General features: G+C 42.6%; 1 protein-coding gene across 3 annotated transcripts; it reads right to left on the reverse strand.

The window, feature by feature from the left end:
* Positions 1 to 6,234: 6,234 nt before the first annotated feature.
* Positions 6,235 to 45,012, reverse strand: cpt1a (carnitine palmitoyltransferase 1A). 3 transcript variants are annotated; one of them, XM_004913435.4, is made up of 20 exons: positions 44,843 to 45,012; positions 41,534 to 41,681; positions 32,520 to 32,675; positions 30,141 to 30,283; positions 28,738 to 28,909; positions 27,829 to 27,930; positions 24,085 to 24,222; positions 22,640 to 22,717; positions 20,936 to 21,043; positions 17,881 to 17,968; positions 13,970 to 14,165; positions 13,353 to 13,541; positions 11,836 to 11,941; positions 11,460 to 11,576; positions 10,177 to 10,341; positions 9,073 to 9,207; positions 8,484 to 8,636; positions 7,979 to 8,092; positions 7,505 to 7,597; positions 6,565 to 6,993 (listed from the first exon to the last, which is right to left on the reverse strand). In XM_004913435.4, exons 3-20 carry the CDS (start codon positions 32,658 to 32,660, stop codon positions 6,895 to 6,897), a joined length of 2,337 nt encoding a protein of 778 aa, XP_004913492.2. In that variant the 5' UTR covers positions 32,661 to 32,675; positions 41,534 to 41,681; positions 44,843 to 45,012; the 3' UTR covers positions 6,565 to 6,894. The 3 variants fall into 3 exon arrangements, with proteins under 3 accessions (XP_004913491.2, XP_004913492.2, XP_002943016.3); XM_004913434.3 differs by lacking the exon at positions 41,534 to 41,681 and having other exon boundaries at positions 6,235 to 6,993; positions 44,843 to 45,009; XM_002942970.5 differs by lacking the exons at positions 17,881 to 17,968; positions 41,534 to 41,681 and adding an exon at positions 16,642 to 16,726.
* Between the last annotated feature and the right edge of the window lie 27,077 nt (positions 45,013 to 72,089).

A 72,089-nucleotide genomic window follows, 5' to 3' on the forward strand; every position in this document is an offset into this window, starting at 1 on the left:
GGGAGTGTTAGAGATGACGGACACTTGTAGTGCAAGGGAAAAGGGTAACTGAAAAGAGAAGGTGCAATCAAGGGACAGGGGAGGGAGAAATGGGTGAAAAGTGATACTAATATTGAAGAAATCAAAGCAGGGAATAAGTCATGTCTGGGCCCAGTGTTACTGATCTTGACTGAAGCAGGGATTTTGGTCAGTGCCGAAGCCTTTAGGGAGACTTCAAAAATTAAAAAATATCACTATGCAGGTATAGGACCCATTATCCAGAATGCTCGGGACCAAGGGTGTTCCGGATAAGGGGTATTTCCATAATTTGGATCTCCATACCTTAAGTCTACTAAAAAGTTAATACAACATTGATTAAACACAATAGGATTGTTTTGCATCCAATAAGGATGAATTATATCTTAGTTGGGATCAAGTACAGGTACTGTTTTATTATTACAGAGAAAAGGGAATCATTTAACCATTAAATAAACCCAATAGGGCTGTTCTGCCCCCAATAAGGGGTAATTATATCTTAGTTGGGATCAAGTACAGGTACTGTTTTATTATTACACCTTGCGAAGTGTGGAGAGAAAGTGCTGACGCTTGTTGCTGGCTGCTGGCACAGGTAGAGATGATTTGGGGGCAGTATATGATTTTTTGGCCGCTGCTGCCTGCTATAGGAACCTATTTGGGGCTAATTAGGCAATATGAAGGATAGGCTGCTTCTGGCACGGGGACAGATGGGGGGCTTTGGAGCGATATGATGAATTTTTTGGCTGATGCTGGCACAGGTACAGATTGGGGGCTTGGTGGCAATGGGAGGGATTTGCAATATGATGGCTGCTGGCACTGTACAGATTGGGGGCATTATGGTGGCCACTGGTACACGTACATGGTGGCAATGGACATTGGCACAAATACATGGGGGCAATATAATGTCTGTTGGCACAAATACATGGGGCAATATGATGGCTGCTGCTGGCACAGGTACAGATTGGGGGCTTGGGGCAATATGATGGCTGCTGCTGGCACAGGTACAGATTGGGGGCTTGGTGGCAATGGGAGGGATTGGCTGCTGCTGGCACAGGCACAGATTGGGGACAATATGATGGTTGCTGTCACAGATACAGATTGGGGGCTTGGGGCAATATGATGGCTGCTGCTGGCACAGGTACAGATTGGGGGCTTGGGGCAATATGATGGCTGCTGGCACAGATACAGATTGGGGGCTTGGGGCAATATGATGGCTGCTGGCACAGATACAGATTGGGGGCTTGGGGCAATATGATGGCTGCTGGCACAGGTACAGATTGGGGGCTTGGGGCAATATGATGGCTGCTGCTGGCACAGGTACAGGTTGGGGGCAATATGATGGCTGCTGGCACAGATACAGATTGGGTGCTTGGGGGCAATGGCTGCTGGCACAGGTACAGATTGGGGGCTTGGGGCAATATGATGGCTGCTGGCATGGGTACAGATTGGGGGCAATATGATGGCTGCTGGCACAGATACAGATTGGGGGCTTGGGGCAATATGATGGCTGCTGCTGGCACAGGTACAGGTTGGGGGCAATATGATGGCTGCTGGCACAGATACAGATTGGGGGCAATATGATGGCTGCTGGCACAGGTACAGATTGGGGGCTTGGGGGCAATATGATGGCTGCTAGCACAGGTACAGATTGGGGGCAATATGTTCACATTTTTAGCAATTGCAAAACAATTTGTCCACACAATCAGTTATTTACTACAGTCTCAAATATTGACTCAATTGCCATTAAAATAATTAAGCTTTAGGTTGACAATTTTACTTCAATTATTCAGTTTCCTTGGTTTGAAGAAAGAGGCCAGATTTGTCTATATATTGTTGACTGACTAGGGCGGATTGATATGAATCTATTCAAAATATGGGGGCTGAGGGGGACTTATTTGGTGAGCTTAATGTGGCCGATCCAAGTGTTTGCCCATTGGGCTAGAAATCAGATTGTATGGGAGCCAGTCAGTCATTGACCTTATACAGAGACTAAAGTGGACAAGCCAATCATATATCGACAGGAATCATTCTGGATTCAGTTGGACAAAATAAATATGTAGTAGGTGCCACCCCACCTTTTCTCACCCCACTCCAAGCTCTGGATACTATAGAAAGTACATCTACTGTAGCACAAAAGTAAAATTTTAAAAAAAACCCGTCACTGACAATTATCACAAGGTAGATGGGCTGCAACTATACTGGGGCTCATCACTGGGGAAGAACTGAAAACCAATCTTTGGCTTGTACAGGGCCAGGGTTTTTCCCCAACATCTTCCCCAGCCAAACCCAAATAAACCTGACACCCTGGTTTACCCCAAACCATTACAAATTAGAATGCCCCACTACATTTCCAATCTCATTCCAATCCAAGCTATGTTTAAAGCGGGCAGCATAGTCAGGAGAGCCGGAGGTGTACATACCTTGTAGCGGTAATTAACCATTTTGTTTTTGAGATTCTTTAATTATAGACCAGGCCTAATGTCCAAGCCGATGACAATATCCATCTGTTGTTTCTTATTTCTACTATAGGCCTATGTGACATGTATTATCCCCAGGTGGGGTGACTGAGGGTCTGTGATGGTGGATCTACATGGCTGGGGTGGTGGGGCCTTGAGGTCTATATGACATCTATTACATTTAGCACAGTCTAGTTTGAGGTGACGACCCACCCACTGGGGGCTGACGGAACCAGTCACCCCAAATACCCCAATCTGACACAGTTCTCTGGTTGCACCATTGAATACCCCATCAGATCTACTCACACAAGCACCAATCAGATGATATTAAATCAATCCGCCTTCAATAAGCTCAAATAATTTGTCCATGTATGGTCATATTTAAAGAAGCAATTATAAAATCTGATATATAAAATAAAGAAACGCATAAGAAAAGTTAAATTAATGTGTTTATTCATTACAACCTACTTCCAATTACTCAGCCTTTCTACAATTTACACCCAAAAGCACATTGTATTTACATGCAGTGTGGGCATTTTACATAAAAAAACAGTAATTTATTGTATTAAATATGAATTATTTACTACAGATTTAAATTAAATATACTGCTCTCCTTTAAAAATGGAAAAGGGGGGGGGAAAATGACCTCTACGTGTGGCATAAACATTCACATACATTGATGAACAATCATTTCCCTCTGGCGTCCAAATCCAATTAAAAAAAAAAAGTACTAAATGTGAAACCTGAGTGTCAGACTGAAATGACAATGAAACTAATGAGATTGTTTTAGTTCATTCTGAATTCTACACCGATTGGTCGGCAGCTCACGTAAACAGGACAGGATTGACACAGCGTCTTTTGGACGGCAGTTACAGTTGCGTTAGATACCTCTGCTGTTAGGATTCCAGGAAGAAATCTTATTCTCACCTTAACATTCTTTTAAACCATTTAAGGTACAACCCCCCCCCCCCCACCATGGATCTATAATGTTCAGAAATGACCCTTGCCAAGAAAGAATTTCATTACCTACTGGAAGTTTTCCAGTAAGCCCTAAAGGGATAGTTACAGTTTTAGACTGCCAATATTTCCGTTTCTGCTCAGCGGCTCTCTTTCAAACTGTGAGTGACCATAACTAACCATGCAGCACCCCCTGCAGAGTCATTTAATCCTAGGGTGGCAGATACTCTGTCTCTAGGGTTGCCTGACAGACGTAGGGCGGGTTATGGAGAGCATCCAGGAAGAAATAAGGTAAGTTCTTGGCCGATTGGGGCAGATCAGGGAATTACAAATTTACTACAATGCCAGTAGGTGCTTTATGGTTAGGTGGCACCCTTATCTGTCTTTGGAAGATCACTGCTAAGCTGTAAGTCTGACTATTAGCAGTCTAAAACTGCAAATATCTCAAAAAACACAACATATAAAATGAATGCAAAGCGCAGACATGCTCAGAGAAGCCGGCCTACATCTTTTGGCAAAGAAACAACAGCAATTGCCTGTCGCTGAGTTTAATGGAGGCTGCATGTCCCCCACTGGTACAGTATTCAGCCAATGTGTGTTTTTAGGGCCAAAAACAACCACCTGTACCAGCGGCATGAAGCAGTTTCCTTTAAACTCATTGGCAGATGGTGTGGGAGATTTTCGCCAATCTCTGCTGATGGAAATTCACTGGTTATATTAGAAATGTTTCTTTTGTGCTTTCAGGGGTGAATTGTGAAAAATCCACAGATTCCTGTAGAGTGAGCACAAGTACAAGTGATTTAGTGTTAAAGGGGACATATGCCCGATGTATAGATTTCATGAAATTAGCAATTGTGGCACTGCTATTATCATGAACCGACCAAAGGGCAATGGTTCAAGTCACTGATGCAGGAGGTGTCTCCGGATGCTTCTCTGCTCATTAGTACTGCGCTGTAAAACAGTCATGATTAGCGTACAACTGCTAATAACATGAAGCTGAAAAGAGCATTACTTTATATTACTTTAAAAAGAATGGTTTTAATATAAATAACAAGGGAGAAGCATTTCCTTTTCCTGTCCGGAGGGCATGTTGTAGGACTTCGGGGTCGGTGGGAGGCACACCTTTAAATACAGTTATGAATAAAAATGAAACTAAATAGTTAATTGCTCAAGTATTTCTTATTAAATATCAAGAGAAAACTCATAGAGCTGTCAGTAAGTGAATGCCCAGAAGTAATCTGACAATGAATCTGTATATATATATCTGAGTCTGTTAGTCACCATAATGAAAATATAAGCCCTGTCTCTCCTACAGGGCAAGTAGCACCCACTGAGCCATAGCCCTCCCTTCCCTACACCCTATGTTGTTATTAAGGGTAATGGCACCACCCCTTGCAGAGGATTTCAATGCAAGTCTAGGGGACGGCACTTGAGCATTCGACAGATGAGCCCTGGGTGCCATTTCCCAGTTTCAGCATTTGCCTCCAATCACGGGTATGGGATCTGTTATCTGGGAACCTGTTATCTGAAAGCTCCGAAATACACCAGAACCATTTCCTATTGTGTCCGACTCCTCCTTAAAAATTCTAAATTGTTTGCAGCGAGACACAACCTTGTATATGATGGTAACCAAGCTATAGAATAAAGCTATAATGATGGCTACTGGGGGTTACATGATTGTTACTCAGTGCCTGGTGCTCTACATTATGGGAAAGCCTTCTATCCAGAAAATCCCAGTAATCCCACGTAACAGCCCCCCCCATACCTATAGACACATGGTAGGTTCTGCCCAAATAACAAACCCCGGGTTAACGTTTAGTATGTAATAGAATAGCCTATTCTTAGCAACTTTCCAAATTATTTGCCTTCCTCTTCTGAGGATGAGGCTACAATGTCATTGTTATTGTTACTTTGTATTACTCATCTTTCTATTCAGGCCCTCTCTATTCATGTTCTTGTCTCTCTTTTAAACCACTGCCTGGTTGCTAGGTTAAATTGGGCCCTAGCAACCAGATAGCCTCTGAAACTCCAACCTGGAGAGCTGCTAAACAAAAAGCTAAATAATTCAAAAACCGCAAGTAATGAAAAATGAAGACCAATTGCAAATTGTCTCACAAGAGCACTATCTATATCATATTTAAAGTTAATTTAAAGATGAACAACCTTTTAAATGCTAAAGGACTATAATATACATTCAATCAATAAAATAGTGCACTTTCCATAAAAATACTCAACATATTGGCTCAAACATGGAAGGAATCCTGTTACAAATCTCTACCATACCCACTGCACGCCGGTGTCCCCCTCTTGCTATAAGGATAGAAGAGGCAACTGTTAAACAAAAACTAAAAACTTCTTTTCAAAGGTTGTTATATATTCTAAATGGGTGAAAGTCTAGAACCAATGAAGGGTGCACCAAAACCAACCATGTATGTCACAATATACATGCATGGAGCCCCCACTAATTACTAGAGGACTTCGCCCAGCACTAGTATGGCCCATGGAACAAACCACACACAAAAAAAAAACTCTCCAAGGAGAAAAGACGGAGCCTAGAACACCTTTATAGATTTTGTACCTTTATATAAAATGCGGTTCACTCTACTTCTTCCTATATTACAAGCCTTCATATATAAGGCACTAGTGCACATTAACCTCTGATATCGAAGCGGCGGATCAACAGAGTCGTCCCCACCATGGAAAGACTCGCCAAGCACTGCCTATGTAGTTCCAAAGAGTCGAGACGGAGAAGTACGGACATGATACTTTTGTTGCTATCTAACTATACAGAGACGACATTATCAGACACCATATAATCCTGTTTATGAATGCACACTAAATACATTAAGTCTTATATGTAATTCAAGTACTTCTAAACGCGGGCCTCCTGGGAAAGTCAGTTGGAGGCACACAGATCATATGTTACACTATTGTCTAAGGCTTTATTCTCTCCAGGCAGTGGGAATATAAAAAGTATATGCTCTCTGCATATAATTCAGTGCCAGCACAATGTTAGAGGAAAGCGAGAGATCTGGATACAATCATCCACAATGCGCCCATGCGTATGTCAATGGAGCAGAAGTCCTGGACCCAAACCTATTTAAGGTTATTGGAGCAAAAAAAAAGAATGGTTGCTTATTTACTGATGAGAATAATGCCCACGTGTCCCCCAAAAAGATGAGGGCAGGCAAGTTTATACAGGATCTGTATATGTCTCTAACACTTCGGAAGCCCTTGTAACATGTGGATGACATTTCAGCAGCAATATGTTTTACACAAAGTGTACCTTCACCCCCGCAGACCTACATTTTGAATTTGGCTGAGGCTTCTGGAAATCAGAGGGTATAGTGGCGGTTCCTGTAGTTCCTATAGCAAGGAATGGCTGTGTGTCTGTGTGTGTGTATTGAAGCCTAATGCATTGTGGTACTATGAACTAGGTTTCGATGATGTTCCGACCAACTTTGCCTTATTTCTTTCCTTTATTGGAGTTGTTCGTGCTGATGTTGAACAGAGCGAGGATATCGATCATTGCTTGCTTGATATGTTTCCCAAAGCGGTGAGAATCCTGCAAGAAATATTGTACAGATACAAAGTCAGAGGTTACATCCCACACAACTCATTTACAAATACAAGTTGGTCATCCAGTGACTGGATCGTAATGGGCCCAGGAGCCGGACTGGCAAACTGTGGATTATGGCAAATGCCAGAGGGGCTGCTGTAAGATGCCATAGACAGTCACTATTTATTGGGCTGGTGGGGGGGCTCTTTGGGCCTTGAAATACCAGGGCCCAGTTTGTATCCCAGTTCAGACCTGAACAAGCCGATGCTGAGCCATCAAGAGAGGACAGCAGAAGCTGAGTTCATTTAAATGGGTTGTTCACCTTTAAATAAGGTGAACAATAAAAAGTAATAAAATATAACATTAGCAATAAAATCGAAGCCTTACAGAACAATTTTGGCTTCTGGGGTCAGTGACCCTCATTTGAAAGCTTGAAAGAGTTGGAAGAAAAAGGCAAAAGAAATTAAAAAAAAATGAAGACTAAATAAAAAGTTACTAAGAAATGCCCCCCACTTACGGTCTCAGGGCTGGAGAATTTGCTTGATATGTGGAAGTTGATGAGGTTTTCCCCAACAATGATATAGGACACTCCATAGCCGTCATCAGCAACCTGAAAACACAAGAGAGCAAGTCAGATTCAACTGAAGAGTACATGGCAGTGCTGCCCCTCTGGGGGGTGCGTGCCCCCCATGCTATTCATGTCTATCTGCTTGAGCATTGGTTAACCCTAGGTGAATACATTGTAGCTGCACATTGCTTGGGCCAAATCACCAACCTTAATCACCCCAAGTGACTACATGTGATGGAGACGCCAGGCCTTTGGCACGGTATTTGTGGAGCTTACAGAAAGTCTGTATTAGGATGTGAGGATATATTCACTTTCAGAGACACCACCAGGTAACAAACTAGGGAAGTGCCATAAGCATACAGCAGGGGAGCAGCCATGGTGCCGCATTGCAGAAATCAGTAGAACATATAGACAATAACTTACAGGTCCAAATCCACCTCCACTTGATACATTCTCTGGGAATTTCTCCAGCTGGAAAAGGTGCACCTGCTGCTGGGGGGTCTGACTTGTTGAGAGTCTCCAAGGTTCAGACAAAACCTAAAGGGCAAAGGCACAGAGTTAAAGGCATTTGGTCAGCAAGGATCTGCATTACATGGCCATTAAATCTTCTGGAGAACTAAACCTTCTCAACATTGTGGGCTATATAAGTAAATACTTGCTTCTTTGTTGGCTGATTTTCCCATATCAGCACACTGTCCACCAAAATGTGCCTTTCAAATACCTGCACCTAAACCTTTGCCTGCCATCATTCCTGGTAATGGGGACGGTCTATTTTGAGGGCATGGCATTACTTATAATGCTTGTCCTCTCTGTGAGTACATTTTTACTTTATAAAACTGAACAGTGCTGCATATCCTAGCAGTGCTCTATAAAAACATTATACAGATTTTTATGCATATCCATATTGTGGTCTTGGTGGGCTACTTACCTCCTTAAGGAAAGGGGAATCTACCCCTAGGTATTTGGACACCACATAAAGACAGAAGAGATGGCGATCAATGCCAGAGCCTGTCATGGCCAGACGGTACATTTGCTGATGCTTCTCTGCTGCCTCCTTGAATAACTGAAGTCTTTTTTCATTCTAGAAACAGAAAACATTGAATACTTTATTCGTTATTTGTGTTTGTTTAGAACAAAACAGAATTCTATTTGGGATTTTTTTCTGCAGCTCCTTAATGTATTTATGGGTCAGGAACAAAAGGATTTGCTCTGAGGGACCTTCCTGTTTACTTTCCCAAGTTAAAAATAAAAAGGCAGGAGTATATAGATAGGAATTGCAGTTAATGGCTTTTCCCTTACAGGGGAGTCAGAAAGCCAAATGAGCGACACATTTGCGAGCATTCAGTGCAATGCGAAACCCAGGGCACATATGATATGGTAATATGGCTTGTTTGTGCAGGGCATATCGAGCTGAATCACTCGGCAAATCAAATTTAATTACAGAGAAGATGAAGCAGGAGAGGCAGCCGATCTTGCCAAGCGAGCGGATCTCAGCGTGTATGGGGACCTTTACTTACTGTTTGTGAGGGGTCTGACATCGCCAAAACAAAGTCGCAGGATTCAATGGTGCAGGAGCGGACGGTCTCTGTTCTGCCTTCTCTGAACAGCCTGGTCATAGAGGCTTCATAGGTCAAACAGAACTTTTCTTTGTCCTAAAAAACAAACACGAGTTATTGCTGCGGCACATTACAGATTTCAGGCTTTTTGTTTTTAGACAAGTCGCATCTTCCTTCAAACACAAAGTAATTTGCACAAAATGCTATGTGACCATCATTATCAGCTGGAATGCCACACGTAGGACCCGCAAACGCAGTTACAGTATTGCAACTTTAGGTGCGATCGTTGTACAAAAAAATCATTACTTGCATCTAAAGCAGCTTCTGGAACTTTTGCAAAGGTGGCGGTAGCAGCAGGGTTCCCACAATGGCCTGCGTCAGCTGATGCTGTCAACTTACCCCCAAGAATCAGGAGCAGACATTGTTTTGTCTGTTTTGGTAACACAGTGTCCACACTCAAAATACATACAACTATGGGATCCATAAACCTGGAAACCCATTATCTATAAACTTCCAAATTATGTGAAGGCCATCTGCTATAGACTCCATTTTAATCAAATAATTCAATTAAAAAAAAAAATGGTTTATTTTTTTCTCTGTAATAATAAAACAGTACCTGTACTTGATCCCAACTAAGATATAATTACCCCTTATTGGGGGCAGAACAGCCCTATTGGGATTATTTAATGGTTAAATGATTCCCTTTTCTCTGTAATAATAAAACAGTACCTGTACTTGATCCCAACTAAGATATAATTACCCCTTATTGGGGGCAGAACAGCCCTATTGGGTTTATTTAATGGTTAAATGATTCCCTTTTCTCTGTATAATAAACAGTACCTGTACTTGATCCCAACTAAGATATAATTACCCCTTATTGGGGGCAGAACAGCCCTATTGGGTTTATTTAATGGTTAAATGATTCCCTTTTCTCTGTAATAATAAAACAGAACCTTGTACTTGATCCCAACTAAGATATAATTAATCCTTATTGGGGGCCAAACAATCCCATTGGGGTTCTATTGAGATGAGCAGCAGAATTACAATGAGGGAAGCTACACTTACTCTGTAATGGGCCAGCTGGAGAGATAATTGCACAAAGGCATCGGGGCTTGTTCTACTTTTCTTGATCAGTCCTTTGCCGAAAGAATCGAAAGGGAACGAGTGGAAATCCACGTCGTCTGCGAGGGCTTTGGCAACTGTCAGGGACTCTTCAACAACGTTTTGGCACTGAAAGAAATAAAATTCGAGCAATGAAGCAGCAGTGATCATTCATCTCATATACAGTGTGGGGTACAATGTTCCCCTGTATAATTACAGGACTTTCCACCTTCCTGTATTTAACTACAGAGCTTTAGATTATTCAGTATACAGCTAAGCGTAGCCTTATATTTGTCACTTAGTGATGTCACAGTGTCATATATTAGACCGACGCCTCTCTCTCCTGCCACACCCTGCTGACAATCCCCTCATAGTAAGTAAAACACTTTCCCCTATTATTATTATTTTTCTCCTCCCTTCATGGCGCTAATGAACACTGCCCGTTAGAAGGGTTGGTTCACCAATTAATTAACTTCTATTACATTATGGAATGGCTGATTCTTAGCAACTTTTAAATTCTTATTACTCTTTAGTTTTTGAATTATTTGCTTTTATTTTTTCCACATTTCAAATGGGGGTCACTCACCCCGGCAACCAAAGAACTATATCTCCTTGAAGCTACAATGAAATTGCTATTTCTACTTTTTATTCTACCTTTTATTTTTTTTATTACATCTTTTATATCCATCTTTCTCTTCAGTCCCTCTCTTATTGATATTCTAGCCTCGCATTCAAACCACTGCCTGGTTGCTAGGGTAATTTGGACCATAGCAACCAGATAGCTGCTGAAGTTCCAAACTTGAAAGCTGGTGAACATAAAGCTAAATCATTCAAAAAACACAGAAGTTAGGAAATTAGGTCGAATGCAACCTCTTATTTATATAAATGGGGGGGGGGGAAGTGCCAAAATATTTTTTTATTCCTTATCTATCCTTTAGTCTTTATTCCTTATCTATCCTTTATGCTTTTCAAACTATGGCCAGGGTAAGTCGGACATTAGCAACCAAAAAAAATTAATTTCTGACTGTAGAACAAAAAACGACTGCAAAGTGTCTTTGCATTTTGCTTTCTGCCTTATACCTTATTTCAAGATGAATTGCGGGGAGAGATCGGTGTGCCTTTTTGGAATGCCAAAGGCCATTTATAACTTCATCATAACATATCCATGTGCTGGGACTGAAACTATTCCCAGTGAAATATGTAGTGATGCTCACTCAGCTCCCTGTATATGTAAGATGTTCCCTTACCTCTTCTGGGATATCCCACTGCAGTCTGCTGGGAGGAGGGATGTTTCCATTCACGTCTCCTTTACAATGCCCGTCTTCATTGTACCCCAGTTCCATTTTATCCGTGGCCATGACATACTGTGGAAATAGCAACGGGCGCTTAGTTACTGCAATTCAGAACGGGGCTTCTTTCCTACAGCAGAGCATGTTTCCTGTAACGATATGGGCACTCCTGCCAGGGATTGTGCTGGGATCTTATATATGGAATCCTTGTTGTGCCTGCAGCAGGGGCTGGGGCTGTGTATTCCCTTCCCAATGGTACCCCAGGCTGACAGAGGCATATACTATGTTTATGTGCCAGGACAGCGGCACGGCAAAAATGATTCTCATCACTAACCTCCCAGAGGTGCCCAACGATTGGGGCATCGGCCCAGGAATGCTCAACGTTCATGCCCATCTTTCCATTCTTGAACACAACAAAACTCATTGTTTTGTCAAACCACCTGGAAGCAGAGCACACAAACATACGCGGCATTACAGACAGACAGAACAAATAATACTGAGTGCGTGAACATAAATCATATTGAAGACGTTTTTGTTTTTTGTTTTTTTTTTGTATTTCACCAAATTCTTTATTGCAATAAGTCCAAAGTTACACATACATTTATGTAAGTATTCATTTAACAATCTTAATACCTTCTTAAGTATTGTTAAGGCACTTAAAGGGAAAAAAGAAGAAACGAGATGAGCAAAGGGAAAGAGAAGGAAGGACAAGGAGCTGGATACATACAACTTAGAAACCTTTTGGAGGGACTCCGGACTGTCTGTAAAGACCGAAACAAAAAAGGAATCATAGGGAGAAGAGAAGGAAGATAGAAGAAGTCAGACTTGAAATCGTTTGGCACATAATCGGTGAGTATTAGGTATCTCGTTGTGGCGTTCATATGCAATATTCTATATCATTTTACAGCTTTTTATGAGAATGCAGATAGGATATCCAAGGTCTCCAGGTTAATATATACTCCTGTTTTTTTTCATGTATTGAAGAGGTAATCTCTTCCATTGTGCAGATATCATTTATATTCGTGAACCATTCCTCTATTGTTGGTGGATTTACATCCCTCCAATGTTTAGGAATTAGAGACTTTGCTGCAAGTGACGTTTGGTTTTTATCTTTTTTCTCTGGAGAGTTGAATTAAAGGGGACCTGTCACCCCCACATTGTTTCCCCCACCAGAAGTGCAGGCTAATAGATCCCACACTCCAGTTGGCTTATTGCTAGTAAGGGGTTTCCCACTACCCGAGGGCTCTATTAGCCTCCTCCTCTGGTGAGGGGAACCATGCTTTAGTGATAGGTGGCCTTTAAGTAGATAATCAGCTTCACTGCCCCCAGATTGGCTTACAGCAAACTATAATTACAACAAACATTTGTAAAGCGCTTTTCTCCCGTGGGACCCAATTACAGGAGGACATTTCACTCATTCACAGGGATCATAGTGACCCACCCAATGCCAACTTTCTCTTTATGTCAATGGTTACTCATGTATGTATACTGAGTATATATTACTATATAACTATATATAATACTTTCCCTATCTACAGCAGCTCTTCAGTTTCTAAAGAATTTATGCTGGAGATACATAGGGGATAAGTGCCCTGCCTGAGATGACAAAGAGTTTACAAAGGAGTCATAACCAGTAATCTGAGGAATACCCAAGTTCCTCCTTCAACAACATGTCTGCAGATTCCCTATTGGAACAGCCTTCCATGTGTAAAGAAGAATAATGATCTCCTTCTGCCCACTGTGTTGATGATAAATAAGTTGTTGCAAACTATAAAGAAGAGTGAGAACAGATCACCCCAGTCGCCTCCCACAGTGACACTACAAAACACAACTGAAAACTGAGGCTTGTACCTGTCATAGCATTTCCCATGGAGGAGAGATTTGGCATAGCTGTCTAGGGAATTGACGGGATCCTCTTTATTGTATCCCTGCTCTGTTTCGTCCAAGGTGACAAAGAAAGCGGCTTTCTCAACGGCATCCATCGACTGCTTGTTCTTCCCATTTGCAAAGTAAGCCTTGCGAGCTTTAGCCCAGGGCACTCTGAAAAATGCAACATGCAATATAGCACATAATAGCCATATAAATAATGAAAACTGCTCTCCAGTTAATGAAAATGGGGCAACAATCACCCCCCCTCTCCACTTTCCAGGCCCGGACTGGGATAGAAAATAGGCCCTGACATTGTAAGTACACAGAGGCCAAACAGCCCCACTAGCCCAATAAATAGAATCTATGGCTCCTTACAGCAGCCCCTCGGGCATTTGCCAGAACCCACAGATTGCCAGTCCAGGCCTGCCTCTTCCACAAAGCTCATTCAGCCGGGCTCAGAAAGGTACATAAACACAATTTGAATCTGAGGAACCATATATATTTATTTTTGGCAGTGCAGACAGTGTTTATGCACTTTTTTTATTCTTAAACATAAACCCAACTGAATGAATTCACGCCAAAAAAGAATCCACCCTTACCTGTCTCCGGCAGTTAGAGCTGCCAGTTTCTCCTCCCCAGGCTGTGGGCTGGACGTGTCATCTATAATTTTTTGCATTTGATGTTCAATCTCCCTTGGCTTCAGTAACCTTCCATCGTGGTACAGCCACACTTTGAAATAGCGCCCCTTGTGGTAGACAACAATGTGTTTGCTGTCCTTAACATGCTGAATTGTGTCTGCAAGACGTTTACAAGAAAATATTATCAAACGCCCTCTGCATTGGTTTCCCGAATTGGTCTCTATGATCGTCCTACCATGTCGGTAAAACGTAAGGGCAACTGCCTCCTTTCTGCAACCTGGGAGACTGTCATAAATGGGCCCATAATTGCCCTGGGCCAGCGCACCCTTAGCAGCCAATCAGCTGGTCATGGATAATCATTGACTGGTTGCTACAAACTACTGGACGGTGCCAATTTTTACCCATGTATCTACACAACTCCATTAATGCGGACTCCCATCTTAGACAGGTATTAGGGCTCTGCTACACAAGTGTCTTATGAGCAAAAGAAAGGACTAAAGATTTCCCTACGTTTTTCGATGTAATTTAAATGCCCCGATGTGAAGCAAGCCTCTGGCCCATGCAAACTGAGGAATATCGGCACCATCCTATCACATGACTACATGCCATCATCAGCTAAGGCAATGAAAAGGTGAGTGGCCAAGTTATTGACTGCTCTTAAAGTACATGGTCCCTGCTGGGGTCCGGTGGTGGCGACCATGGGGCAGGAGGGATAGTGATAGCAATCCAGTGGAAAGACGGCCAGTTATTGTGTGACTTATTGCTGCAGGTTTAGATGGAGCCTTTACTGGTTCTACTTAAATGGGAATGATTATGAAAATGAAAATTTAATATGAACTTCAAAAGTCAAAGTCTCTGCATGGCCACGTCACACAAGGGGGTTCCCCAGTACAACTAAACATGTCGGTTAGGGGGTGAATCAAAAACAGGGCTCAAAAACTGATGGGCACCCATGAAAAAACAATGATTATGTTATGGCTTGGGATACAAAGGGTTAACAGTTACACAGAGCCACAAAATCATACACAGAGAACATAGAGCTCTTGTAAAGCAATATTAACTGTACATTTAAACGTGGTTAAGTGCGTCGTTGCTGGTGGGAGGGTTAATGATGGTGCACAGACAAGCGCATGCAAGGGAAGCCGAGCGAGATAGGGAAAGCTAAAAGGGATACACTTTATTGTTTGGATCAGCGACATTCGGGCGACAATCAGGCTCAAACACGGTGGCATTTAATCACAACTTTTGTTTTCTTAGAGATCGCGTGATTTCTGTACAGCGCTCGCTACTGGCTGACTGTATATAAGCCCCTTACAAACGTGACGGTCTAATATTACTGAACGGCTTTACAAGGAAGATGGAAGATTCATAACTGATATAAGGATGACATGAGAGCATGTTCCCAGCAATGGTTAACAAAGGCTACATAGCAAAGGATGTGGATGAGAGCAGAGGAGAAGGTAAAAGAGGGAAATCTAAGAAAAGAAAGGGCAAACTAAAGACCTGGTAGAAACTATTATAAAGGGGTTATGCATTATGCACATTTCGTCCTCTAAATGTGTCCCCCATTCCTCAAATCTTTATTATATCTTTATGTTTGTAACTGGGCTCCATGTCCAATGCATTCATTACGGGTTGGTTGGCCAAGAAGTCCATTGCATTGAAATCCAGGGGGGAGGGGTCAAGTTTCCTAGCTACTTAAGGTGGCTATAATTGCCCAGATTTGGTCAGGCAGTTTGGCCAATACTTCTTGACCCTCTCATCACGTGTTGCACCTCAGGTGAGCTCAGGACTGACCTATAATATCAGACTGATAGGCCTGCTGGCTAATGGGCCTGGAATACCAGGAGATCTAATCACAGGCAGAACTACAGTTGAATTGTTCTTCTCTGCTTGATGTAATTTTCCATATAAATGTGAAGCAATATTTGACATAGAAGGACAATTTATTTCCAAGAGCAATGCTCTATCTAGAAATCTCAGATTAAACCTCTCGGAAAGAGGGGTCTGAGAAGGCTTCAAAAGGCTGGTATATATCTAAGCATATCTAGTAATCTTATTTTAGATTAAACCTCTGGCCAAGAGGGATCTGAGGAGGCTTCAGAAGGCTTGTATATATCTAGGCATAGCTAGTAATCTTAGATTAAACCTCTGGCCAAGGGGGATCTGAGGAGGCTTCAGAAGACTTGTATATATCTAGGCATAGCTAGTAATCTTAGATTAAAACTCTGGCCAAGGGGGATCTGAGGAGGCTTCAGAAAGCTGGTGTATACCCAGCAAGCTTAGCCTTTGGGCAAGGATGATAGAAGAAGAAGGGATGTTTTCCCAAATAAAGGAGAATGGCTGGTTCAAATTTCTGCTTTTTGGTTTGCCATCTTTGCAAGAGATACAAACCAAGACCCACCAAGCCACCAAGAGATGAAAAGACTGTAGCCAAGTAATATTAGACACAAATGTCAGTTTGCAAGTGGTTTACTGTATTTAATAACTAGAATACTAGTTGTATTTTCTTCAACAATACAAAGCACAACATAAAAGTTGCCACATGCAAATCGTTTTAAAATTGTTTTATTTCAGCATACATGGTCAGACTAATGTAATTCATAACATGAAGGACAGGACTTAAACTGTACCTGTCTCAATGCCTGGTATACGGCTAGAATTGAACATGCGTTCATACTGTGCGGAACACATTGGAATGGTACTACTAACCATAAGCTGAAAGGAAAAATAAAGTGTAAAAACAATGATGGAGAGAAAATGGGAGAAAATAAAAGCAAATGAAAAGCATAAAACAAATGAAAAAGGGGCCCAGGCGCACCTACAGAGCACAGATGTAATGTCAAAAACCAAGGTACAGACACAGCAAAGCAGCCTTGTAGATGAAGGAAATGAATGCCAAGATATCTGCTAAAGTATTAACCATGGAAACAATTTGGGCGAAATAAAGGGGGATTCAGTCAAAAGTTATGAAGTGTCAGATGTTGTGCAAAAATGGTTTAATTATTTCATTTACCTTTGATATCACACTTTTGCCAGTGGGTCTGTCAGTACTAACTCTTCTGAATGGTCTGTGGTCCATCCTTAGCTCTACAGACAGGAGGCATTGGTATAGGGCAGGGGTCCCCAACCTTTCTTACTCGTGAGACACAGTCAAATGTAAAAAGATTTGGAGAGCAACACAAGCCTCATAAACGTCCATGGAGGTGCCAAATAAGGGCTGTGATTGGCTATTAGGCAGCATCTATGCACCCTATCAGCTTACAGGAGGCTTTATTTGGTAGTAAATCTTGTTTTATTAAGCCAAAACTTGCCACCAAGTCAGGAATTCAAAAATAATTACGTGGTTTGGGGGCACTGAGAGCAACAGCCAAGGGGTTGGGGAGCAACATCCAAGGGGTTGGGGAGCAACATGTCGCCCTGAGCCACTGGTTGGGGATCACTGTTATAGGACAACAACAACTCCTCCAGTCTAATAACAATGCCTCCAGTGTAACAAGGCAGAGCACCACCCACAGACAATGCACAAGAGGAAGGGCAACCTATTTAGACCATAATGCTGCTGGAGAACAGAAAGATGTTGTTGCAGGCAAAGTGTCGCCTCTATGGAAACCCATAGCCACTGCTAAAATATGACTAACTGCACTAAATTGATACCTTTTCAAGTAAAAATAAATATTAGCTATAAGAATAAACTACCTACAAATATATCCAACAAAAACTTTGCGCTAAAAAAATGATATGTCCTATTTTTTCAATAGCCTATTGACATCCTTAGAATCCCAGAACCCAAAGAAAAGTCTCATGGTTAATATTAGTCAGATAGCTTTGATTGCCTGCTGGTACTGCTCTATGCCTTTGGCTGCTCTTACCTGTCTCTTCACCGGGAATTCGGGAAGTATTATACATTCTTTCCCACTGAGCCGAACATAGTGGAACAGTGGATCCCATCAGCTGAATCTATACCATATACCAAACAGTTTGCTGAATGCATTGGAATTGCATTTTAAAAACAGTTCAACATATTGTCTTGGGATAACAACAGCCAATGAATACAGATCCCATAATAATATAGTTATCAATAAATAGCAGTAAAATCAACAGGCAGTATCAGGAACCCCCTACTGAGACTCTAAAGGTGGCCATGCACATAAAGATCTGCTTGCCTGGCGAGGTCGCCAAGCGAGCAGATCTTCTCCCGATATCTCCACCTATGGGTGGGCGATATCGGGGCAATTTAGGCTAATTCAGTCATTTGGGCCAAACAATTGAATTATAACGACTGTAATGGGCGCAGTCGGTTTGGGGACTGCATCAACGAGCCGATGCGGTCCCCGATCCGACTGAATTTTTTAACCTGCCTGATCAATATCAGGCCAGATATCAGTCAGGCAGGCCCATCGGTAGTGCCCATACACGGCCCGATAAGCTGCCGAATCGGTCCAAGGGACCGATATCGGCAGCTACAATCAGCCCGTGCTTTCTGTGGCTTAAAAAGCTGGCTGTCAACTTTCTGAGCTACAGTTGCCAAACAACTGAGTAGTCCTGTGGGGAAATTACCTAGTGCTTTAATGAAATTATGAATAGTAGGCACCTCTCCTTCTGGTGCCTGTGTGTCAGATAAAGAATAAGTAAACATGAAAAAAATTGAATTCAAAATTGCTCTGAGCACTTATTTAAGCACTTTTGCAATTTATAGAAAATTATTTATTTTTTCAGTTTCAGAGATATGTAAGTTATTATATTATTATGAATTTTGTAACAGCGCTACCTGCTGCTCAGTTCCTGTTACTGACCAGTCAAAGAGATATTCCTTCAGAAGGAAAACAGAGAAGGTTTCTGATGTTGCTCTGCTCAGCAGGGAGATGGGGAAGAGCATTTAAGGCAGAGATTCCCAACCTTTTTTACCGGTGAGCCACATTCACATGTAAAAAGAGTTGGGGAGCAACAAAAGCATAAAAATAGTTCCTGAGGTGCCAAATATGGGCTGTTATTGGATATTTGGTTGAACCCATTTGGACTCTCAGCTTATAGGAGATTCTTTTTGATAGCACACTGGGTTTTTATGCAACCAAAACTTGACTTCAAGCCAGAATTTTTAAAATAAGCAGCTGCTTTGAGGCCACTGGGAGCAACATCCAAGGGGTTGGTGAGCAACATGTTTCTGTGAGCCACTGGTTGGGGATCCCTGATCCCTGGCTTCAGATCACTTTCATGAGAAGCCTGAATATATCTCTCTCATTGTACAGTAAGATGAACTGACCAGCAGGTAGCGCTGTTGCTGCAAAATTCATTTAGTATTAGACGGCGTTAAAGGAACAGTAACGCCAAAAATGAAAGTGTATTAAAGTATTTAAAATATAATGTACTGTTACCCTGCACAGGTAAAGTTGTGTATTTGCTAAAGTAACAGTATAGCTAATATAAATAAGCTGCTGTGTTGCCATGGGGGCAGCCATTCAACCTGGAAAAAAGGCACAGGTTACATAGCAGATAGCAGATAAGTTCTGTAGAATATAATGGGGGTTTATCTGTTATCTGCTGTGTGCCTGTGCCTTTTCTCCTTTGAATGGCTGCCCCCATGGCTACACAGCAGTTTGTTTATTTGTTTATATAAACTATAGTAGTCTTTCTGAGGCAAACACACCAGCTGTACCAGCACAGGGCAACAGTACATAATATCATAATTATTTTTATACACTTTAATTTTTTGCTGTTACTGTTCCTTTAAAACAAAAAGATCTGACTTATTTCTACCTTTCCCCTTAAGTGCTCTACAGAATCTAGGATACAGGATTAAATAAAAACTGAAAATGGTCTTCAGTGGCAATTTATTTTTTGATACAATAACTTCTCACAATTATGTCTTTAGATATTGCAGTTGGGAGGGATGCATATAAGTTGGGGCCCTTACACTGGGGCGTTCAGTCCTGCTTTTCATTGCGGTGGAGTTTTCATTCGCTCCACCACAAGGGAACCCAGGAATATACACAGCCCCTTCTTTTCAACTACTCTGTACCGGCAGTGCCACATGGAAGAGTTGATCGCAGGTGAAACGCAACCTGCATTCAAGTTGTGTTCCACCTGCGTTTGGAGCTTCCCTTCGGCACTGTAAGTAGGATCAGGTGGGAAATACAGGGCTGCGTTTCTTCCTGCCTTCCGCCTACAGAAGGGGGAAACACATCAGTCTCATATTAAACTGCAAATTTCAGAAACAATATTAAAGGGGCAGCATACTTTTAACTAGCTCAATGAGTAAGGTTTGGGCTGAACCCACTTTTTGCCTATTGCTTTAATCCATAAAATATCAGTCTATTGTGACTGCCTCAAACACGGTGTAGCCTCATTCCCTGTTTAGCTCAGAAAATAACAAAAACCATAGATTTTCATGATTAAATAACCATTAGGCAAAAAGTAGTTTCATTCTCTTCACTGAACTTAGCTTAAAAAGTGTGTGTGTGTGTGTGTGGGGGGGGGTATAGTGCCCCCAATGCAACATGCCACATGGAAACAGTGGATCCAATGATAGTCTATAAAAAATTGCATTTTCCTATAGAGATCCTGCAGTAAAGGTAAAGGTGGCGATACACAGTAAGATTCGCTCATTTGGCGGGGTTGACAAAGGAGCGAATCTTTCCCTCGATATGCCAGCCTTGGATGGGCGAGATCGTGCTAATGCAACAGTTTGGCCCTGGTCGATTTTAGGACACATATTGGTCAGGTCAGGCCATAGGGGATCCCCACACACAAGCAGCCAAAGCTGCCAAATCAGTCTAATAGACTCAAATCAGCAGCTGAAATCTGCTCAGTTTAGTATAGTAGACCTTAGTCTACTATACTAGCAATCTCCCCATGGAATCATTTCAATTGATAAAATCAGCTCATATACCCAAACTATTCCTAATTTTATGATGTTAGAAAACATACCGGTTTAATCTCCTCCCTGTCCAGTTTTCTCCGGTAGAGCAGAATGGCATGAATGGCGTTGCCAGCTCGGGCTGCTTGTATATGAGTTGGCAGCACATATAGAAAATCCTGGCAAAACAAAAAAAACAGCATTTTAAAATTAACAAAGAGCTGCCAAATTAGACTGAAATGACATAAAACAATCTGGAATTCTCATAAATATAGAAAAACATAATGGTATTGTGCAGAGGCTTCCTACAAAGGAAAATGAGCTGCTGTATTGCCTGCACTGACAGCAGCAAGAGCACACAATATTCCTCAGTGGGGTACCATATAGTTAAACCGCTAGCAATGATGCTGAAATTTTAAGAATAAAACATGACAATCTGTGCCTAAAAACTGCACTTTGCGCAGTGTGCTGCATTTGTAAGTGCCCCCTCTCATGTCTAAGCTTCAGTTGGTGATTGGCAGACACACTGCACACCCCATGTGACATGACCAGACTTGGCAGCTGCCTGCCCTGCTGTACTACTTTGCTTTCACTGAATCCTATTTTTCATATTTAGCAAGTTTGCATGAGTATCTCTCAATGTTCTAGATTCTAGAATGTTGAAATTCCTTTAAGAAGCAAGCTAAGAAGACAGGCGAGTAGCCAGTCACCCAGTGTAACTTCCTGTAAGTAAAGAGGTTGATTGTAGGCTGTCAGGTTCTGTTAATCATTATTCCAACCTACTGCTAAAGTGCCCTTTGGTCTCTTAGTATACACACAAACCCAACCCCAAACTGATTGATCTGAGTAGATGCAGGGCTTTTAATAAACAAGTGTCCTATTTTAAAGCTCAATAAATGGATAATGTTTTTGTCGACAGTGAATGAAATGTTTATCCTCCTGACTCTGGCCGCTATTTACCTGCCTCTTAGGCTGATGCCACAAGGGGGCTGATATCTTCCTGCTGAAAAGCGCAGGCCGAGAATCTGCCACTGACATCAGCTTCTTCTTGCCTAGACCTGGACTGAGTCTTTGCACCCACTTATCCACAGGCCAAGATCAACCCCCATGTGGCATTAGCCTTTTATATCCACTGATCATTTTTCATATTCTGTTTTTGCAGAACTATTTCTATTAGAAGCCTTCCCAGTTTTTGTAAAGCTGTCTAAAGGCTAATCTTTTTGTCCTCTGTCCTCTTGATCTTCTCCTAAAGGCTTTGATAATCTTCTTACATGAATACAAAGGTTATGTTGTGAGGTGGCCAATAAGGCATGGCCTGGCATCAGTGGGGACGCTGGTAACTAATTCATGGCAAAGAACAATGTACTCACTGTATACTCATGAGTATGCTCATGTCCTTTATGTCTGTCCTTCATGCCTAGCACAGCTATGACCCGTACTAATCTTCCTTTAGGCTAATGCCCCATGAGGTTGATCCTCGGCCTGCAGATAAATGCAGTATCAGCCCCTACACTGGCATCAGCTTTTCCCTGTGCCTGCACCTGGAGCCATTGCGTTGGCCCGGGGGCTGATACTTTGCCAGCGCAGGGGCTCATTCTTGGCCTGTGTTTCTTTAAAGGCCTATAGTCAGAGTCACGTTATCATCATTGTAGGTGTGCAATTGTGAATCTAATAATACTTGCTTTCAAGATGCCTGGCAAAGCAATTTATAGTCAATAATTCCACTTTCTCCCTAATAGGAAAAAATACAACAAATTCAGGCATTTTAAACTTACCATAGCATAATAGTTACTGTTCACCATAATTGGCCCACGGCCCCTGAGGTAGATATATTCTTCCCACCAGTCACTAACCTAAACGCAAGGGAATAAAAGAAACTAGATTTCAGTAGCATTCAAAAGCATTATCATATGCAAACACAGTAGTTTTATAATAGACCTCTGCAATGACACACATGCATCCATGGGTCCGCAAACATTTTTACTTTCAGTGCCTCAGCAACCAACAGCCAATATCTCCAATATAATTATGTATATATTAGATGTATTGTGTGTTATTTTCAAACATATAGATCTAGGGAACGCATGGCCGTGCAGTGGCTAAAGTTACCCTGGGTAAAGTATGTAAAATCTCAATGTGAATCAGAAAAAATATAGAAATATGATTCATATCATATGGCATTTATTATCTGGAATGCTTGGAACCAGGTGTTTTCCAGATAAGGGATCTATCTGTAATATGATCACCATACCTTAAAAAACATTTAAACACTTAACAAACCCAAAAGGATTGTTTTTCCATCAGTATGGATTCATGCAGCTTAGCTGGGTTCAAATACAAGCTACTGTTTTGTTATTACAGAAGAAACAGAAATCTTTTTGAAAAAGGGTTAAACGTGGGGAAGGGAGGTGCCAAATGTTAGGCACCCTCCCAGTGATTGTAATCATTTACCTAATACAGAGCTTTTCAACTTTCAATGCACAGCTTTCAGAGGAAATTTTTGGCACAGACCGGAAGTGACGTCAGATGTAAGCGGGCATCCCCAGAAGTGATGTCACGCGCATGCGCAAATGCACCCCTGGAGCTGATAATTTGCTACCCGTGCATGCGTAATTTCTTAAGATGACCTTAAGTGCGACCAGAAATTGTGCAGGACTTCGGGAAAAATTGTGAGAATGCCATGGGGTGCTGGGAGACCGGTGTCAAATTAGGGTAACTCACGGAAATACAGGGGGGTTGACAGCTCTGCTTATACCCCAGACCAAACTCATGGTAGCAGAAAACTGCCCGGGGTACTTCTGCAGTTGAAGCTGATTAGCAGCAATCTTTTTCCTCTTTTGTCTTCTTTCCTCCAGGCATGGGCAGGTACATGCACAGTAAAGTGAAAAAGCTGTTTTTTTAAGTTCAGCTGTTCACTCTACTGTGCATGCACACCCGCATGAAGAAAAAAGAAAGTGGATTGCTCCATGGCTCTTCTCCAAAAATACCCCACACTGGTTCAGTTTTCTGCTAACAGGAGCCCCGGCCTGGGGTATCAGGTATTTGAATACAATCACTGGGGCAGGGGCCTAACATCACCCCCATTGATTAACTTGTTTTCATCTTCTTTAAAATGAAGTCTGTGGGTGACAGCCTTTCTGTAACTGGGAGCCTTCTGGATAACATTTTTGGATAAGGGATCCCGTACCCGTATTTTGTAACACTGTCACTTGTAACTTACATAGTTGGTAGCCCACCAAGATTTCAGCTTCAAGTACCACTGGAGCCTTGGTCCCAGGTTATTGGCAAAATCTTTGGCGAGACCCTCCATTCGCTCAAACTTTTCCTTGTCCATGAGAGGCTTAACAGAGTCCAGATACTAGAACGACAAGAACACAAAAAGAGAACAGTCAGGCCAAGCAAGGAGATGATTCTTCTAGAGCTGACAGTAACTCATAATGCTTAAATATTAATGCAGAGTCACCCTTATTTAATGTGTCGTGCAGAAATCAAAGCATGAATAATTCAATCACTTAGCCCTTGATAAATGACTCCTGGAAATACTTTATAATAGCTTCCAACACATAGAAGAAGAAGTATATTCAGCAGCGCCAAAGTAATATGCTTCTTGTATAACAATATAAACAGTTATTTCCAGCACATACAATGCACTGAGCTTTAAAGGCTCTAAAGAAGGAAGAACGGTGAACTCAGGCATGGTTAGCCACACATTGTATCAGATATATAAATAAGGAAACTAATATATCAAGGCTGGGTAGTTTTTAAAGATGATCATGCAAATGCCTTAATTATTATTATTAATCAGTATTAAAATATAGAAAAATTATTGAAGGGGTTGTTCACCTTTAAATTAACTTAGTAACACATAGACATTTATGATATTCTGAGACAATTAGCAATTGGTTCTCATTTTTTATTTTTTGTGGTTTTTCAGTTATTTACGTCCTTGTTTATCAGCTCTTCAGTTTGGTATTTCAGCAGCTGGCTGCTAGGGTTTAATTTACCTTAGCTACCAGGCAGTGGTGTGAAAGAGAGACTGGAGTATGAATAGTTAAGGGACTAAATAGAAAGATAAGGAAGTGTAAGCTCACAGAGCAATGTATATATGTGGCTTCTGGAGTCAGTGACCCCCATTGGACAGATGTAACAGAAATAATCCAAGAACTATAAAAAAATAATGAATGAAGACCAACTGCAAAGTTTCTAGCAATAGGACATTCTGTAACATACTAAAAATTAACTTAAATGTGAACCACCCTTTTACAGAAACCTATAAAAGCACAGAATACATGGCAGTGTTCAGTACAGTTTATTGCCTTAATCCATGCTCCCATCTCCAGCAGATATGGCTTAATAGGGGAGGGGGTTAGTAAATAGAATATACTGTATATACTGGTTATTAGAATTATGATACTCTATGAAAACAAAAGGAACATTTTTATATCTAGACACCAGTGCTTGGTTGGATTGAAAAGCAGCATACACCTCTCAGTAAACAGGATATACCATATGAGGAAGCAGTGTTGGACAAGGGGCACGTTCAGATTCACTGCTGTTTAAAACAAAGGCATCATAACTTGTTAAAATGCCTTATTAATGATTAATAATAGGTTTTCTTGCCCTTTAATTTACCAAAAAACAGTACCTATATAGCTGCAATGCCTTGTAGCCATGGGTAACCCGACATGTCTTCCACTTGCTGGTGTCTAGGGGTGCATTCATCAATAACATGCTTGGCTTTGTAGGCTACCATCTAAAGCTTGCCTATCCCATGCCTATTTAATAATTCTTGGTGTATCTGATTCTTTTGTACTTGGGTATTTATCATTTGACAAATACATGAAAATATTTCTGGCATTGGTCAAGGTGCTCATAGAGCAATGCTTAAGAGTTTTCAAAAAATCTTGAGTAAGTGAAATGATAGAAAGTTATCCATTCTAAACCACACCCAGCCCTAAGCTTGTCCTCTTCTAATCTTGAAACTGTCCTAACCCAGTCAACCAGTCATTCTTTATATACCTGTGCCCACCCCTCTCTGACATCACTGAAGTAGGCGGAGCAGGGTGGCCATTATTAGAGCAATTTCAGGTAGGCAGAGGAGAGAGAAGTGTATGGTGATGTTGCGGGGAAGGGGAAGAGGGAAAAATTAGGCCTGTCCGCAACCTGCAGAAAAAGTGATTGGCTGGCCTGAACCTGCATAATCGAGTTTCCAAATTGAGTGTAAATATTTAAAAATCTCTGTCCGAGGGAAAAGAATAAACTGTATTTTTCATCTTGTCCTTTGATAAATTAAATAATATGGAAAAGTAGTCCAGGCTAATACTGTAAAGGCAAATCAGAAAGTCTCGGGGTGACAGAGGGATGCCCTAATGTTGTGCCATTTAAGCAGTTACAGTTCGTTAATGGAGAGACCAGACAGGCCACGTGGTTACAAGCTATCAGATTCCAATTGCTCAGCCAAGATCTGTGTATAAAGCACATTCCATAAGGCTCAGAATAGATTGCTGAACTTATAATGGCAGGTTTAGTGGGAGCTAACACTCAGATTGTGGCCAGGTTACATCTAACTGCAAATTCATATATATATATAGTACAGACAGGCACAGCTAAAGCACATAGCATGTTAGATGCTTTTGAGATTTATAAAAGGTCTTGAAAAACTTACCATGTTTTCACTTTTTCCTAAAAATCACATAGAATAGACATGTATAATCCTTCCAACATATACAAATAGTTCTTATTATTACTGCAGTGTCATTTTACTCATGGAGTCTGATAATTACAGTATATAACCATATGTATGGTTGGTAAAAAAAAAGGGGGACAACCATCCCTTGCAACCTGGCAATTTCATTTATAGGGTTCCCTCCATATATGAAGTTTGGTGCGCCCGTGGTGGTTGGTTGCCATCCATGTGTATTTCTTCTAACAATTACCTTCAACAGCAAAGTGTTGTTATAGTTATGTGGAAATGTAATTGCTGCTAAAACTAATATTGTTCTTGTCATATCCTCTGCCCTCCTTGTTCTAACTACTAAAACAATGTAGCAGAACTGACTTCAGCCACATTAAGAGTCAGAATCAGAGAACATGAATGGAAAAACAAAATACTACTACAATTACATTTACAAATAAATTTAGAACCACTGAAAATTTCTGATGATCCCAAAACCATAGTCTACCCTGGTCACTGCGAGATTGGGGATCACTCAGGTACTGTGATGTGCGTGGGGAATCCTGTCAGCTCTGAGCTACATTTAGTCATGGAATTTGTCCCTCCTCCCTCCAGTGATCCCATCACTCTGGTTTACTTATTGGCTGGCTGAAGCAAGCAAAGACCTGATCTTTAGCACAGTGGATCTTATTGTGTATGACCAACTCTGTGCCAATGCTTAGCCATCACTAATCTACGGTAACCCCACTATAGTGCAGTGACAATATATAGAAAGTGTATATATACACACATATATAGAAAGCTGCGTGACAAGGCCTCTCTGTGGTAGTAGCCAGGCCTGGACTTGCAATCTGTGGGTTCAGGAAAATGCTAGAGGGGCTACTGTAAGATGCCATAGACAGCCTCTATTTATTGGGTTGGTTGGGGGGCTGTTTGGGCCTCTATGTACTTGAAATGCAAGGGCCTATCCAGTCCCAGTCTGAGCCGGGGAACCCAAACATATTTCCTTTGTTCAGAGAGTTTCAGTTAGAGTTACTCTGAAGCCAAATCAGTAAGGGAAAAAAACTTGCGGTATCCATAGGGGTGGGTGGAACGGACCACTTTCACACGATAGCCAGGTACCCAGGTGGGTTACTCCCAGACTGCCTGCATGCTCAGAAAAATGGGGACTTTCTGCCCAAAACCTGACTGTTCTGCGCATATTTTATGAATACTGACCCCATGCAGCTTTATTTTCAGTAACACATAAAGACATCATGTAGCACATCCCTTGCAGACAAGAAAACTCACCCTTTTAACAGTATCCTTAACAGGTGGCACTGGGAGGCGGGGAAGACTTGTCTGGAAACTGTATAGCATTGGCTTCCGTCCAGAGAGAAGCTTTACCATTCCCTAAGGTGAAAAAACAAAGGAAATGACAATGTAGATGAATATAAACACATGATGTGAAAATAAAAATCAAATATTTTAGATAATCATTAAGTCCTTATTTAAACAAACAACAAAATATCCTCAGATCAACCTTACTAACCTACCCTAGTCTAATTGAATCCTCCTATTCTGCTATGTGCATTTTATTGCTTTTTATCCATTTCCTCTATCTTTTTCTTTGTACTTTTTCACTTGCACTAAAGCAATTATTACTATTACACTATTATACTATCAGCAATAAGCAGTGGAACTGGAAAGTCCAGCAGCATGTACTGTGAAAACCAAGTTCTTTGTATGCTTTGTGCCCAGGAGGGGTTGCTTTTGGTATTGCCTGTCCTGCCACGTTAAACCCCTGTGTGTTATATCTGTAGAGCCCTTTCTGTTGGTGATATTAGTTGCATGCTCCTCCCCCTCCATCATTTCATCAGTGGGTTTAGGTTGAGTTAAGTGTAAAGGTGGCCACACAGACAGATTTAAACTGCAGATTTGGGCCCTACAGACAATCTGGCATCTTACCTGTGTATGTGTATAACTTATGGGCCTATCTGACTAATATCTACCCAAAATTCAGATGTCGATTGGGCAGGTTTGATTGAGGTCCTTGCTCAGACACCTCGTATTCCTGTTGTTTTAATCTAATCCTTTGGTCCTAGGGCCAAACAGTCGGTGATATTAGTTATGTGTGTGGGCTCCCTAGGCGGGTTGGGTGCATATAATGGTTTTTGTGACCCTCACATCACTAGTGCCCAGCCCTAAAGATCTACTAACCATCCAAATCCTTGTAGAAGCAGAGAGTTTGCCATGTTCTTCAAACATCCATCCATGGTAAGACAGAAGCTTTTTCAGAGAGTAGCGCATGGTTGCAATGAGTGACACCCACAGACCAGTGCCAAAAAGCACTCCACTTACAATGTTCTGGGTCTGGGGTGTCATGTATCCGCTAAAAAAAAACCCAACAAAAAACAAATTAGTTAATACCACACACCAGAGCAAATTAGAGTAAACAGCATTAGAAAATGGAGTCCCCCCCACCCCCCTCCAGGGTATGACAAGAACCAAAATATATAATATAAAATCTGAAATATGCTGCAGAAATATCCAGCCAGTCACTTTTCTATAGTATCCATCATAGCCTCCTCTAGTTACAGACGTCTGCTATACATGTGGGGTGGGGGGGGGAATATTAGTGACCCTAAACTGCCCAAGAGTATCATTGCCTCATGGACCAACGAAATTCACTTGAATCTTTAATCTTTGAAGCATGTCTGGATATAAAACAAACATTGCTAAACCCAGATTTCATTACTATGCCTCAAAGGCTAGTCACAATGGTTTATCTTTTTAATGAAAGAAATGAGGTCACCTATTAATCTGCATTTGTATAAATGTCAAATGAATCATTATTTTATTGAGGATATCATTGATATATAGCATGTAATTACAGAGTACATAATTAGTGTTTCGTACTTTCTTAGAAACCTACTACAGGTCTTCCAGCCAAGTGTCACAAAAGTCCTCAGGTTTATCTAAGTTACTCTATGGCAAATGCGATAAAGCTCAAAGTACAAACCTGCGGAATGGGCCTTGGAATCGAGCAGATTGTCCCTAGAAATGCATGTTAAATCTTAGTTTTTTTAGTAAATGCTAGGCTGTACGGCTACTTTCGGGTTGTTCTCTGCTGGGGAAAATGCCCTGTGTGTGTCATTGACCTTGAGTTAAATTTTTACCCTTATTTCCACTAATAATGAGTTTAGAAGGGGAACAAATATGATGGTAAAGCTGGCCATACGTGCCTAGATGCACTCATGCAGTTTGCCTGATTTCAAGCACACTTCCAGACCGTCTGGACATTTATACCAGGTTGAGACGGTGTTTAGAGCCAACAGACTGACTATTTTTGGAAATGTAACCTGCCAAAGCACCCTTGGTCAGTGCATAGTGCATGGACAGATAAGGAAGTGAAGAAATCATTCAGGCTGTCGGCCCAAATTAACGGAACATTAGGAAGGTGGCCATATATGTACGGTACCTGTCCATTTACCGCACAGGATGAATGGTCAGATACCAAAGAGTATAGAGTCCAAGGTATGGCCAATGTATTGATGTATTAAAAAGCAGGGGCTCCCACAATGAGTAACTAAGCATTTCTAATACCAGAGATGACAACTTACGTGGCACTGAGTGCATTGTTGATTTTCTCAATTATTCCAAATGACGGATCCACTTTGGTATACATGGATGCTGATGTTACACCAACGACTACAATTAACCAACTTGAGGGGCTTGATGGAAAAACACCTGTAAGGATCCCGTTCTGTAGGTTAGAAGAAATATATGTTTTTAATTTCATTTTCTGACATCAACATAGGAAATATCCAGTACAAGTTCAGTGGCAGAAGTAAGAAAGCCTCAGAGGTTACACTAGATACTATATTTGAAGTTTAAGTTCTAAAAAGTTAAGCAGAGCAATGGCACATGAAACAGATCTGGGTGCTCTGGATGCTTTTTTGTGCTACAAACACATTGTGAATCTGCCTGAATCTCCCCCAGTGCTATCTACGGGAATTGGTTGAAAATGCAAGAACAGGTGATTTTCATTAATTTTTCACCTGAAAGAATGGAGGCAAAAAGCCCAAAAACCACTCATGGTGCCACTTTTCAAATTTTCATGGGGATTGGGTAGTTTGCTAAAGCCTAAATATTTTTCCATTGATTTTTTTTTTTTAATATAAGCAGTAAAAAGGCAGCCAGCCAGACTAAGGGCTGAGTTATTATAGTTCAAACGGGGGAATCCAGAAGCATTCCCAGCAGCTCAAACTATTTTTTCAATTTTTTCAGTTTCCGACTGCTGACGAACTGACTCAATTATCATGTGTTTGACTGTTTTGAATACTTTATATGCACTATACATACAGTATATGAACACCTAATCATTCCATGTATCTAACCCAAAATGTTCCAGCCTGCAAAGAAAATCTTCAACTACCTCTAACTCATTGATGGTGCATATCATTACCACTCATCAAAAAGGTAATAAAAAATGGTTATTAAATCAACCCCAGTACTTGTACCCCTATGCCACGCCAGGAGATTTGGGGCTTTTTATCTCATAGTTACATAGGGTTGAAAAAAGACCATTGTCCATCAAGTTCAACCCATCCGAGTAAACCCAGCACACAACCTATACTTACCAATCTATACACTCACATACATAAACTATATATACAACCACTAACACTAACTGTAGATATTAGTATCACAAAAGCCTTGGATATTCTGATTGTTCAAGAACTCATCCAGGCCCCTCTTATAGGCATTAACAGAATCTGCCATTAGGAAGGGCATTCCCCAACCTCACTGCCCTCACCGTGAAAAACACCCTACGCTGCTTCAAATGGAAGCTCCGTTCCTCTAATCTAAAGGGGTGACCTCTGGTGCGCTGATTGTTTTTATGGGAAAAAAGAACATCCCCCAACTGCCTATAATCCCCTCTAATGTACTTGTACAGAGTAATCATGTCCCCTCGCAAGCGCCTCTTTTCCAGAGAAAACAACCCCAACCTCGACAGTCTAACCTCATCTCACCCCCAATACATTATTTACTGTGTCAAAAATCCCTGAAATTACCCAATGGAGGGTGACTTTCCTGATCTTTCCTGTGCCAGTAAGTAAAAAAAAAACAAAAATGTCCTTTCATGCCATTCCCTTTAAACATTTCTTGCATGCAAATTATTTAAAAAGGCCCAATAAATAAGTAAAAGGGAAATTTGCCCGGGCCAGAGGCATCTGCCCGATGAATTCCCCCCCCCCCCCCACATTCTGTACTTACCTTTTTGGGGTTGGAGTGGCTGAATGGGGAGGCCACATGGCTAGTGAAAAAAGTGCTATTGCGCTCTCTGCACTAGAAGGCTACTTGGGCCCACCAATGCCTTTAAAGGCTGCATGGGAGGCCTGATAACCAACTCCAACCCAAAAGCATACATATAAGAAAAACCCTGTTATGCATTTTACACTAAGAAAATTATGACACTTACAAAAAAGGGTATTTTTTTTTTTATAGTTATAAAGCACAATGCAGGCTGAGAGAGGGGTTTGGAAAACAACCCTAGAGATGATGGTATTTAAAGGATAAGTAAACCTTAAAAATGTTTATGTAAATTGTTTTCAATGTACAATAATCTGCTCAGGAAGGAGATTAGAAGGAGCATCTGAGGCTTCTGATCTTCTACTTAAGGCTCTGGCACTGGAGATTAGTCGCCCGAGTTGCCTACCCCTGCCATCGTACCAGCGAACATGTAAGTCGCCGGCGGGATGGCAGACGCGGCGGGGCGATTTCAGGAAATCGCCGAAAAAGACTAATCTCCCCGTGTGCCAGAGCCCTTAAACAAAGCAACATCAGAACAATGCTCTGTTCACCTTCTGAAGGTATCTCTCTTTGACTGTACTGGATCAGACCAGCAAGATACATAATGAATGTAAATTGCAAAAGTGCTTAGAAAAGCACTCTGGGAAATTTTACATTTATTTTTAAAGGTTTGCTGTTGTCATTACCTTAAACCTGATGAACTTCTTCTTCCAGGAGTGGAGGCCGGAGAGATAGATCTGTCGTAGAGCTTCATGGCTTAACCTTAAATCGATTCCATCAGGAGTTACTGTAAACTGGAATGCTACGGCCTGGTGAGCTTCTGCCATCTTTACTTACCACACCTAAGAACAAAAAATTTAAAAAAAAATAACGATTTACCCAATCTTTTCTTTGAAAAGACAGAGGAAAATAACGCAAAAATAAGACCAACCCAAAAATACTTTGATTTTTATAAACTGAGGTTATTTTAGGTGCGACCAGCCAAACATCATGAAGAAGAAAAAAAAACAGCTACAACATGGCCAAGGGACAAACACCAACCCACTTCCTGCTGCCCCAACATCATTGTGCACTGACAGCATCAGCCTTACCCCCATATATAATAAAAGTCACTACGTTTGCCCAGGAACAGAAACCCATAGAAACCAATAAGATGTTTGCTTTCAAACAGGTGACCAGTAAGCTACCTGCTGACTGGTTGCTATGGGATACTGCACCTGGGCAAACTTCGTGCCTTTCATTACATAACCCCATTAGAGTTTAGTGAGCCTTTACATATAAAAACAAATAATTTTAATAATACCCACACTGAGTAATGTATTAACAGGTACTCCATACTCTCATGGTCTTGATTTTTGCAGGACAGTCCTACATCATGGACCCGAGAATGGATGGGGTGTGTATATACTTCTACTTTGGTATAAGTATAAGTTCTACTTTGGTGCTCATTAGTCTATGTCCTCTGCACCCTGGACGGGCTGTAATATGATTAATTAAGATATGTAAGTCCTAAGGGTAATGTCCCACAGAGAGATTAGCCTCCTGCGATAGATCTCTGCTACTGCAGGCGACTAATATTTCCAAAGTGCCTCTCCCCCGGCAACAAAGGGAATTGCCAGTGAAAAGGTCTATGGCTTGCTTTGATTTTCCAAGATGGCCTACAGGAAACTTTGCAAGACTTCAGAACACAAAGCAAAGGGATGCACAGGACTTTCCACCGGTGAATCTCTTTGCTGCCAATGGAGTCAGCATTTCGGAGAGATTAGTCGCTGCAGTAACAGAGATCTATCATGGGCGACTAATCTCTCCATCGGACATTACCCTAACTGGAGGGACTACATCATCTATTTTTTATTAACCTATTTATTATTGTATAATATATTATGCATACACCCAAAGTTTTATTGCCACTGCCTAATGGAGTGCTTAAAAACTATTTTCAGTATTAATTGGGCACCTATTCCCACAAGAGAGTCAAAAGCAGTCCAATTTGCTTTTGGCATGTAGGCATCCCCACTTCTTGCAATCTAACTTACACCTCATTAAGATGAACTGATTGGGAGAGCTGCTGGGTGCAGGCCACAACCGGGCCCTGTACTTACTGACTGTCGACCAAATGTCGATCGTGCAGGTTTGATTCTCCCTTTGGATCGAGGACTGCATCAGCTTGTTGATGCGGTCTTCGCTCTTATGGCCTGTAACCTCGGTGTCATCCAATCATTGGGCCTTAGTGCCAAATGGATCAGCCTAATATCGCCCACCTTAGGTGCTCGTTTGGTGACTTTGCCAAACGAGTGAATCTTATAGGGTATGGGCAGCTTAAGAGCCTAAACAAGAGCTTAAACTCCAGTGCACCTGCCTCTCCCATTGCAGGTTTACACATGTACCTGGCACATTCAAATACAAAGAAACGATTGATATAGTGACATACGGAGACTAAGATATCCAAGATAAATAATTGTATAATTAACTAATGTTCTATCAGTCAGTGTTTCTGCATAAACAGTTGGTAACAGTATAGATATGAGCCACAAGCAGTTTTGCAGACTGAATGATATAAGAAATGCTATAGAATTATGTAGCTAAAAGAGAATCTCTCATTCCCAGAGGGAACATTTCCACTCATTTCTGCAGAATGAATAGTTATAGTTTCTGCAGAATGAATAGACTTTGGTATTGTTTATGTCACTGGGTTACCAGGGTAGGCAAATTATTTGCTAAACTTTGGACAGTTGTGTACAAGGAAAGCATTCAGCATGTACTTTGGCAATATACTATGGATATTCAAAAATGTATCTGCCTGTTCACCATGCTGGCCAGTGCATGGACCATCGGCATATGAGGAAGAGGAGCAGCAGCCCCTCCCCTCTTCCTCGTTTTCCTCACAACAGGAAGGCCCCATACGGTGTGGGTCCATTCATTCATTCATTCTCTTTATGTTTGGCCCATGTATGGTCTTTGCGCATCTACATTTTTATGGGATAGCTGCTTTTTATAATAAAATTGGATAGTGTTCCTTATCATACATTAACTCGTATTTGAGTATTTTAACTCCGACAGTGGGTACGTTATAACCGTTACCAGTACTGATATGTAAATACAAAAACACAAGGGCACAGGAGGCGTTCCTCATACACGTACACCCTACTAAAAAGATTACATTTATAGTAGGTATAATACAAAGGTACAGAGGATTTGTGCCTCTATAAGCGCTTTGGCCAGCAGATCGGACTGTACATACATTCCAACACTGTTCAGAGAAATTTCCACTACATCAGACGGATTCCTGTGCAGATTTAAAGTAGAGTGCCTTGTACTCGGCATCAAATCCACTAGAGGATATTACTCTCAGTGGGTTTAGAGTGTGAACAAAGACATTCTAGACGTAATGTATCCCGAAACCCCTTGAAAAAAAAAAATGCATTGATACCACTCTAATAATAAGCACAATGTGCTAAATTCATTGGACAGGCGAGGGAGGGTTAACAAATCCCAAGATCTTGTGCTGTGGTTTTGGGATTTGAAATATTTTACAAACATGACTTGAAGCGTGTTAACTTCCTCAGGGCGAATATCATGAGTCTGTTGGCAATCCAGCAAAAACCACCCACACGCATTTCATTGCATTGTGTATTACTTTCATACAGTCTAGTGAGCCTGGGATCCCAGTACTGTACTAGCACACAGCAAAAGCCTGTACCAATTCCTGGGATTGGGCCATTCCTGCAAAACGATTTATTAAAAAAAAAAAGCTGCATTCAATTTTATACTTAAAAAAGGTGGCAAATTTGGTTTAGAATGAAATACCGGCCAGTATTTGACCAGCCTAGCTGGGAAATCACAGAGTTTACGTGTCAGTAAATTTGTAAGGGTGGCAAACCTACCTATAAATCCCCCTTCTTTGACTCTTTCCTCTGACGATCCCCCCTTAGCAGAGACCCACCTCTGGCCCAATCATTTTCCCAACACCCCGCCTACCCCCAAGCACACACCATAATGAACATTGGGGATGACAAGGGACGAACAGCGGAAGTAACAAGGTCCCCCTTTCCTCACTTGTCATCACAGTGTAATATCTTCTCGGTGCTTCCCTTATGTCTTATAAGCAGCAACAACAGCGAGATCTTTGCAGGTAGTTGCCCATCACTGCACTTGGTGTAGGCCATTTAGTCTTCCCATAAATGCACAAGCAGAATTATGAATGAATGATAATAGTAGTACAAATAGAGAAGTGAAAGCCTTTTGCTGAAGCTCGTGTCATAGGGCAGAGTCATTGGGAAGGGCCTTGTGGCTCTGTGTACATGTTAGCAACGTCTGAGAGGAAATGAGCTTTTTGACATTCAGATGAAAACCAGAGGAACAGCGTTAACCTCAAAAGGAAACCTACTATTTATACAATTAACTAAAGCATACTGTTTGGTTTTGGTGCAGTTATTTGTGAGCTATACAGAACCACTGAAGCTTAAAATAATAATTCCATAATCTGGATCTCCATACCTTAAGTCTACTAAAAAAAATCATATAAACGTTAAATAAAACCAATAGGATTGGGATCAAGTACAAGGTACTGTTTTATTTTTACAGGAAAAAGGAATTTTTTTAAAATTTGAATTATTTAATTATACAGGTATGGGACCCATTATCCAGAATGCTTGGGACCAAGGGTATTCCGGATAAGGGGTCTTTCCGTAATTTGGATCTTCATACCTTAAGTCTACTAAGAAATCAACAAAACATTAATTAAACCCAATAGGATTATTTTACATCCAATATGGGGTAATTATATCTTAGTTGGGATCAAATACAGGTACTGTTTTATTATTACAGAGAAAAGGGAATCATTTAACCATTAAATAAACCCAATAGGGCTGTTCTGCCCCCAATAAGGGGTAATTATATCTTAGTTGGGATCAAGTACAGGTACTGTTTTATTATTACAGAGAAAAGGGAATCATTTAACCATTAAATAAACCCAATAGGGCTGTTCTGCCCCCAATAAGGGGTAATTCTATCTTAGTTGGGATCAAATACAAAGCCCTGTTTTATTTTCACAGAGAAAAAGGAAATCAATTTTAAAAATCTGAATTATTTGATTAAAATGGGGTCTATGGGAGACAGGCTTTCCGTAATTCGGAGCTTTCTGGATATTGGGTTTCCGGATAAGGGATCCCATACCTGTAATTCTATTTAATTATTATTTAATTATAATTCTAGAGTCTATGGGAGATTCACATAATTCAAAACTTTCTGGATAGTGGGTTTCAGGATAACGGATCCCATACTTGTAAATGTAAAATTAATTTTCTTTGTACATCCTCACAAAATAAAGGATCTTCACAGAAATAATAAAATTTTAATACTAGTCATGGCAAGCACCTATAATAATTAGATATAATACCGATTTCGCTGACCTCTTCATTCCCTAACCTCTCCCTATTGGCCACTCCCCTGAGGAGCTTCTAATCACTAACTTAAGAAATCCCAAAACGTTGAATTTCTATAGAGGCAGAGGCCTAGCAATAGATGAAGCAGACCCGTGGTTGCGGGGGTGCCAGGGGGGTCAGACCAAAGGGTCTGCTTCCTCCATTGTTGCATTTAAATCTCAGCTCTCCCTGCCAACTCTTGGGTAGGGGGATTTATACGTGAGCAGGGAAGGGTATGCCTCGGGGGTAGGAGGCTAGGTAGGGTTTACTAATCTGCACCAGGACCCCCTCAGTGACATAGCTATAGAGGAAAGACCCCACAGTTCCTGGGGGTGGGGCTGGACTGCAGGTTCTGATTCCTCTATAGTTGCAGATGTTAAGGGGGTGGAGGCAGTTATGTGTTCCAGTGCACGTTCTGCCCCGCCAAAGAGGGGGCTGCGCCATGTACTTACGCCACTGCTCCCTCTGACTATTTCTATGCAGGGGGTCTCGGCACTGAGTAGTCACGCCACTGTATAGACACCAGACAATATTTCCCAGAAGTCCCATTTTCAATGTTATGTTTCAATGACGGTAACAATAGTTTTAAGAGAGTACTATAAATTACATTTAAAAATCTAACACAAAATACAGTCAATTTGCACATTAAGGGTAATGGCAAGTGGAATCACCATATGTTTGCTTGCTATCGTGTTGTTGCATATCTTCACCATTACGCTACTACTAACTAGCATTTATCTTAATCTTTCATTAAAACGTACATACACAAGGAAACAGCAGAATGTACGTTGTAGAAAATAATTTGCATTTATGGAGCAATAAAGATCAGAAGCCTTTACTAAGAATATTGGTTTATAAGTATCTTGATAAGGCTGATTTTGTAATTTCACAGTCGGTCAAATACTGGCCGGATAGCAACCCTAGTCAGGACCCAACACTGACCTTCCATCCCTGTCAGCAACCTCAGGGTCTGCTGTCTCTACTGCCCTATATCTAAATTCTCTTATCTTCAAGCTTTTCATACAAACAGTTCTAGTCTTGAGAGTCAAGTTAAAGAAACGCAACAAAGTGCACTATATTGTTTTATTTATATTTGACTAAGACAGACAACTAAACTGTATGTTTATTGGTGGATGTTTATTAATGGAATTCCTGGAAAGTTACAGAACCTTACTTGTAGATCATATGTTTGTACTGTAATTACTCACTTGACCTCTGGCACATCAAGAGTTGTATCAGATAATATGCCTTGGCAAGCACTGGGCTATGAGTAAAACATTATTTATATAAAAACAACAACGAGAAATCTTAGGAAACATTGGCACAGATATCAAGGTTGAACTTAATGGAGGCTCTTCTTTTTAACCTTATCTACTATATAACTTTCACATTCATATTTGAACCACTGTCTCGTTGCTAGGGTAATTTAGAACCTAGCACCTAGAACCTAAAAAGCTGAATAACTGGAGAACAAGAAGCTACATAATTCAAAAATCACAAACAATAAAAAAGGCCAATAGCAAATTGTCTCAGAATATAACTCTCTAATTTTAAGGTGAAAAACCGCCTTAACCAGACGAGGAGCCATATGAAGTATGTTTTCCAAACTGGCCAAACTGATGTGCCTTTCAGTTTGTTTCTTGGGTAGACCCACACCAAATGGTGACTATTAATGCAGGGAAGGTTTCATTTTTGAAGGCAGTGAGAAGTGAAATGAAGGAATCCCATCCTAAATCTAGTGGGTGGAGTCTCACTGACTGTACTGTAAAATGTGACTTTTGGCTATAAGATCTGGCTCAAAAAGCCATTAGGAAAGTTGCAGTTCACCAAACTTTGGACTGATAATCAAATAGCCTGATAGTCTGAAGAAGCACCCGATGGCATGAAATACATTAAGATGGAGGGGTCAAGTAACAGCAAGAAACCTCTGCTGTTTGGTACAGTGTTGGTCATGGTCCTTCAGCAGAGGTCCGCATATAATAATACAGCTCCTTTAGCATAGGTCCATGCATGATAAAACAGATACTTCAGCAGAGCTCCACGCATGAAAAGACAGACCCTCAACAAAGGTCTACACATTTTAAATTAGATCCTTCAGCAGAAGTCCACGCATGAAAAGACAGGTCCTTCAGCAGGGCCCATGCATGTTAAGACAGCTTTAACCCATATCTTAATATGAATAGCAGGGACTCACTTTCTTTACACAGTGATAGTCAGTATATAATTCCTATCAGTCCAAAAAACCTTTGCTGTATAAACCCTGCCACAGGCCCTTCTACTTATTTTGCTTTCCTAATGATTACATCTGAGCATAATTGTCTTTGAAAAAACTGGCACACACAGATAAACAAGTCTGAAAGTCCCAGAAGTACTTTTCTCTGATGTACGTTGACCTTGTACTGTAAAAAGTACTATCGATTCAGAAACTCAATAAAGTGGAAACATGACCGTCCCACTGATATCAACAGAGTACAAGAGTTACTTGACACAAGCAGCACACGTGAAGAATTCCAGCTTAGTTAAACATAGGACAGAAGGGGGTCATAGTCAGCACAAAATACCAGTAAACCTATAGTCTGATAACAATCAAGCTACATATTTATTTTACTTAGAGAGCGGCACAGTTGTTCCAACTGAAGTCACATGGGCTATATACGAGACCCTCCCTGGTATTTTTGTGGCCTCCTGTCTGCCTAAGGCCTCTATAGACTGATGTGTCAACCATACTGATATAACCCGACCAACAAACATAGCAGTAGGGCTGAAACAAGGATACTACTTGTCAAAACAATGTATTCTTCCATGCAGATACATTATAGAAAATTATTCTAAAAAAAAAATGAAATGGACAATATACTTTCATAGTTTCTGAACTACTTATTCATGGGGGAAGGGGCCCAAATTAAATTGCAAAATTAACTTCCCAACCAAAAAAAATGCCTTAGAACAGGGGTGGGCAAACTACGGCCCGCGGGCCACATCCGGCCCCTTGGCCTTTTTAATCCGGCCCGCCAACGATGCCAAGTCTCATCAGCCGAGACTTGGTGTCACTGGCGGGCCGGAATTAAACAGACGAAGGGGGCGTAACGCTGGCCTGGCCCTGCCCGCCCTGGCCCGGGGGTAAGTAAATCTGGCCCGTGAGCCAAAAAGTTTGCCCACCCCTGCCTTAGAACCAGGTGAGCACCTTTTCTTTTTTTAATATAATGTTCTTTTGTAGAAAATAATTTCACATTATTTAAGGAAGTGTTGGACTGTGGAACCTGAAACCTCAGTCAAGGCCCCTGTCACCACGAGTACTGCCCAAGGGCAAACCATCCCAAGAAGGCTAGGGCCCACAAAATTGTATCCCAGTGCCCCATTGGACCAGGTCAAACCTGATTTAAAGGGGTAGTTCAACTTTAAGTTATCTTTAAGTAAAGAAAGGCCAATTCTTAGCAACTTTTCAATTGTTCTTCATTTTATATAGTTTTTTAATTATTTGCCTTCTTCTTCTGACTCTTTCAAGCTTTAAGCTTTGGGTCCGACCCTAAGATTAAGAAAGCCTGATATGAGTATAACCTAAATTTACTTTATTTTCTTGTACACAATCGATAAAACAAATGGTTATTTTGCAGAGAGAGCCTTATTAGTCTGCAAATTTGTGTTTATTTATAAGACTTGACTGCTCTGACAAGGTCATCTTATCAACATAATCTAAGGGCAATAGCACATGGGTGAAATGGCTAAAGTCATCCTGCCACTGCCCTCTATGAAAATTGCCTGAAAGTTCTTTTTCAAGCTAGAATCAGCTGACAGGCACTTAACAGCACTGGCAGGTTTTTATATGAAAATGACCTACGTAATGGGGATAGCGCTTTTAGCTCCTTCTCATGGAGGCCAACGAAGGATGATTTAAGCATTCTGAACCTACAATTTAGGGACCTTATTACACTATAACCAGTAACTGCTATTATGTTTTTGGAGTGTGGGAGGAAACTGGAGTACCTGGAGTAAACCCATGGAAGCACGGGAAGAGAATACAAATTCTTGCAGATAGTGACCTGGCTGCAATCGAACCACAATGCAGCAATACATTGCTGGCGCTACATAAACTAGTGACGATGATAAGAAAAAATACAGCCAAAACATAGGCAAAAACTGCAGTTTCATTACAGCATTTATTGATGGCTCACTGCATTTTTTTTACGGTGCCCTGATGACATCAGATGCTGAGTACAGTGATCCTTTCGGAGATCACCGAGCATTTCTTGGTTGACACCACAATAGATTTTGCTTACTGTGCACTGCAGCCAGGATCTTCTAAAAGCATGACGACTAGAGAGGTTACATGAGGCCAGCAGATAGATTCTGACACGGGGTCACATCACAAGTAATCACTGGGATTCCAACACTCAGCTCTGGAGGGGGGTTGGCTGCTCGAGACTTCTGAGGCAGAGTTGAGGAGGGGCGGGAATAAGCAAGAATCTTCATATCATCTTTGTTTATAACCATTCACATAAAAAAATACACAAGCTGCATGGTTGACCATGTCAAATGGGAGGTTGATTATAGCATGTAGCTATACCATCAGAGATACAGAGTTTGCCAAAACACTGGGTGAACATTTCTCATACATGTAGAATTGAGGCTGCAGATTCAGCCCCTTCAGACCAATTCAGCAGATTATGTGCCCGTGTATGGGGCCACCAACGGGCCCACCTGACCATATCTGGCCAAGCCAGTTGTTAATTAGGCAGGTTTAATTTCTCCCATTAGATCAAGGACCGTATCAGCTTGTTGATGCGATCCTAGGCCCGATGGCCCATATCCCCATCATTGTGATCCAATCATTTCATCCAAGAGCCAAACAACTGGATTGACCCGATATCAATCACCTTAGGTAGGCTTATCAGGGAAAGATCCAATTGTTTGTCAACCTTGCAAAAAAAATGACTTTCATGTGTATGGCCAGCTTTAGATCCCATCTACAAAAATATACAGCCCTTCCTATATTTTTATCTATCGCCCCTATTCATAACATTGGCATCAAGCATCATTTTTACCAGGCAGGCCACAACCTTATTCAGATACCTGTACATTTATGTGATCTGCTGTCCAGAATGCTTGGAACCTGAAGTATTCTATAATTTGGAGCACAACGAATTAAAGGACAAGTAAAGCTAAATGATTAGAGGTTAGGCACCTCCCCAGTGATTCTAGTTGCTTACGTCAGACCCATGAATAGATTTATTCCCAGTGTCTTGCTGCCATACTCTTCTGTTGCCCCATAATTCTCTGAGTCACAGCGGGCAAGTGCGATGCACCACAAGAGTATGGCGGCGCTGAGAAAATGATTCCAGACCAGCGCCATTTTGAAAGGGTCTGAGGTAAGCGACTATAAACACTGGGGAGGAGGGGACAGTGGCACTTTGTACTTCCCATTAATTGTACCTTTTCTTGTCCTTTAAGGCTGATGCCACACGAGGCGTAGGGCTGATATTTTCGCCAAGCGGAAAAACGCTTGGCAAAAATTCAGCCCTACGCCTGCTACTTGTGCCTGCACCCGAATGAATGGAATACGCTCGGGTGCAGGCACATGTAGCCGATATACGCATGAAAACATGAGACTTTGTATTCTCACGCGTTTTCGTGCGTATATCGGCTACATGTGCCTGCACCTGAGCATATTCCATTCATTCGGGTGCAGGCACAAGTAGCAGGCGTAGGGCTGAATTTTCGCCAAGCGTTTTTCCGCTTGGCGAAAATATCAGCCCTACGCCTCGTGTGGCATCAGCCTTAAGCTACTAAAAATCAATTAGACATTAGAAGACCCAACAGAATCATTTTACCACCAATACAGCTGGTACTAATTAAAAGTTCTGTTTCCTGTAATTAGGGTTGCAGTCTCTTCATGAAAGGAATGACAGCCCTCTCATATATGTTGCATTTTATCCCTATTATTAACACGATCAAGTATCGTTTTTACCTGTAAGGGCCGTGGCACACGGGGAGATTAGTCGTCCGCTATAAATGTTCACTATTGCGGGCGACTAATCTCCACGACATGCAATGTAAATCGCTGGTGGGATGGCATACGCGGCGCTTCAGTTTTCCAAAGTCGCCCAAAGTTTCCTTGCAAGGCCCTAATGCAGTTCAGCGCATGGGATCCCTTATCCAGAAACCTGTTATCCAAAAAGCTCAGACTTACGGGAAGGCCCTCTTCCAGACTCCATTTAAAGCAAATAATTAAAATAAAACAGCTTCTTGTGGTTGATGCAAACTAAGACGCATAAATCTCTACTGGAGTCTATTGGGTTTACTCAATGTTTAAATGATTTTTCCGTTTTCCCCGCAAATTCTCCGGCTATAATTTCACTATTACCTCCACGTGGAGCAGAGGCCTTCAGGATGTTTGCTATAATAGAAGCAGCCAGGATACTGATCTTTATTATTACATGCCGCCTCCTTCTCCTCTTCCTCACACAATGCTTTACACACTGCATTTCCAGCCAAGGGCACCAACGCAGCTCATTTCCCATTCAGAAACCCCGCCCCCAAACTCTACGTCAGATTACTCCCAACCCCCAAACTGCTACTGCATCACATGACCAGCTGCCTGGGAGAAAGTAGGTAAAAGGTCAGTGCATGGCAATAGCACTGCTGCCTGGGAAGCCTCATTTCTGCAGAGCTCTGGGAAGAACAGAAAGAGACCACATCAATTACCGGAGAGACACTGAACATTCTATTCAGTCCAAACCTCAACAGCACCAAGTGTCACTTTCCATTTGTGTCTGTGCTGAAAAAAACTACATATTTTACGTTTAAATGATGAGGTTTTTTTATAGAGACATTCTGGTTTCTGAACCGGAGTTATTTAGAGACAGTAATAGAAATGGCAATTCTTTCTGTGCCTTTTTATACATGTACTAGTACCTAGTACTCACTAAAGCTTTGCAGAACAAGCAGTATGGCAGCTCCCCCCTCAAATCAATGAACACAGAATGTGCAGAATAGCCGCTTGCATGTATGAACATTCAAAGCAAAGATATCCTTTTTTGATTGTATTACATTGTCTCTGTAAATTCTTGTCCCCTCCCCCCACCCATGTATATATATAGGGTTACCCACACCTTTATAAGGAAAAGGTATATATGCCACCATTTTGTCTGAATATCAAAGATCACATAAAACCACACAGTAATGTAAAGCAAAGCAGACTTCCCCTTTAACACAGAACCCTGAGGAAAGTGCCGGCTTTTGTATTAAAGGGGAAATATGCCCCCTCCAAGGTTAAGGACCCCATCTGGCATCTATAGCCACAGGTGTATATTTTCCCAACATAGTTGGCATGCCCTTTGTGAGATCATGTTGCCCTTGAAATGGTATTTGCACCATCATTAAGCCACAGTAGAAAGGGTTGATCAGTAACCCCCATGCTGCCCCTGCACATATAGATGCCACAGGATTTCATTTCACCTACAGCTTCCTTTTGGAAGTTACTACATTATGCCATTATCCCATAAGCACAGAGGTAGAATAACCCGCCACCTCACCCACAAAACATGAAAGTAACCCTGCACTGCTAGGTAGAAAAGAGTCCCATTTACCTGCCTGTGCTGATCCTCTGTGTATCCCCGGCCTCTCTCCCCCTGCACCACTCACAGAATGGAAACTGAACACTGCTGGCCTAGCCCAGTACCAGCCCCTCAGTGGGGAGGGGCCATGCCGGTTTCCTGATGATATGAGACAGTTGTTTCCTCCCCTACAGCCAAAGTGGTACTGGAATTTCATTCAACAAGCCGCCAGTGTGTAGCAAGGGCCACTGGAATAATGGCTTTAGCTTGTGACCTTCATTGCAATGTCGTTGTTGTTATTTCACACAGTTTGTGACTCGATTCCTGCATTGTGGTTGCCACATTCAGCAATTCTATCGCCTGTGCTCCGCAGTGAGACTGTTCGCCAGTTCTTGAGAAGGCAGAGATCCCTCTTCTTGGGCAGACGTGCATTGCAAGTGGCTGGGTGGTTACATTGTACAACAAGACAGGGGGAGCTGGTAGTGACTGGCAGTGAGCGTGACAAAATTAACTGGGCAGGTCTGCCCGGCATGTGAATGGGCCACTAAGCGTGGGAATACATCTGAGGGACAAACATTCCTAGGGCACGTGCTGCTGGGCAACCTTGTCAAAGTCCGGAACATTCTGACCGCTGTTCCACAGGGAGCCACAACCTTTTTTTACTGTAGTATTTTAGATATTAACTCTCCCACTAGGTTTTAGGGCAGGGGAACATGGGGAGATTAGTCGTGCCGCGACTAATCTCCCTGCAATGCCATCCCACTGGCTAGAATGTAAATCGCCAGTGGGATGGCATACATGTCGCTGCGATGACCCACAGTCGCCCAAAGTTGTCTTCAGAGGAAACTTCGGACGACTGTGGGACATCGCAGCGACTTGTATGCCATCCCACTGGCGATTTACATTCTAGCCCAGGGGTGGGCAAACTACGGCCCGCGGGCCACATCCGGCCCCTTGGCCTTTTTAATCCGGCCCGCCGCCGACGCCAAGTCTCATCACGCGAGACTTGGTGTCATTGGCGTGCTGGAATTAAAGAGACAAAGGGGGTGTAACGCTGGCCCGGTCCAGCCCGGGGGTGAGTAAATGTGGCCCGTGAGCCAAAAAGTTTGCCCACCCCTGTTCTAGCCAGTGGGATGGCATTGTGGGGAGATTAGTTGCCCACGACAAGGAAGATTTGTCGCGGTGGGACTAATCTTCCTGTGTGCCCCTGCCCTTAAAGGACAAGTTTACCTTAAAATGTACTTTTGGTAAAGGTTGTTGGCAAAATATTGTCAGTCGACCTGGTAGATAATGGGGTTTTACTATGTAGTATATTAGGGTCCGTTTTTTTCTTCAGGCTGAGAGAAGCGGATCGGCTCATATATGCTGCTCCGTGTACCGTGCACTGAAAAGTACAGCTTCCACCTGGGTGCAGGTACACGGACTGGAGGTCAAACCAAAGAATGTTAAAGCAGAAAAAACGCAGGCTGAGGGCAGCAGAACAAACGCTCTGTGTGCCCATGCCCAGAGCAGTGAGTTTTAGGGCAATGGCAGACGGGGAGATTAGGTCTGCCGCAACAAATGTCCATTGTCACGATCGACTAATCTCCCCGCGAAGCCATCCCAGCGGCTAGAATGTAAATCGCCAGTGGGATGACATACGCTGCGCTGCAATTTCCCCAAGTCGCCCGAAGTTTCCTCTGAAGACAACTTCGGGCGACTTGGGAAAATCACAGCGATGCGTATGCCATCCCACCAGCGATTTACATTCTAGCCGGTGGGATGGCATCGCAGGGAGATTAGTTGCCAGCGACAACGGAGATTTGTCACAGCACGACTAATCTCCCCGTGTGTCACTGCCATTACTGATTAGCAGTCTGTTTAGTGTCTCTTTATGTTTACTATGGTTACAAACCCTAGCAACCAGATAGCCATGTAAAGTGAAAACAACAAAAGGCACTTAAAAAAAAAGATGAAAGGGGCTGCTCACTTTTAACTTTTAGAATGATGTAAAGAGTGTTGTTCATATACAATTAACAATTGGTCTTCAATTTTTATTTTTTGCCGTTTTTTAATTATTCAGCTTTTTTTTCAGCAGCTCTCGAGTTTGAAATTTCAGCAGCTATATGGTTGCTAGGTTCCAATTTAACCTAGCAACCAGGTAGTGATTTGAAAGAGAGACAGAAGTATGACTAAAAAGTAAAATAACAATAAAACTATAGCCTCACAGAGCAATAGTTTTTTTTGGCTGCTGGGGTCAGTGAACCCCTTTTGAAAGCCTGAAGAATCAGAAGAGGAAGGCAAATAATTCAAAAACTATAATCAAATGGAAGACCAATTGAAAACTTGCTAAGAATAGTCCATTCTATAACATAAAAGTTAAACTGAAGGTGAACCACTCCTTTAATTTCAGAACCTGTCCATTCCCCTGTCCAACCTCTACCCAACCTGGGCCAGTGTTTCTGGATGTTTTTCAAGCCAGACCCACCCACTCTGATGATGTCAGAGATGGCCAGGTTATGGGTGACTATGCAACCCTCACCTGGATTAGTTTTATTGGCCAAAACCACCTAACTGGTGGGTAAACACACAGCTCCTGTGGCATTTAAGCTAACCTGCAAACCACTATCCCATGGCTTTTATGCGTTATATAATAATTCTCTCATATCACTTAGGACGGTGCTGTCCAACTTTTTACATGTAGTGGGCCAATTATACTTCATACAGGGTGCTGGAGGGCTGGATTCAGTTAAAATGATGATGTTATACAGTCTGTGGAGCCTCTGAGAAGTCTGAGGGCCATAAAAATTATTTGGAGGGCCACATACGGCCCATTGGCCTCCAGTTGGACAGCCCTGCCTTAGGGTAAGGACCCAATGGCAATCTATGTTGCTATGTAGTGTATGCCACCAGGGCCAGGCCTGGTTGTGTTTTGAGCCTTAATGGTACTCTATCTGTGCTGTCCTTACTTGGATCAGCTGGGCCCACATTAACTGATAAGTGCCATCCTGCTAAAGAGACCACCCAGGCAAAGTAAGGCTGATGGCAGACATGGCGTAGGGCTGATATTTTTGGAAAGCAGGCTACATGTGCCTGCACCCGAGCATATCTCATTCATTTGGGTGCAGGCACAAGTAGCAGGCATAGGGCTGTATTTCGCCAAACGTTTTTCCACTTGCCGAAAATATCAGCCCTACGCCACGTCTGGCATCAGCCTAATACCTGCAGCTGCTCCCTCAACACTAAACTGATTGACAACCTGACCCTCCTTGTTACCCACCGGGGTACTATCTCTTTCATAGAGGGGACTAAAAATGTTTGTGTATGGGACACTGATGGTGGCTCTGTATGCCATCTTTCTTTACTGCATGGATTAACTTGTTCTTTTCAATCCTACAATCAATGCAGAAAAATATTCATTCAGAGTTTGTCTCCATTCCCTTGTGTACAGGCGACATGCCATAAATACAAGTCACTACTTAAGGTGGCCATACACGAGCAGATCCGCTCGCTTGGCGATGTCGCCAAGCGGGCGGATCTTCCCCCGATATCCCCACCTACGGGTGGGCGATATCGGGGACCATTTAGGTAAAAAAAATAATAATCCGATCGTTTGGCCCTGGGGCCAGACGATCGGATTATGTGAGCGGCAATGGGGCAGTCGGATCGGGGACCGCATCAACGAGCCGATGCGGTCCCCGATCCGACCAGATTTTCTAACCTGGCCGATCGAGATCTGGCCAATTTCAGGCCAGATATCGGTCGGCCAGGCCGCTCTGCTCTCCCCATACACGGGCCGATTAGCTGCCGAATCGGTCCAAGGGACCGATATCGGCAGCTATAGTCGGCCCGTGTATGGCCACCTTTAGAGCAATGCAAGCTCATTGTTCTCTAATAGTATCCTAGCTTGCCTGCATATCTGTAGCCTAGCCAGCAACAATTAACAGTTACTAATCTCCCTAAGGGTTAGTGATGATTCAAATGGGTGAGGCCTGTGTGTTGACTATAAGTTTCAGGGCTGCTGATTAGTAAAGGTGGCCATACATACAGGGTAAGATCTGCGAGGATTTAGCGAGGATCTTTTTTGGCCCTAGGGCCAAATGATCAAATTACAACAGTGGGTATAGGCACTATTGGACCGAGGACTGCATCAATGGGCCGATCCGAGAGAAAATCGAACCTTCCCGATTGAGATCTGGATAATTTTAGGCCAGATATCAGTCGACAAGGCCTGTCGGGGGGTGCCCATACACGGGGCACATACATTGTGCCTGAGCTTTCAGAAGGAGCCAGCACTACACATTAGAACTGCTTTCAGGTAACCTATTGTTTCTCCTACTCCCATTTATCTGAAGGAGTCCCAAGCTGGACTTGGAGGGTGATGATATCACTCCAACTTGCAGCTCAGCAGTAAAGTGTGACTGAAGTTTATCAGAGCACAGGTCACATGGCTGGTACACCCTGGGAAATTAAGAATATGGCTAGCCCCATGTGAAATTTTAAAATGAAATATAAAATAAATCTGTGTTTTTGAAAAACAGATTTCAATACAGGATTCTGCTGGAGAAGCTCTATTAACTGATGAAAAAAACATGTTTCCCCGTGACAGTATTCCTTTAAGGTGGCCATAACTGCAGCCCATGACCAAAATGGATGTTATTGCACAACTGACCATGCACATTAGTTCCCATTTAGGCCAGTAGCTGTGGTTCCACTTCATTTTTCCATCTGTCATTACAACATGAACCCCCCAACCAACATGGTGCAATGGCATGCTATGAGCTCTGAGTTTGTTGCAGCATAGCCTGTTGAAACTGATCACTGTGCTGATATACATTATAGCCAGATGGTTTCAACTGACTCCCACACCAATACCGTACATACTGAGATAGTAAGGTCAAAATAGGCCAGAATTACCTACAAAATCTAGGTGAGTAAGGCAGCTTTAAAGGAGACATATTGCATAAATGGGAAAAACGCTTATTTTGTAGGCAATTATGAATAATATACGGTGCTGGTTTCCCTTTGGGCTAAACATTAACCCTATCTGTAACAATGGCCCCTTTATTGGAGCTCCCTATAGATCCTCTCAGGTCCCTGTCTGGGTTTCAAATGAGGGGTGGGCGTGTCCTAACGGTCCCTGCCAGAAGCACAGTAGGAGGGGGAGATCCAATCACAGCCCTGCAGTCACACAAGCACAGAGAGGCTTCAGTTCCCTATCAGGTCAGCCTAGCTGCTGATTGGTTCCTATCCCACAGTGCAGGGTACGGGCCGCCGGCTCCCCAGCTCATCCAGAGAATTCAGCCAGCAGGAAGTGGAACAGATGGGTGGGACTAGTGGGGTTTTTGTGGAATTTCTCAATAAATCAGTCAGAAACACAACTTTTTAAAGCACAATCCTTCTATATCTAGAGGAGTATAATTCCCTGGTACATTCATAATTTTTATAGGATATGTCTCCTTTAAGAATAGCTGTGAAATCTACCCCCAAAGTTTTGTCAAGCTAACAAAGCTAACAAAAAAATACAGAAATATATGAAATCTTTATTCACCTCAGTTGATCTTCTCTAAATCCTAGTAAATAATAATTTTAAAATGAAATTTCCACTTCCTGGCCCTTAGGCTTGGGCACCATTTACTGCTTTGACCCCTAGGGGGTCAACTCCACAGTTGTACAATTTAGGTATTAGGGCTACTCTAGACACCAAAAATCCTTCATAGACCTGCACTCTACCAGACCACTGTTAAAATAAAAATCTTTATTGGATTTCAAGCCATGCTATGGCCTCAGGGCAGCTGCACCTGAGCCACCAATGCCGTTTGGTGAGTTCCAACATATTTAATCATTTGCAAGAAATGATTGTTTGGCTTTGTCCAGCTCACAAGCTGGGGACTTGAGCACCCAGGCCACAGGTTTAACTGGGTGTGTATACTTTAAAACCTGGTATAACACCATTTGGGTGATTAGGGGTACCCTAACTTGTCTGTTTCATCACTTGGGATTTTTTAATTAACTTAATATAATTATTTGTTATACATTTAGTTGTTAGTATACATTATGTATAGCCAATTTGTAACTCGCCTAAGCTCCGCTCTGTTTTGGTGAACCTTCTTAACCCCAGCACCCCTTAGTTTTAATATTACTGTATATCTTGTCTGCTTGACACCTGCTCCCCATCTGCTAAACAATACATTAGATCAGTTATTGTTATCTTGTTTTAACATTTATTGACCAATGGTTTTGCTCAATGGCTGCCATACAATATATTATTTTTCTAATTCAATATACATGGATGACAAAAGCTTATTGACCTTTACATGGGGTGTTCCCCACAGCCTGCCCATTTGATATCAGACTGAAAAAATTCTTGGCGCGGTCCATCTTCTGATAGGTCTCCCGTGGGTCCAATTATGATCCAATTGTTGGCACAAATGATCCGGCCTAGTGTTTTTGTGGCCATATTGTGTAAAGATCCGCTGCTTGCAGACCTTGTCCAGCTTCAGATGCCTCACACTAGAGAAAGACCCACAATTGCTCTATAATATTTTTTTTTACTAATAAACATATGTTTGTTATGAATTGATCTGATTTATAGAGGGATTGATTAGAGACTAGATTATTTGTTTTACTCTTTCCCCTTCAGAGTCCTAAGAAAGTGGAAAGGGTCAATGGGTGAGAGAAGCTTAGGAAATCATATTAAACCTAATTTCAGAGGACAGCTGTTACTAAGCTTTATATTCATAATCTGCTCTGAGCCTCCAATTAAATCAGTCTATCACAGCTTTATGGTGCCTGCGTGCTCTGTATGTAACATGCAGGGGTAACATATACTGATTCAGATTCTGTGCTGCCAAACCTGTTGTCAGTTTAAACACCAAACTTGCTCTGTCAGCTGTTACTAGGGTTGACACCTGATATTTAACCAGGCCATTCTGTAAAAATGGGACTTGATATGAGTGTTATTAAGAGAGAAGTACAGGTAGGTGATGGCTGTTGGGAGAAAAATCCAGACCTGCCTTGTACACTAGGCAGCATTCATTTTTTTTGGTGGGTACCTATCTGGTTTTGACCTAGACAGTCCGGTTTTTCAAGGGGCTGTCTGGGTCAAAACCTTCTGACCGGTTGTCAACATTCCCTCCGAATTTCGTCCAACAGACGCAATAGCCCTGACGTCATCATGCGACCAAAAAAACGTCATCACATGATGATGTCGGCAGTTTGCATGATGACATCAGCACACACACCACTTTGTCTGTGTTTAAAGCCCGGCAAAGATGGCTACCTTACTTATGGCCCACTGCAAAACATGTTCTGGGGCTCCCCTTTGCATGGGTACTTCTTTCCTGGTACTTCCGACACTAAATAATTTTAACCTATTTACCCCTCAACCAGGCAGTGGTTTGAGTGAGAGCAGTAAAACTATAGCTTTTACAGAGAAATTGTTTTTTGGATGGTAGCGTCAGTGTCCCCCATTTGAAAGCTGGAGAAAAGTAAAAGAGAATGGCAAATAAACAAACAAAAAAAAAGATAATCAATGAAAATAGTTGCTAGGCCATCCCATAACAAATCAATTTAAACCCTTTATTTTTTGTACACCAATGTACTACCTTGAGTTTGTTTTTTTAACTTTGACATCCATAGTTTTATGTGCACCTGACTAACCCAACTGCGTCAGCAACAGCAGATATCCGACCAAAGTCCATGTAATGTTACAAATGATCCTGAGTGATGCTTACTTAAAGTATGTGATAAAATGTACAATCCAGCTTGCCATCCCCTGTCAGAAAACTATTCTGTAAGAATGTTTTACCATGTTTTCATTGGTGAATTAAAATCCAAAACAATATTAGGTCTAAATTAAAGAGCTATGGGCTAGCTAATACACCTAGGGGCCCATTCATCAATGTACGATTGAGTCCGAATACAAGAAATTCATGTTTCAGAACTGGGCCAGGTTGGAGCTGCAGAGTGCCATTGAGCCCTATGGGAGACTTTCCTTGGCCGGGTTGGAGCTGCAGAGTGCCATTGAGCCCTATGGGAGACTTTCCTTGGGCCGGGTTGGAGCTGCAGAGTGCCATTGAGCCCTATGGGAGACTTTCCTTGGGCCAGGTTGTAGCTGCAGAGTGCCATTGAGCCCTATGGGAGACTTTCCTTGGGCCGGGTTGGAGCTGCAGAGTGCCATTGAGCCCTATGGGAGACTTTCCTTGGGCCGGGTTGGAGCTGCAGAGTGCCATTGAGCCCTATGGGAGACTTTCCTTGGGCCGGGTTGGAGCTGCAGAGTGCCATTGAGCCCTATGGGAGACTTTCCTTGGGCCGGGTTGTAGCTGCAGAGTGCCATTGAGCCCTATGGGAGACTTTCCTTGGGCCGGGTTGGAGCTGCAGAGTGCCATTGAGCCCTATGGGAGACTTTCCTTGGGCCGGGTTGGAGCTGCAGAGTGCCATTGACTCCTATGGGAGACTTTCCTTGGGCCGGGTTGGAGCTGCAGAGTGCCATTGAGCCCTATGGGAGACTTTCCTTGGGCCGGGTTGGAGCTGCAGAGTGCCATTGACTCCTATGGGAGACTTTACTTGGGCCAGGTTGGAGCTGCAGAGTGTCATTGAGCCCTATGGGAGACTTTCCTTGGGCCAGGTTGGAGCTGCAGAGTGCCATTGAGCCCTATGGGAGACTTTCCTTGGGCCGGGTTGGAGCTGCAGAGTGCCATTGAGCCCTATGGGAGACTTTCCTTGGGCCGGGTTGGAGCTGCAGAGTGCCATTGAGCCCTATGGGAGACTTTCCTTGGGCCGGGTTGTAGCTGCAGAGTGCCATTGAGCCCTATGGGAGACTTTCCTTGGGCCGGGTTGGAGCTGCAGAGTGCCATTGAGCCCTATGGGAGACTTTCCTTGGGCTGGGTTGGAGCTGCAGAGTGCCATTGAGCCCTATGGGAGACTTTCCTTGGGCCGGGTTGGAGCTGCAGAGTGCCATTGAGCCCTATGGGAGACTTTCCTTGGGCCAGGTTGGAGCTGCAGAGTGCCATTGAGCCCTATGGGAGACTTTCCTTGGGCCAGGTTGGAGCTGCAGAGTGCCATTGAACCCTATGGGAGACTTTCCTTGGGCCAGGTTGGAGCCGCAGAGTGCCATTGAGCCCTATGGGAGACTTTCCTTGGGCCAGGTTGGAGCTGCAGAGTGCCATTGAGCCCTATGGGAGACTTTCCTTGGGCCGGGTTGGAGCTGCAGAGTGCCATTGAGCCCTATGGGAGACTTTCCTTGGGCCGGGTTGGAGCTGCAGAGTGCCATTGAGCCCTATGGGAGACTTTCCTTGGGCCGGGTTGGAGCTGCAGAGTGCCATTGAGCCCTATGGGAGACTTTCCTTGGGCCGGGTTGGAGCTGCAGAGTGCCATTGAGTCCTATGGGAGGCTTTCGGATCGTACCAAAATATTTTCGTAGGACCACGATGCACTCCGAAATTTTCGTATCTAATACGATTTTTTCCCACTTGTACTTTTTGAAGTCTGAAATTCGGAGTTTGATAAATCATCCCCATAGCATACATACATACTCTGCTTTAGGGTTGCCACCTACTCAGTTTTAACCAGGACAGCCTAGTTTGTCTGGGTGAAAACTCCCTGCCTGGTTTTTGAAATGAGGGAAACTCTATCAGATTGATGTGGCAATTGTCCAATCGTCACATTCTAACCCCATTATGTCAATGACCACGCCCCCAATGTCACCCGCCCCACCCCCATGATATCATTGCCCCTATCTACCACCCAGGTTTTCTACACTCGGAAGGTGGCAATCCTACTCTGTTTATAGCCTTAGGGTACACATCTAAAGGATTGTAAAATTGGGGCTTTTGTTGCCATCTTTGCAAAGAAATTTTACTTGTCAGCAGGGAGGGGAAATGACATCACAGGGATAAGAATGGGTGGATTGGGGCAGAATGTGAACAGATCAGGGAAGGGTTGTATGTGGTGGGAGTAGGGTTGCCACCTTTTCTGGAGCCAAACGATCGAATTATAACGACTGTTAAGTGCGATTTGTGGGACCACATCAACGAGCCGAAATACCAGGGCCTATTTTGAATCCATTCTGGGCCTGGTTGCCAATGAACCATGCACCCACTGAAAGGTATGAATGTTCTGATTTTGACAAGCCAACTGCAATCTACTGATTGATCTGTCAAGGTCCCCCCCCAAGGTCATATATGTACCTAAAGAGTCAGGGAGCTTGATCAAAATCTGGACACGTACAGCCAGTTTTACTCCTTTGTTAATGTCTATGAAGATTCTCATTCATCCAGGTCATGATATACAGTATCTAGTAGAATTAAGTCTAAAACAACTGGACTTTTTCTGAGTTTTTCTTGAAAACGTTTCACCACTCATCCGAGTGGCTTCTTCAGTTCAAATGACTGGTAGGGAATTCCCCGGTATTTAAACTCTTGATGGTAGTAGAGTCACAGACATCCAATCACAATGGTTCCATTGAACTTGTTCAGTTAGGTGTTAGCTGAAACTGACAGGTGTAAGAAGGTATGATCCAATCACAATGGTACCAAGATTCTCATTGATGAAGGTGTTAATCCTTCAAAGTACATGACTGGAAGTGTGAACTGTTGTGAAACTGCCGGGGTAAGGATGTCAACGCGCCATTGAATGTTGGTGACAAACGGTGTCTCAGGCCCCCTCCTCTGTTCAGGGATGGTTTTTCCAGGTTGGCATAAATGGCCTCTTTCACACCTCTTTCAAACCATCTGTCCTCTCGGTCCAAAATATGCACGTTACTGTCCTCAAAAGAGTGACCTTTTTCTTTGAGGTGTAGATAGACCGCTGAGTCTTGTCCTGAGGAGTTTGCCCGCCTATGTTGGGCCATTCTCTTACAGAGAGGTTGTTTTGTCTCCCCAATGTATAAGTCTGAGCACTCTTCACTACACTGGACAGCATTGGAGACACAGGCGAACCCATGGCACAGCCATGATAGACAAAAACATGGCTGTGCCATGGGTTCGCCTGTGTCTCCAATTGTAGCGAACCTTTACATGGAAGAAGTGGAAAAGAAAGCCCTGGACACCTTCAAGGGAACAACACCAAGTCATTGGTTCAGATATGTGGATGACACCTGGGTCAAAATTAAAGAACGCGAGGTTCCAGCCTTCACCAAACACATAAACTCGGTGGACAAAAACATCACGTTCACAAGGGAAGATGTGAAAGACAGCAAACTGGCTTTTTTGGACTGTGCTATAGTTATCAAAGAGGGGAGGGACCTGGATATTGAAGTATACAGGAAACCCACCCACACAGACCAGTACTTGCTGTTTGATTCCCACCACCCTTTGGAACATAAACTGGGTGTAATTAGGACTCTACATCATCGGGCTGAAACTGTGGCATCCAATGCAGAGGCCAAGGAGAAAGAATATAAACATCTAAAAGGAGCTCTGAAAACTTGTGGGTACCCAGACTGGGCCTTCATCAAAACCAAATCAAAGACCAACAGAAAGACCAGACCTACAAACAGAAGGGAGGAACACAGCAGGCGAAACAACATAGTCATTCCATATGTTGCTGGAACATCAGAAAAACTTAGGAGAATTTTCAACAAACATCGCATTCCTGTGTTTTTCAAACCCAGCAACACCCTGAGACAGAAGCTGGTGCACCCGAAAGACCCAACACCCAAGCACATGAAAAGTAATGTGGTCTATGCTGTCCAGTGTAGTGAAGAGTGCTCAGACTTATACATTGGGGAGACAAAACAACCTCTCTGTAAGAGAATGGCCCAACATAGGCGGGCAAACTCCTCAGGACAAGACTCAGCGGTCTATCTACACCTCAAAGAAAAAGGTCACTCTTTTGAGGACAGTAACGTGCATATTTTGGACCGAGAGGACAGATGGTTTGAAAGAGGTGTGAAAGAGGCCATTTATGCCAACCTGGAAAAACCATCCCTGAACAGAGGAGGGGGCCTGAGACACCGTTTGTCACCAACATACAATGGCGCGTTGACATCCTTACCCCGGCAGTTTCACAACAGTTCACACTTCCAGTCATGTACTTTGAAGGATTAACACCTTCATCAATGAGAATCTTGGTACCATTGTGATTGGATCATACCTTCTTACACCTGTCAGTTTCAGCTAACACCTAACTGAACAAGTTCAATGGAACCATTGTGATTGGATGTCTGTGACTCTACTACCATCAAGAGTTTAAATACCGGGGAATTCCCTACCAGTCATTTGAACTGAAGAAGCCACTCGGATGAGTGGTGAAACGTTTTCAAGAAAAACTCAGAAAAAGTCCAGTTGTTTTAGACTTAATTCTACTAGATATCCTTTGTTAATGTCTTCCACTTTCTAATGTTGCTTGGTTACTTAACTTTCACAAGATACACAACCTCTATTGTTCCACATTTTATCACTTGAGCTTTGTCATGTAGGCCGGAATGCACTTACATGGAATGTTGGGGGCAGAAGGCAGTTTCCATATGCTTGTAGTGACTGAATCTTGGTTTTCTAAGGTCAAACAATAGGAAATAAAAATAAAAAAAAAAAAGACCAAGAGAAACAGTCAAACTCTGGATGTTGAATATTAATTTAGGAAAGGAATAAACTAACATAGCAGGTAAAAAAACATTTACCAAAGTTAAAGGAGGACTAAAACTTAATTAAAGAAGTAGGCTAGAAATATAGAAATATTGTACATTATATTTTGGACTTCTGTACCAGCCCAAGGCAACCAGATTCTTTAGCAGGGCTGATCTGTGCCTCCAGTAGCCCCCCATCTTCTTTTCTGCTGATTCACTGCACATGCTCTAAGCGGCTATCACTTACCTGAGCTTAGGGGCCAACGTACAATATACTGAATATATAGAATACAATTGTCACAATATAAGGCTGATTAGTAAATAATATTATTATTATTAATACTAATAATAGATTATTAGTACATAGAAGCTCTGAAAATAGCACAGTTCACCTCAGAATTTAATAATTAGCGTATAAGACAGTAAAAAACTCATTTTCTGCTTGAAAATTTGCAACAATCCCTACATTTAGCTTCTCAACAGCTGCCAAGAGCATGTGCAGTGTCACTGACAAATATATTCAAATCCAAGATGGGAAGCTCCTGTGACAACTATTCAGGCTTGGATTGTTACTACTATGGAGATGTAAGGCTGGTGGAGTAAGTATAGTATATAAAATATAGCATTTCTAGTCATATTCATTTTTTAGCATTTAGTTATCTTTTAAGGCACGTTGGTGCAAGCAGCACGAGTGACAGGATGAATGGCTAACTGCGCAGGTTCAGGGATAAGCAACATGAAGCATTGCATCTGCTACTGTTGCACACACTACAGCCGGGAGCCCCTATTTGCAAATAGCATGCAAGTTGAATCCATGTGTCTGTGGGCATCACGATTTGCTTATTCTCTTATACATCAAACAAAACAAAGGCACACATATGGTCATGGTTCAAAAAGGGAGCCCTTCACTTACCACCTGATGAGTGGCAGGTATAAAGTTCAATGCTCCTTAGCACTGTAGCAAACTGATCCTTACACCTATAGTCATATCAGATACAGAGGGAGTATTGCCCCTAGGCGCAAGAAAATATATATACAGTTTGTGTGGCATTGTAGCAAACTCAATTATATACTAGTTTTTTTCTTCTAGCCCTGTGACCCAAGATGTGACTTGATCCTCGTAGAGAAACAAGGAGAACAAAACATCCATATTTTTGATGGGCCCTACAGCAAAATTATTTTTAGCCCCAGTAAACATTGGGAATTCTAAACGTTTAATAAACTTGCCTCCCTATACTTCACGGGTACCCATCAGTAGCAGGGGTTGCTTCTTCTGTAGTTACTACCCTACTTCTATTCCTGCAGCAGCTTCCAGTTGACATGGAAATAGTTTGCCAAATTATTGTGCCATAGGAACCACCATCTCAAACAAGGACAGCATTTAATCAGATCCAAATATTGGCTAACAGGTTACATTTTAGGCCAAGAGTGGACAGTTTTGGAGCTCATTGGGCACATTTTCTCTGCCCAGTTATGCAATCTTCCCATTAGGGCTATCTACTATATATACACACCAATTTTCTCTAAAACACAAGATTCCCTTTGACAATAGCAAAATAAATCTGTATTTAGTAGGGTAATATTTACAGTCTCTATGTTATCCTAATTCTATAATGAGAATTATCATCTAGCGTCTGCAGTAATATTGAATGTCTTGTTTAGAGGTTATAGTCACAATTTTCCAAATATAAGAAAACAATGGAGTATAATTTGTTACAAGAATATACTGAACATCATATTTACCCCAAGAATATATAGAACAGTGGTTCTCAACATGTGGGTCGGGACCCCTTTGGGGACCCTTTCACAGGGGTCGCCTAAGACCACCCGAAAACACATATTTCCGATGGTCTTAGAAATAATTGTATGGTTGGGGGTCACCACAACATGAGGAACTGTATTAAAGGGTCGCGGCATTAGGGAGGTTGAGAACCACTGATATAGAATATCATATTTATGTCATATTTACCCTTAACCAACCATTTAAGCAAGGGTATCAGGTGTATCTAGAAAATCAAACAGGCTTTCACCCCAAATCTTGCTCTAACTGACCTTCAGGTAGAGCTCCGCTCCATTGGGATTCATTGACTTGGTTTGATGTTACCTTGAGTATCTATCTCAGCTGGCAGAACAGTGGAAAAATGTGTTCTAGGCTGTAAATTGGTTTCTCAAATGTCTACTGAATGAAACCACCCATCTCACAATCTGTATGTCATAGTTAGACGCAGCCCACAAACCTCGCTGCCCTAATGTTATACAGCCTTGTTCCTCTGATAACATTGATTCCAATACATTATATCCTAATTTGTATTTTCCTTGCTGCACTCAGCGCTCATGTCTGGCAACACAATCATCAGCGATCATTTACTTGTAATGCGATTCCACAAAAACAAGATTATTTGTTCTGGGGATAATCTGTGGATAAAAGAGAAGGGCAATGTAGTGTGCTGAATTCATATTTTAAAGACACTCCAAACTTAATGTGAAACTTTTCTTACATTTTCTGGAAACTGTTCATGTTTTGTTCCAAAAGCCCATCAGTGATTTGATTGTGTTCTAGTCTGCAGCTGTCTAATAGCAATAGGGAACCGAAAAGCAATGGTAACAGTAGTGTACTCCCAGCAGATTATTAACTGTGAACAATGGATAAAGATATCCGTAGCACATTATTCAGAACAATGGGTAATGCCAACCCCAGCACATAGTACAGTGAAGCAATAGTTAATACCCATTAAAACACATTATAAAGTAAGAGCAATAGGAAGCACCAGTGCCTTGGCAACCCGGTCATCCACCTTGCTCCCCGTGTGTGCATTGCTGACCAGGGGGTTTGGTAAATGGCATGTGGACCATTGCACGTAAGGCATGTGTTTCTTCTGCCTACCCCTAGTTAATGGGTAGCTCCATCACATTATACAATGCTACAAATAGATAAAGGCATTATTTTCATCCTATTTGAGAGCTTTGGTTCCTACACTCCAAAAATATGATGTAGAGAATGTCAATAGGACTAGCACTTGATGCATTTTGTACACTAATTGATAGTGGGTAATGACAACCAAAGCATAATAATAATAATACAGCCAGAGGCAGTGGGTACTGGCAATGCAAACATCGGACCACAAGCATACTAAACAGTAAGAGCAGTGAACAGTGGCATCCAAGCCATATTACATAGTGAGGCAGCGGGCAAGACCCACTGAAACCTAATTCTGGGGAAAGGCCTTCTCTCCCCTGTTAGCATCAGTGCAGTAATTCTGGATTGAGGAGGCATCTGCCATAGGGTTTCTGCTCCTGATGGTCTAGTTATCTAAGCTAGAGTTGTGAATAACTTACAACAGGGAAAACTGCATGATATGATGGATTTCACATCAAGGCAGATGTTTAAATATGTCACCATGCTGCTAGCCTCCCTGCCAGTTAGATAGCAATCTAGGTAAATAATGGTAATGATAAAAGGTAAAATGTATTTTCCAAACTTAATCCTCAGTTTGGTGCACCCCTTACTAACAGAGACCATGGATCAGCAGCAGTCAAATGATGTGGTAGGTGTCACATTAGTGCAGTATACCTCCAGCCATACACCCATGAAAGAGGGTTGCACTGCTGACTATCTAATGGGGAGGGGGGGTTGGAATTAGACAAAATTGTTTAGTGGCTATTGACCCCTCTGGCCCTCTCTATCCCATTATCCAGCCTTTGGATAACTGAGGGAATGATTGCATTATTCATTAAAACTGTTCAATCTTGACAATTCCCTTGTGATCCGATCAGTCACTGCGCAGTATTGCATCACAAGTGCAGGGACAAATTACACTGATCCAATTAGTTCAGTGACTGGATTAGATAGACAGAAAGGAAGTGCAGTTTCCTTTCAGCTAGTGGTCTGCATCGGCCAACAGGATTTTCAGTTCAGGTATACTGCTATCTAATTTAATTGCACTAAAACTGTACATCCTATTGTTCTATACTGTGAGACATGCAATGGAAAAGGTCATTATTTGGTGTATTTCCACCAGTGTTTAAGGTGGGATACAAATGGCACCAGGTAAAATGCCTGGTTTTGCAGCAGGTGATGCTGGGTTTATGTTAATGGCTTAGGAAAAGCCACATGAATAGGTCCCTGGAGTAAATGGAGGGTTAATTGGTTAGGTCCTCCATTCCAAACTCCCTGCAAGGTTTTGATTTGGCCAGCTGTAGGGAGCTGCCTGATTAGGCTGCAGGTGAGCAGCCCATAAAAGGGCTGTATGATTTACACAGGGAGAGTTGGAATTGAACCCAGATTGTGTGAAGGTCACTCTCAGAGCAGGGCACAGGGCAGGAGGGCTGCCTGTGTTAGGAACTCCCAGAGGAGCTGGGGGTGCCACCTGCCACTGCAGGGAGCAGAGGGAGTTATGACCAGACGGATGAGTGCTGAGAGGGCTCAGCAAGGCTTGAGGTAAAGCCTGAGTGTTCCAGAGAGTGGAACTAACCCTGGAAGATGAGAACCCTGAAGAAGGGACAATTCACAACCCTGAACTGTCTTATGTTTCTGTTGGGAAGAATTTGCACAAATAAACCTGTGTTTTGCCTGAAGATGTGGTGTCCCTGTCTCTATGCTCCAGATCCTCTGCATGCCTGCCTGCCTACCATTGCTAATTCCCCCAAAATTGCGTGTACAGGCATTCAGCATGTCACAATACACACATGCTTTTTACAATGAATACTTAAAATCAATGGCCTCCCAATTTAATTTAAACCTATGTAACTAGTTATCATCTTTTTCTAGGTGTGTTGACCACTTCAAGAGGCAGTATGCAGACCGTAAGGGGCAGAATGCAGACCTAATGGGGCAGAATGCAGACTTCAAGGGGCAGTATGCACTATGGCAACGTGACAGCATGCTTGGAATCCCTATCTGTTAGGCCATGATGTATGTGGCTTTCTGGTAAATGATAGAGCTTATTGTTTATTGTGCGAAAATGGGTTTAACGTTACCCCTAGCCATGGATATAATTATGAATTCCAATGGGTTGGTTATTGAAGGTTGGAGGCTGACCTGTTACTGTGGGTGAAAATGTGAAGAAGGCCTAACACAGAGTGAGTCCTGAGAAATAGGGGAGTTGACATATCTGTATAAACAACCCACCTCCCTTCAACCTAGGTGTGTAATTTCATAACCTGGCGGGGAATGAATTTGGGCCCCTTCACTATTTCAGCTTTAATTTAGACATGCGACTCATGTGCAAGTTTGTGTGACCTGTGATGCACGTGTACATGTATGTTACCTGCAGACACCCACACCTGTGCTTATGGAACCCCCACCAGTCATGATGGCTGCTCCCCTATAGTTACACTACTGCTTCAACCCTTTTTTGCGTCCATTATGCAGGAGGTTTTTCTTTGTACTGTTTACCTGATTGTCACAAGCACAATTTCTCGATGGGTATTTCTTAAACCACCTTCACCCGTGTCTGGAGTGCGTACCCATCGATAAATTGTACTTGTGACTGCTGGGTCTCCCTTTGCTATGGGTCTGGGGCGCTGCACCCGGACCACCGGATCAGTGGGGTGAATGTCCATGAAAAACTGATGATTTAATAAAGAAATAGTCGTGAAAATCATTTTCCCTGGGTGAAGGCACCCGGACCAACTTTGTGAAGGGGTGACCAAATGCTAATTGAGATTGGCTGTTTCAAATTTTAAATTAGACTTGATGTGCTGAGTGGCTGGAGCAAATTTTGGTGTTGTTGTATTTAACTGTTTACCTGATTATCTACCTTTTAAGAACCAGGAAGTTGGAAAAATGAAACAGCATTGGTTTCTCTGTTTGCCCTGTTTAGCTCGAGAAATAATGGAAAACCACGACTTTCTCTGAATTAAAATATTTGCAGCAAAGTATATTTAGTAAAAGCCCTGTTTATTGAACTTTTGCTGAGTGAAGGGGTTTTACTGCCCCATTAAACCACTCCATTTGTTTCTCCAGTTGTTTAACTAAACAGTGCAACTCTGGACTGATCTTCTCTCCATATAATAGAGTGTTAACTGGAAGAATTGGGTTCCAGTTGGAACAACTGCATCCAAGGACATGAAAGCTTTCAAAGAGGCAGGGGCACAGTGTAAGTATATATATTAACCTCTGCTGTACAAACGGCCAGCTCACAAACAAGAGGGTAAGTAATTTAGCTCTCAGCCATTGGCAGACAGGTCACTCCACATTCTCCTGTTGTTTATCACGTTCCTGCAAAATGCAAAAGCAACACTTCATTACATTTACCCCAGTGACAAATTCTGTAGTTCTAAAGTGTTTTGCTCTCTCATGGGGATGACTATGTAGTGAATTTAGGGCATTTTACATTTGCATTATATTACATATTATATTAAGGCCATACTGCACTGGTCTTGGCTAATAAATAAGGATGTAAGTTTAAACAAGCAAGTTTATACTTACTGTATATACTTGAGTATAAGCCTAGTTTTTCAGCACCCAAAATGTGATGAAAAAGTCACCCGCGGCTTATACTCGAGTCGGGTGCCATGGGTCCCTCCAGACTAGCACCCTCTGTCCTTTGTCTGCAAATTAGGTACCCACAACCAGACCCTCCAGTGCCCTGGCCCTCTCCCAAATTCATCTTCATCTACCATCCTCACCTGTCCCATTCTGCACTAGACATTGCGCTTTATATTCTATATAAACTATACATAGTTTTGAAGGATTGTAACTCTTTGTGTTTTAGCTTGGTTGCTGATTGAGCTAGTTTACTGTATTTCTTTTAAATAAATATTTAAAAACATATACCCCACTGATGCCTCATTTAATGTAATTTTATTGGTATTTATTTTGACTATTGAAACTTAGCAGTAGCTGCTGCATTTCCCACCCTAGGCTTATACTCGAGTCAATAAGTTTTTCCAGTTTTCTTAGGTAAAACTTGGTACCTCGGCTTATATTCGGATCGGCTTATACTCGAGTATATATGGTAGTTGCACTTTCTAAGACAGAAGAGAAAACACATTGTGTGACACCAGCTTTAGGCTTTTACAAAAAAGTGAAGGTCATGTGGCTACCTGGCAACCTCACCAAACAAATGGCTATTGTAATGTATGCCCAGCTTCACTTACACTTTTATAGGCATATGCCAACAATAAAAGGTTTAGGCAGGTTTAGTATATCAATATTGATAATCTGCTATTTAGCATGTCTATTTTATAAACAAAGAAATGCAGAAAAAAAATGTTATTTCCCAAGTCCAGGCCTCCAGGTTTAGCATTAATGGTTAATGGTATGTACCACTTATGCACAAATGGATATATGAGTAGGCATCAGTCAACTGCCTTTGTTCTTTTCAGGATTTCCTGAAAACTTTCACTGCTGGTGGTCTTCCCGGCATTGAGAATTTCTATTGTAAAAGAAACAGTGCATGCAGTGTGAGTAGGTATTAAAGATACATTTTATGCATTTACAGTACTAGGACCGCTGGAATGGGTTAATTCAAAAAGTTGAAGCCCTTCCATTTATAAAGTGCAACAACATGGAGGTAAAAGTGCCTTATACTAAATTGAACCAAAATCAGAAGATTTAGTTAAACAGGGGGTGGGGAGAGGGGCAGAAATGCTCAGAGTGATTTATTGCTGGGGACTGAATCTCAAGCTATCTGACTTTTTGGACCCAAAGATCCTCCATAAGATTAAAGGCAGCCTTCTGATGCCTACTGATTATCCAGAATGACTTCTGATTTACTTACTGGTAAATTTGTAATGGCCCTCCCTTCCATGGCACTCTCCGTTGCCATTCCCCCTTTATAACTATGGACCCACCTCTGATCTACCTATAACCCTGCCCAGTAAAGGCCCACCTACCTTTCCCCCTTTCCAGCCCGCCCATTTTTCTGCAACACAGCCCCCCACCCCAAATTATTTCACATCCCAACCCTCAATTCGGAAGGCTAGAACTAGTCACAGATAGGCAGGTGGTAGTAAGGTGGCGGGGGGGGGGGGGGGAAGGAGGCTTGGCATCCAGAATGATTACTGATCAAAAACATTTTCATCACTGAACCAATAAAATGACCTGCACAATTGGGCAGAGCATGGTCTCTGGGTTCAAAAAAATAATTCCCCAGCATGTCTGCTCCATAAGTCTATTACATCTTGTCCTGGGGGCCAGCCAAAGGTGTTATATGTAAATGTAGATGCATTCTGTTTTCCTGTCTGCAGAAGAGCAACATATATATAAGCATTGCTACACTAGTGATAAATAATAAATGGATACTTTGAATAAGCTAGGTTTGAATTGCAAGGGGATAATCAACATAAAGAGTGTCTTGGTGGGATATCCCATTAATGAAATGATCAGATAATTCAGTGGTTTGTGTGCAGGCATGGGATTCAGATGCAGTTCCTGTAAATTGTAATGGCCGATGGTACCCTCGGTGGACTGCTATGCAGCTACTAGGGATAACCAATACCAGACATTACTTTCCCTTCAAATCAATGCAAAAAATCCTTTGTCTATTGCAATTTTGATTTAATTTGGGCATAATGATAGTAGAAGCATTATTTGGATAATCATTGTTTCCTCTGCAGATTTTTTTTAAACAATAGATCCTTAAAGGGAAACTCAAGTTCCCAAACCAAAATTTGTTGAAAAACCCCACATAACAAAGAAACCCTTAATATATCTATCACTGTAATCTGTTCTCTTAAAAAAGAATATCATTTCTATATGCTGAAATCCAGCTGCAAAACCGTTCTTCTCTTTCTGCGTCATTTGAAATCCTGGGAGGGGAGAAGGGACTAAAACAGGGGTGGGCAAACTATGGCCCGCGGGCCACATCCGGCCCCTTGGCCTTTTTAATCCGTCCTGCCGCCGACACCAAGTCTCATCACGCGAGACTTGGTGTCATTGGCGGGCCGGAATTAAACAGACTAAGGGGGCGTAACGCTGGTCCTGCCCGCTCCTGGCCCTGGGGTAAGTAAATGTGGCCCGTGAGCCAAAAAGTTTGCCCACCCCTGGACTAAACCATTGATGTTACAAAGTGTTTACAGAAATCATGCAGGAATTACATAACCCACAATGCCTTGAACTGTGATGTTTCTTTCCTTATTGACACACATCATGTGTGCACGGGATTGTGGGATTTGGAGAATACAGGCTGAGGACAGGCGACTACTGTTACATTTTTATGAGAGTCATAAAAAAAAGTAGTCGGCCAGATCAGCAGGGAAACAGGGGGGCGGGGCTTAGGTAACTGTTCCAAACCATATTATTACATTTAAGATCATGAAAAGGCTGCACATTTTTAATTGATGTACAATATATTGCAAAGTTGCTTGAAACTATGTTTACTTTTCAAAAAGCTTCAGTTGTGTTTGAGTGGAGTTCCCCTTTAACATTTTGGAAATGCCACTGTCAGACTGGCTCACAGGGATACCAGGAAAACTCCCACTGGGGCCAGGTGTCAGTCGGCCCTTTTGGTCAACTATTCATTTTGCTTTGTATGTCTATATCTTTGTCATTCCTCTTTTCTGTATGAGAACAAAGAGGAGTAATGGAGAAAAGGCTAGATAATAGTACAGAAAAGTATGATAAAGAGAAAAGAATAAGGATTCAAGTGAAGAGAAGGGGGAAAATAATGTGGAGAGAAAGTGGCCTTTGGTCTAAGGTTTCTTGTTGGCCACTCTGATGCTGGCAGTGTTTATTTTATACACCAAGCAGAGTCTTAAAGCAAAGTCCATATGGAACTAGGATCATAACTACCAATCAGTTACAGCCAATTGGTTGGGTTCAAACTGAACTGTAGCATGCCATGACTTTTCTTTGACCATCCAAGTTAGTTTTTTTATTGAAGCCCAAACAAAGTGCTTCAAATCACCCAAAAATTAAAAAGTGCATTAAAAACACACGTGCACCAAGAGGGTGTCAATAAACTCTCCTTTGAAAAGGCAGAACTCAGGCAAAAGGCACAAAATGAAAAGAGTTTACTTCAGATCCACCTTTGCCCAAAGGCTGATGTGAATTTGCTGATTCCCGAATCCCCCCTAAAAGGCCCACAATGTTGGGGGGGGTAATTTTATCCAGATCACTTTAGCCAGAAGACTTCCAAGGGAAGAGGAAAACGATGACCTCCAAAGAGGTTTCAATACAGATTGCGCCCCCGATGGGTCCAGGATTTTCTGGGGGGAGAGGAACCTAATGGAAGGAGCCTAAAGCTGGCCATACATGCACCGATGATATTGTACGCAACCTCGTTTCGTACGATATTCAGTGCGTGTATGGCGACTTGGCGAGGCAACAACGATAAGCAAAAATGCAAAAGGCTGCGGATATAGGTCGAATCGCTGATCGGCAGGTTGCACGATTTTGAGCAAAATCTACCTTCAGGGCTGAATCAGCAGAAGGAGGTAGAAATCCTATTGTTTTTACCTCCATATCTGACGATTCAGCCCAGAACGTCTGTGGAGGGTGGGAACGATCTTTCATGTGATCGATGGTCGAATGAAAGATCAAAAATCGCCATGTGTGTGGCCACCTTGATGGTCATACTTATTCCCTCCTAGATCTGTGCAGGTCCTTAAGGGTCTATTGCAAAGACCCGAAAGAAAAAAAGTGCCAGGTAACATAGGATGAAATCAATATCAGCCGGATTGGCTGGATTTTAAAAATTCCATTTACCCAATGCCCAACAGGCTGGGGTAAAAGAGCAATGTTTACTCATTGGTCGAAGATAAAGTGCGTAAGTGCTGCGACCATGGTTCCTGCAGCCACCAGTGACATTAGGGCATCCCAGGGGTGCAAATTCTTACGTGGAAAAAAGCTCTGAGATATTCTGAGGTAGGATGTCGCCAAATGGCATATAGACCATAATGGTACGGTCCTTTACCCATACCCAGAAGATGGTTAAAAATTGTTTCTGCTGCGAAAATGAAAGCAGGGCCGCTATACTTCACTCAGTCTATATTTAGCAGATCACAATGTAAATGCTTTCAGTGGAATCTCTGCTGTGTCATTTGAAGGGCGCCGCGCCTGCTCCTCTGGGCTGACAATCCCCCTCCCCTGACTCAGCCACGTGGTCTCTCCCAAAAGTAGGTGAAAGGTCATGTTTTTATCCAATTCAGGAGACATAGGCCGTTCTTGTCTCTGTAACTGCTGGGCCGAAGCCTTTGGGCTATTGCTAACTGGGAGTGTGTTTTTCTATTGTGTGCTTTAGACATTGATACTGAAAAGATGATTTAAGGCTATTTTTCTATGTTGCTTGTGCACAAGGGTATATTTTTTTAGGACAGGCACATACTGCTTTTAACAGCATAGTTTATTGGCTAGCCACCCTCACATGATCACTTTTGAAACCAGTGATCTCATTGTTCCAGTTTAGTACTCTAGAATGCCAAGGTTTATGGCATTGAGAAATAAATGATAAGCCCAACTGACTTTCTTAAGAAAAGATGCTCTCCCGGGCTGCCTTCAGTTGACATTTGGTAATTAGAAATAGCCTTTGTTCCATTTACTTTCCAAGTTTGTCTGCATCTGGTATTAGGTAATAGGTGGTGATGGGCTTATCTGTCCCATTTCACCTCACCGAAAATATCACAAAACGGTGAAAAATCGCAAAACACGTTGATGTTTTTTGGGGAGAGCTCACTAACCCACCACAAAATGACTTTGTATATACAATACAGCATAATTGTGGGATAATAGCCTCTGGGAAGGGACTGTGGCAGTGGGAGAGCAGGTATAGTAGGGAGAGATGGTGCCTATAGTAGCAGTGGGGGGATAATAGCCTCTGGGAAGGGACTGGGGCTGTGGGATAGCAGGTATAGTAGGGAGAGATGGTGCCTATAGTAGCAGTGGGGGGATAATAGCCTCTGGGAAGGGACTGTGGCTATGGGATAGCAGGTATAGTAGGGAGAGATGGTGCCTATAGTAGCAGTGGGGGGATAATAGCCTCTGGGAAGGGACTGGGGCTGTGGGATAGCAGGTATAGTAGGGAGAGATGGTGCCTATAGTAGCAGTGGGGGGATAATAGCCTCTGGGAAGGGACTGTGGCAGTGGGAGAGCAGGTATAGTAGGGAGAGATGGTGCCTATAGTAGCAGTGGGGGGATAATAGCCTCTGGGAAGGGACTGGGGCTGTGGGATAGCAGGTATAGTAGGGAGAGATGGTGCCTATAGTAGCAGTGGGGGGATAATAGCCTCTGGGAAGGGACTGTGGCTATGGGATAGCAGGTATAGTAGGGAGAGATAGTGCCTATAGTAGCAGTGGGGGGATAATAGCCTCTGGGAAGGGACTGGGGCTGTGGGATAGCAGGTATAGTAGGGAGAGATGGTGCCTATAGTAGCAGTGGGGGGATAATAGCCTCTGGGAAGGGACTGTGGCTATGGGATAGCAGGTATAGTAGGGAGAGATGGTGCCTATAGTAGCAGTGGGGGGATAATAGCCTCTGGGAAGGGACTGGGGCTGTGGGATAGCAGGTATAGTAGGGAGTGATGGTGCCTATAGTAGCAGTGGGGGGATAATAGCCTCTGGGAAGGGACTGTGGCTATGGGATAGCAGGTATAGTAGGGAGAGATGGTGCCTATAGTAGCAGTGGGGGGATAATAGCCTCTGGGAAGGGACTGTGGCTGTGGGATAGCAGGTATAGTAGGGAGAGATGGTGCCTATAGTAGCAGTGGGGGGATAATAGCCTCTGGGAAGGGACTGTGGCTAAGGGATAGCAGGTATAGTAGGGAGAGATGGTGCCTATAGTAGCAGTGGGATAATAGCCTCTGGGAAGGGACTGGGGCTGTGGGATAGCAGGTATAGTAGAGAGAAATGGTGCCTATAGTAGCAGAGGGGATAAACTTACTTACTATCCTGCAGCCACAGTGTCAGGCCCAGGCTGGTAAGTGGCTGCACAGTGCCTTTACTTCAGTGGGAACATTATTTATAAAGCATTACTGAGGCCCCCCAGGCTTCATGGCCACACTGTCATTGTACCAATCAGTCACAGCCTATAATCCTGCAAAACCTGTTTTTATTGCTCACTGACCCTGAGCAAGTCACCTTGTCACCCAATAAATATTTGCTTATGCTTCTCTCTGCTTTACTAGTAGCTCTGAAAAGAAGCATGGTCAGTTCTTCCAACTGTAAATGTTAAAAGCTACAAACCCTTCATTGCACCGTCGCTCCACCCAAATGTGGCTGCACTACAGATGCCAAATCCCGTAGGATATTAAGAATTAAAGCAGGCAGGGAGCTGGAGTCAGGGTCGGACTGGCCTACCAGGATAACATCTATCTATCTTTCAAACTATTGGAACTGATATTTGGGTACTTAAATGATGACTCCATTATTAATATGTATTTATAAAGTGCCAACATATTCCGCACTGCTGTACAATTAATGGGTTTATACATTGGACAGAAATTACATACAAAGCAACCAATAACTGATGTAAGAGGTAAAGGGAGCCCTGCCCAATCTATATATTCTCTCATAAAACAATTGGACGGAAATCTCTAATTACACTTATGACCTGCCACAGTCCTGCTAATGTCTAGTAATGCCACTATGAGGCACCCAACACCCTCCGACCCTCTCCCCTTAGCGCTCCTAAAAGAAACTTACCTGTGGTGCATCAGATATGGACGATTGCGGGAGCGCCGTGGGGGGGGATCGGATCTGGGCCGCTGGGGCCCACTTTTTTTTCCGGTACCCTGGCGACCCAGTCCGACGCTGCCACCGCTGGACACAAGGGGGCCCCAGTGTCCTAATAATTGAGGCTTCCTGAGATTAGGACCATGCTAACTTAGTTATATAGGGCCCCACTGTTATTAATGGGGGCCTTTTTGGTAGAGCACAATGTTAGCTGAAGTTGGGCCATACTGGGAATGGAGCCTTTCAGGGTCAGACTCAGCCGGCAGGGTACCGGGAAAAAAATCCTGTGAGCCCTGACCCTTATGGGCTTGTGGCCCCTGCCGACCCAGTGCCGAAACAGTGGGCGGCAGAACTCCCTTTGTGGCCACAAGGAGGAAGTACGGTACACGGTGTGGGGGGAAAGGGGGATGTAGCAGCTGTGGACTGGGGTGGGGGGGCCCCATGCAGAAACCCTAGTGGGCCCCAGACACCCCATTTTGACAATGGATACTTACAGCTAGACTGTGTGATAAAACTTTTCTCCAGCTTCCCAGGGTAGAATGACCAGATCACTTGAAAATTCAGGGACATGTTGCAGGGCAGCACCGACTGCATATTAACATAAACTGCAATCAGTTCAGTCCTGCTATCTGGATTTTAGATGTGTCCCTGAATTTTCAAGTGATCTGGTCACCCTACCCCAGGGCCAGTGGCCCAGTAAAATCAAGAGGATTCGTGGTACACACACTATTGGACAATGATCTTGAGTTTGAAGTTGTGATTCCCGCTCTGACAGCTAGGGGGGGCACAAATGGGAGATTTTTAGGGATTTTTTATATCTCCCTTTATCAATATACAGTGGCGAACAGGGCTGCTACCCCACACCCCCTCAGGGGCCCACCAAGATTTTTCCCTGGTGTCCCAGTCTGACCCTGTCACTATATAAAAAACCTTTAAAAAAAAGTGATCTCTTTGCTCATCAGAGAAAGATTGTTTCCCTGATCCTGATGTGCTGGAGCGGGTCCAGTCTTGGGTACTGCTGCCTCTATTTCTGCTCTTATACAGTGATGTAGTTCACAGAAGGATATTACATGCACTACAGACACAGAATGCCAATAGGCAGTGTAGGACGTACAATGGGGA

This window comes from Xenopus tropicalis, chromosome 4, assembly GCF_000004195.4.
Source record: "Xenopus tropicalis strain Nigerian chromosome 4, UCB_Xtro_10.0, whole genome shotgun sequence".
Classification (NCBI taxonomy): Eukaryota; Metazoa; Chordata; class Amphibia; order Anura; family Pipidae; genus Xenopus; species Xenopus tropicalis.

Coding starts and splice junctions, on each gene's coding strand:
- cpt1a (XM_004913434.3), bottom strand. CDS start 32,660: ATGGCAGAAGCTCACCAGGCCGTAGCATTCCAGTTTACAGTAACTCCT. Junction 14,166..17,880: donor AATTCCCGGTGAAGAGACAG/GTAAGAGCAGCC, acceptor AACGTCTTGCAG/ACACAATTCAGCATGTTAAG. Junction 11,577..11,835: donor TCGTTGGGCACCTCTGGGAG/GTTAGTGATGAG, acceptor CTATTTCCACAG/TATGTCATGGCCACGGATAA.